General features: G+C 44.8%; 2 protein-coding genes and 11 non-coding genes across 15 annotated transcripts in view; 12 read left to right on the plus strand and 1 right to left on the minus strand.

Annotated features, from left to right (window-relative positions):
• The first annotated feature begins 23801 nt into the window (after positions 1-23801).
• On the plus strand, positions 23802-24387 carry LOC123093470 (immediate early response 3-interacting protein 1). Its single transcript, XM_044515449.1, has one exon. It carries the CDS (start codon positions 23802-23804, stop codon positions 24036-24038), a length of 237 nt encoding a protein of 78 aa, XP_044371384.1. The 3' UTR covers positions 24039-24387.
• Positions 24388-26283: 1896 nt separating this feature from the next.
• Positions 26284-26380, plus strand: LOC123152399 (small nucleolar RNA snoR26). The gene has a single exon (XR_006476177.1). It is a non-coding gene; the product is annotated as a small nucleolar RNA snoR26 (small nucleolar RNA).
• Positions 26381-26445: 65 nt separating this feature from the next.
• Positions 26446-26530, plus strand: LOC123152405 (small nucleolar RNA snoR27). The gene has a single exon (XR_006476181.1). It is a non-coding gene; the product is annotated as a small nucleolar RNA snoR27 (small nucleolar RNA).
• Positions 26531-27058: 528 nt separating this feature from the next.
• On the plus strand, positions 27059-27157 carry LOC123151011 (small nucleolar RNA Z103). Its single transcript, XR_006475451.1, has one exon. It is a non-coding gene; the product is annotated as a small nucleolar RNA Z103 (small nucleolar RNA).
• A 111-nt stretch (positions 27158-27268) lies between these two features.
• On the plus strand, positions 27269-27357 carry LOC123151612 (small nucleolar RNA Z161/Z228). Its single transcript, XR_006475738.1, has one exon. It is a non-coding gene; the product is annotated as a small nucleolar RNA Z161/Z228 (small nucleolar RNA).
• A 193-nt stretch (positions 27358-27550) lies between these two features.
• Positions 27551-27637, plus strand: LOC123152385 (small nucleolar RNA U31b). The gene has a single exon (XR_006476156.1). It is a non-coding gene; the product is annotated as a small nucleolar RNA U31b (small nucleolar RNA).
• Positions 27638-27684: 47 nt separating this feature from the next.
• LOC123152039 (small nucleolar RNA Z107/R87) lies at positions 27685-27788 on the plus strand. Its single transcript, XR_006475994.1, has one exon. It is a non-coding gene; the product is annotated as a small nucleolar RNA Z107/R87 (small nucleolar RNA).
• A 51-nt stretch (positions 27789-27839) lies between these two features.
• On the plus strand, positions 27840-27935 carry LOC123150775 (small nucleolar RNA R30/Z108). Its single transcript, XR_006475342.1, has one exon. It is a non-coding gene; the product is annotated as a small nucleolar RNA R30/Z108 (small nucleolar RNA).
• Positions 27936-28118: 183 nt separating this feature from the next.
• LOC123151808 (small nucleolar RNA snoR31/Z110/Z27) lies at positions 28119-28214 on the plus strand. The gene has a single exon (XR_006475855.1). It is a non-coding gene; the product is annotated as a small nucleolar RNA snoR31/Z110/Z27 (small nucleolar RNA).
• Positions 28215-28301: 87 nt separating this feature from the next.
• LOC123152084 (small nucleolar RNA snoR77Y) lies at positions 28302-28382 on the plus strand. The gene has a single exon (XR_006476022.1). It is a non-coding gene; the product is annotated as a small nucleolar RNA snoR77Y (small nucleolar RNA).
• A 59-nt stretch (positions 28383-28441) lies between these two features.
• LOC123151672 (small nucleolar RNA Z112) lies at positions 28442-28622 on the plus strand. Its single transcript, XR_006475761.1, has one exon. It is a non-coding gene; the product is annotated as a small nucleolar RNA Z112 (small nucleolar RNA).
• A 472-nt stretch (positions 28623-29094) lies between these two features.
• Positions 29095-29179, plus strand: LOC123152319 (small nucleolar RNA snoR8a). The gene has a single exon (XR_006476108.1). It is a non-coding gene; the product is annotated as a small nucleolar RNA snoR8a (small nucleolar RNA).
• A 32218-nt stretch (positions 29180-61397) lies between these two features.
• LOC123135552 (poly [ADP-ribose] polymerase tankyrase-2) overlaps positions 61398-71668 on the minus strand; it is an 11397-nt gene continuing 1126 nt past the window's right edge. Inside the window, exons 4-12 of one of the 3 annotated variants that reach the window (XM_044554663.1) lie at positions 71153-71284; positions 69555-69694; positions 68404-68487; positions 67904-68032; positions 66011-66118; positions 63824-63936; positions 62195-62479; positions 62007-62086; positions 61398-61828 (exon numbers count right to left, since the gene is read on the minus strand). In XM_044554663.1, coding sequence (XP_044410598.1) covers positions 62359-62479; positions 63824-63936; positions 66011-66118; positions 67904-68032; positions 68404-68487; positions 69555-69694; positions 71153-71284 — 827 coding nt within the window. In that variant the 3' untranslated portion in view covers positions 61398-61828; positions 62007-62086; positions 62195-62358. Of the gene's footprint in view, positions 61829-62006; positions 62087-62194; positions 62480-63823; positions 63937-64290; positions 65267-66010; positions 66119-67903; positions 68033-68403; positions 68488-69554; positions 69695-71152; positions 71285-71668 lie in introns of those variants that run through there. The other 2 variants (XR_006466064.1, XR_006466063.1) reach the window with 2 other exon arrangements.

Consider the following 71668-nt stretch of genomic DNA (forward strand, 5'->3'; position numbering starts at 1 on the left):
ACGGAGTGACAAAATCCCAATCTCGATTCGTGCCAACCCAACAGACACTTTCAGAGATACCCGCAGTGTACCTTTATAGCCACCCAGTTACGTTGTGACGTTTGGTACACCCAAAGCACTCCTACGGTATCCGGGAGTTGCACAATCTCATGGTCTAAGGAAATGATACTTGACATTAGAAAAGCTTTAGCATACGAACTACATGATCTTGTGCTAGGCTTAGGATTGGGTCTTGTCCATCACATCATTCTCCTAATGATGTGATCCCGTTATCAACGACATCCAATGTCCATGGTCAGGAAACCGTAACCATCTATTGATTAACGAGCTAGTCAACTAGAGGCTTACTAGGAACATGGTGTTGTCTATGTATCCACACATGTATCTGAGTTTCCTATCAATACAATTCTAGCATGGATAATAAACGATTATCATGAACAAGGAAATATAATAACAATCAATTTATTATTGCCTCTAGGGCATATTTCCAACAGTCTCCCACTTGCACTAGAGTCAATAATCTAGTTCACATCGATATGTGATTAACACTCAAGGTCACATCCCCATGTGACTAACACCCAAAGAGTTTACTAGAGTCAATAATCTAGTTCACATTTACCATGTGATTAACACTCGATGAGTTCTGGGTTTGATCATGTTATGCTTGTGAGAGAGGTTATAGTCAACGGGTCTGAACCTTTTTAGATCCGTGTGTGCTTTACAAATCTCTATGTCATCTCCTAGATGCAGCTACCACGTTCTATTTGGAGCTATTCCAAATAACTGTTCTACTTGGAGCTATTCTAAATTGTTGCTCCATTATACGTATCCGGTATCTCTACTCAGAGCTATCCGGATAGGCGTTAAGCTTGCATCGACGTAACCCTTTACGACGAACTCTTTTACCACCTCCATAATTGAGAAAATTCCTTAGTCCACTAGTTACCAAGGATAACTTTGACCGCTATCCTGTGATCCATTCTTGGATCACTCTTGTACCCCTTGACTGACTCATGGTAAAGCACACTTCAGGTGCGGTACACAGCATAGCATACTGTAGAGCCTATGTCTTAAGCATAGGGGACGACCTTCGTTCCTTTCTCTCTATTCTGCCATGGTCGAGCTTTAAGTCTTAACTTCATACCTTACAACTCAGGCAAGAACTCCTTCTTTGACTGATCCATCTTGAACACCTTCAAGATCACGTCAAGGCATGTGCTCATTTGAAAGTACTATTAAGCGTTTTGATCTATCCTTATAGATCTTGATGCTCAATGTTCAAGTAGCTTAATCCAGGTTTTCCATTGAAAACACTTTCCAAATAACCCTATATGCTTTCCAGAAATTCTACATCATTTCTGATCATTAATATGTCAACAACATATACTCATCAGAAATTCCATAGTGCTCCCACTCACTTCTTTGGAAATACAAGTTTCTCATAAACTTTGTATACACCCAAAATCTTTGATCATCATCAAAGCATACATTCCAACTCCGAGATGCTCACTCCAGTCCTCAGAAGGATTGCTGGAGCTTTGCATACTTATTAGCATATTTCAGGATAGACAAAACCTTCCGGTTGTATCACATACAACCTTTCCTCAAGAATCATCGAGGAAACAATGTTTTGACATCCTATCTGCAAGATTTCATAAATAATGCAGTAATTGCTAATATAATTCCAACAGACTCTTAGCATCGCTATGAGTGAGAAAGTCTCATCGTAGTCAACTCCTTGAACTTGTCGAAAAACATCTTAACGACAAGTCGAGCTTTCTCAATGGTGACACTTACCATCATTGTCTGTCTTCCTTTCAAAATCCATATGCACCTAACAGCCTTACGACCATCAAGTAGTTCTTCCAAAGTCTACACTTTGTTTTCATACATGGATCCTCTCTCGGGTTTTATGGCCTTGAGCCATTTATCAGAATTCGGGCCCACCATCGCTTCTCCATAGCTCGTAGGTTCATTGTTGTCTAGCAACATGACTTCCAAGACAGGATTACGTACCACTCTGAAGTAGTACGCATCCTTGTCATCCCACGAGGTTGGGTAGTGACTCGATCCGAAGTTTCATGATCACTATCATAAGCTTCCACTTCAGTTGGTGTACGTGCCACAGGAACAACTTCCTGTGCCCTGCTACACACTTGTTGAAGTGACGGTTCAATAACCTCATCAAGTCTCCACCATCCTCCCACTCAACTTTTCGAGAGAAACCTTTCCTCGAGAAAGGACCCAATTCTAGAAACAATTCATATTGCTTTCGGGTCTGAATTAGGAGGTATACCCAACTGTTTTGGGTGTCCTATGAAGATGTACTTTATCCGCTTTAGGTTCGAGCTTAATCCTGAAACTTTTTCACATAAGCGTCGCAGCCCCAAACCTTTAAGAAACGACAACTTAGGTTTCTCTAAACCATAATTCATACGGTGTCATCTCAACGGAATTATGTGGTGCCCTATTTAAAGTGAATGTGGTTGTCTCTAATGCCTAACCCATGAACGATAGTGGTAACTCGATAAGAGACATCATGGTATGCACCATATCCAATAGGGTGCAACTATGACGTTTGGACACACCATCACACTATGGTGTTCCAGGCTGTATTAGTCGTGAAACAATTTCCACAATATCTTAATTGTGTGTCAAACTCGTAATTCAGATATTCATCTCTATGATCATATCATAGATCTTTTATCCTCTTGTCACGACGATCTTTCAACTTCACACTGAAATTACTTGAACCTTTCAATAATTCAGACTCATGATTCATCAAGTAAATGTACTCAACATCCACTCAAATTATCTATGAAGTAAGAACATAACAATATCCACTACACGCCTCAGCACTCATTGGACTGCACACATCAAAATGTATTACTTCCAGCAAGTTGCTTTCTAGTTCCATTTTACTGAAACCGAGGCTTTTCAGTCATCTTGCCCATGTGGTATGATTTGCATGTCCCAAGTGATTCAAAATCAAGTGAGTCAAAACGGTCCATTTGCATGGAGTTTCTTCATGCATATACACCAATAGACATGGTTCGCATGTCTCAAACTTTTAAAAAACGAGTGAGCCCAAAGATCCATCAATATGGAGCTTCTTCATGCGTTTTATACCGATATGACTTACGTGGCAGTGCCACAAGTAGGTGGTACTATCATTACTATCTTTTGGCATGAACATGTGTATCACTACGATCGAGATTCAATCAACCATTCAGGTTTAATGCTAATCTTGATGGTAGAGGGAGCGTGCGATGTTTGATTACATCAAACTTGGAAACACTTCCAACATATATCGTCAGCTCACTTTTAGCTAGTCTCCGTTTATTCCGTAGCCTTTTGTTTCGAGTTACTAACACTTAGCAACCGAATCGGTATCTAATACCCTGGTGCTACTAGGAGTACCAGCAAAGTACACATTAACACAATGTATATCCAGTATACTTCTATCGACCTTGCCAGCCTTATCATCTACCAAGTATCTAGGGTAATTCTGCTCCAGTGGTTGTTCCCCTTATTACAGAAGCACTTAGTCTCGGGTTTGGGTTTAACCTTGGGTTTCTTCACTAGAGCAGCAGCTGAATTGCCGTTTCATGAAGTATCCCTTCTTGCCCTTGCCCTTCTTGAAACTAGTGGTTTCACAACCATCAACAATTGATGCTCCTTCTTGATTTCTACTTTCGCGATGTCTAACAACGCGAATACCTCAAGGATCATCATCTCTATCCTTGATATGTTATAGTTCATCACGAAGCTCTAGCAGCTTGGTGGCAATGACTTTGGGGAAACATCACTATCTCATCTGGAAGATCAACTCCCACTCGATTCAAGTGATTGTTGCACTCAGACAATCTGAGCACAAGTTCAACGATTGAGCTTTTCTCCCTTAGTTTGTAGGCTAAGAAAATTGTCAGAGGTCTTATACCTCTTGACGTGGACACGAGCCTGAAATCCCAATTTCAGCCCTCGAAACATCTCATATGTTCCGCGACATTTCGAAAACGTCTTTGGTGCCTCTACTTAAACCATTTAACTGAACTATCACGTAGTTATCAAAACGTGTATGTTCGATGTTCGAAACATCCACAAACGACGTTTGGGGTTCAGCACACTGAGCAGTGCATTAAGGACATAAGCTTTCTACTGATCGCATAATCGTTACTATCAACTTTCAACTATATTTTCTCTAGGAACATATCTAAAACAGTAGAACTATAGCGCGAGCTTACGACATAATTTGCAAAAGGGTCTTTTGACTATGTTCAGGATAATTAAGTTCATCTTATGAACTCCCACTCAGATAGACATCCCTCTAGTCATCTAAGTGATTACATGATCCGAGTCAAACTAGGCCGTGTCCGATCATCACGTGAGACGGACTAGTCATCATCGGTGAACATCTTCATGTTGATCGTATCTTCTATACGACTCATGTTCGACCTTTCGGTCTCCGTGTTCCGAGGCCATGTCTGTACATGCTAGGCTCGTCAAGTTAACCCTAAGTGTTTTGCATGTGTTCCGAGGCCATGTCTGTACATGCTAGGCTCGTCAACACCCGTTGTATTTGAACGTCTGAATAAAACACCCGATCATCACGTGATGTTTTGAAACAGCGAACTGTCGCAACGGTGCACAATTAGGGGAGAACACTTCTTGAAATTGTTGTAAGGGATCATCTTATTTACTACTGTCGTTCTAAGCAAATAAGATGTATAAACATGATAAACATCACATGCAATCAAATAGTGACATGATATGGCCATCATCACTTTGCTCCTTTTGATCTCCATCTTCGAGGCTCCATGATCATCATCGTCACCGGCATGACACCATGATCTCCATCATCATGATCTCCATCATCGTGTCATCATGAAGTTGTCACGCCAACGACTACTTCTACTTCTATGACTAACGCGTTTAGCAATAAAGTAAAGTAGTTTACATGGCGTTCTTCAATGACACGCAGGTCATACAAAAAATAAAGACAACTCCTATGGCTCCTGCCGGTTGTCATACTCATCGACATGCAAGTCGTGAATCCTATTACAAGAACATGATCAATCTCATACATCACATATATTCATTCATCACATCCTTTGGCCATATCACATCACATAGCATACCCTACAAAAACAAGTTAGACGTCCTCTAATTGTTGTTGCATGTTTTACGTGGCTGCTATGGGTTTCTAGCAAGAACGTTTCTTACCTACGCAAGACCACAACGTGATATGCCAATTGCTATTTACCCTTCATAAGGACCCTTTTCATCGAATCCGTTCCGACTAAAGTGGGAGAGACTGGCACCCGCTAGCCACCTTATGCACCAAGTGCATGTCAATCGGTGGAACCTGTCTCACGTAAGAGTACGTGTAAGGTCGGTCCGGGCCGCTTCATCCCACAATACCGTCGAAACAAGATTGGACTAGTAACGGTAAGCATATTGAACAACATCAACGCCCACAACTACTTTGTGTTCTACTCGTGCAAAGAATCTACGCAATAGACCTAGCTCATGATGCCACTGTTGGGGAACGTAGCAGAAATTCAAAACTTTTCCTACGAATCACCAAGATCTATCTATGGAGAGACCAGCAACGAGTAGAAAGGAGAGTTGTGACGCCCCCGATTCAATCGTACACTAATCATGCACGCAAACGTGTACGATCAAGATCAGGGACTCACGGGAAGATATCACAACACAACTCTACAAATAAAATAAGTCATACAAGCATCATAATACAAGCCAGGGGCCTCGAGGGCTCGAATACAAGTGCTCGATCATAGACGAGTCAGCGGAAGCAACAATATCTGAGTACAGACATAAGTTAAACAAGTTTGCCTTAAGAAGGCTAGCACAAACTGGGATACAGATCGAAAGAGGCGCAGGCCTCCTGCCTGGGATCCTCCTACACTACTCCAGGTCGTCATCAGCGGGAGCACGTAGTAGGCACCTCCAGTGTAGTAGGGGTCGTCGTCGACGGTGGCGTCTGGCTCCTGGACTCCAGCATCTGGTTGCGACAACCAGAAAGAAGGGAAAGGGGAAAAAGGGGGGAGAAAGCAACCGTGAGTACTCATCCAAAGTACTCGCAAGCAAGGAACTACACTACGTATGCAAGGGTATATGTGTAAGGAGGCATATCAGTGGACTGAACTGCAGAATGCCGGAATAAGAGGGGGATAGCTAATCCTGTCGAAGACTACGCTTCTGGCAGCCTCCGTCTTGCAGCATGTAGTAGAGAGTAGATTGAAGTCCTCCAAGTAGCATCTCCAAGTAGCAACTTCAAGTAGCATCGCATAGCATAATCCTACCCGGCGATCCTCTCCTCGTCGCCCTGCGGAAAAGCGATCACCGGGTTGTCTGTGGAACTTGGAAGGGTGTGTTTTATTAAGTATCCGGTTCTAGTTGTCATAAGGTCAAGGTACAACTCCAAGTCGTCCTGTTACCGAAGATCACGGCTATTCGAATAGATTAACTTCCCTGCAGGGGTGCACCACATAGCCCAACACGCTCGATCCCATTTGGCCGGACACACTTTCCTGGGTCATGCCCGGCCTCGGAAGATCAACACGTCGCAGCCCCACCTAGGCAAAACAGAGAGGCTAGCACGCCGGTCTAAACCTAAGCGCATAGGGGTCTGGGCCCATCGCCCATAGCACACCTGCACGTTGCGTACGCGGCCGAAAGCGGAACTAGCCCCCTTAATACAAGAGCAGGCTTACGTTCCAATCCGGCGCGCGCCGCTCCGTCGCTGACGTCTGAAGTGCTTCGGCTGATACCACGACGTCGGGATACCCATAACTACTCCCACGTAGATGGTTAGTGCGTATAGGCTCGTAGCCAGACTCAGATCAAATACCAAGATCTCGTTAAGCGTGTTAAGTATCCGCGAACGCCGAACAGGGCCAGGCCCACCTGTCTCCTAGGTGGTCTCAACCTGCCCTGCCGCTCCGCCACAAAGTAACAGTCGGGGGCCGTCGGGAACCCAGGCCCACCTCTACCGGGATGGAGCCACCTGTCCTTTCAGCCCCCTCGTCAGAATCACTTGCGGGTACTCAATGAGCTGACCCGACTTTAGTCACCATCTGTATAGTATGTATGTATGTATAGTATATACCCGTGATCACCTCCCAAGTGATCACGGCCCGATAGTATAGCAAGGCAGACTGACAAGAATGTAGGGCCAATGATGATAAACTAGTATCCTATACTAAGCATTTAGGATTGCAGGTAAGGTATCAACAGATGTAGCGACAATGTCAGGCTATGCATCAGAATAGGATTAACGAAAGCAGTAACATGCTACACTACTCTAATGCAAGCAGTATAGAGGAGAATGGGCGATATCTGGTGATCAAGGGGGGGGGGCTTGCCTGGTTGCTCTGGCAAGAGAGAGGGGTCGTCAACTCCGTAGTCGAACTGGTCAGCAGCAGCGTCGGTCTCGTAGTCTACCGGAGAGAAGAGGGGGAAGAAATAATGAATACAGAGCAAACAAAGCATCACAAAATATAACAAGGAAATACGCGGTGTTCGGTGTGTCCTAACGCGGTAGTAGGTGATACCGGTGAAGGGGGGAAAACATCCGGGAAAGTATTCCCGGTGTTTCGTGTTTTCGGGCAGAGGAGCCGGAGGGGGAAAGTTGCGAGTTCGATAGGTTAGGGGTGTGTGGCGGACGAACGGGTTGCGTATCTGGATTCGTCTCGTCGTTCTGAGCAACTTTCATGTTGAAAATATTTTAATCCGAGTTACGGATTAAAAGATATGATTTTTAAAAGATTTTAACAATTTTGGAATTTAATTATTTATTTAATTAATTCAAAAAAATGTATTTATGACGTCAGCATGATGTCATGCTGACGTCAGCAGTCAACAGGGGTTGACTGAGTCAACCCTGACATGTGGGTCCAGTGGGACCCACCTGTCATTCTCTATTTAAATTAATTAGGGTTTAGGTTAATCTAATTACAGTTTAATTTAACTAATTAGTTAATTAGGTTAATCTAATTATGATTAATTAACTTAATTAATTCCTTAATTAATTAATTAATTTAAGTATTATTTATTTATTTAATAAATATTATTATTATTATTTTTTAATTCCTTTTTTTTGTAAGTTCTGGGGCGTGGGCCCCTGTGTCATTGGGCCAAAGGGGCCACAGCGGTTCGGGCTAACGGGTGCTGGGGTGGAGATGGGCGTCGGGCGCCAGCCCGAGCGGGCGCTCGCCCAAGGGCGCACGGGGCGACGACAGGCACGACAGCCCGGGGCGGGGGCCGACGAGGTCGGGGGAGGACCGGCCCGTACCGGCGAGCGGCGGTGTCGAGCAGGCAAGGGCGGCGGCGTGCTCGCCGGCGAGCGGCTCGGGCGAGGAGAGGAGAGAGAGAGGCCGGGAACGGCATGGCCGCGGACGGCGCACCGCGGGACCGCGAGGGGGCGGCCGGAGCCGGCGACGGGGAGGCCAGGGGCGTCGACGGTGTTCGGGAGGGGACTAGGGGGAGAGAGGGGACCGATGGGGGGAGGGGAGTGCTCACGGGGGGGAAGCGTGGGGTCTATGCGAGCTGCTCGGGGCGGTCGGGGTCGACCGTTGAGGAGGAGGGCGGGGAGGCGGCCGACGGCGACGGGATCTGTCGAGGTGGGGGGGGGTCGGGGACGACCCCGCGGCGGCGAGGGGGGCCTTGCGCCCAGCGCGGCAGGTCGGGGAGGTGCGGACGGGGCGGCGGGGGTCGTCGGCGTCGGGGGGGGGGGCGACGGGATCGGGTAGCTCCCGATCCGGACGGCGCGGGGGAGGAGAAGGAGGGGATCGGGGGGGGGGGGGGGCGAGTGGGGAGTGGGTAGGTTAGGGTTTGGGGCGTGGGGGGTTATGGGGGTGGCCGACTGGGCCTGGGGTCGGCCCAGTTGGGCCAGGGTCCAGGGGGGTTTCTCTCTTTTTTTTTGTATTGTTCTCTGTTTTCTCTTTATTTATTTTCTTTTCTGTTTTTATTTATTTATAAACACTTAGGCATTTTATAAAATTGTGAACCTTACACCATAATTATCTTTGTAATATTTGGCAACCACCGAACATTTTTGTTTTAATTTTTGAGAACTTTTATTGTTTTCTTTTATTTAAATTTTGAATTTGTTTCGGTTCCGAACTATCGAGAGTTTATCACAGTAACCGTGGTGACGTGGCATCATTAGCGGGGAATCACTGTAGCTTAATTATTCGGGCGTCACAATTCTCCTCCACTACAAGAAATCTCGTCCCGAGATTTAGGATCGGTTATAAGGGGGAAGGGGTCTGGTTACGAAATTCTAACGATTCTTCTCGATCATAGTAGCTCTTCTCGAAGAGGTCGACCCATTACATTGATGTCTTCCGTCCTCTCCTTCGGGTCATCATGATGAAGTTTGTCGTCCTTTCTTCGGGGTTCCATCGTACTTACGAAAGGATAAAGGGTGGGTATCCCGAGAGAATGGAACTCTGCAGGTTTGACTATCTGGTCGATAACATCGGGGAGGGTGGCGGAAGTAACTCTCGAATTGAAACTTAAGAAAATATCAAGAGCAGAGTAAGGAGGTATCCTGGGAAGTTTCGAGCGGGCAGGCAATCGTTCGATGTCTGATATGTGGCGTGAAAGGGGTTCGAAGCCACGGGAATAAGTATTTGTCTGATACCAGATTGAAGGTGGCTCATGAATTACATACGAGGCCACGCGCGAGGAACAACCTTGGGTACAGGGGGGTACAGGAGAGTCAGGTTTCGATCCTGTGGAGCTGTGGGTTATGGGCCCACCATGTGGATTAAAAAGTAGGAAGGACAGTGACATCTTGCACGATCATGTAAGCAAGGCATGCCAGAGGATAATCTGTTGGTTATGTCGGCAACAACATCGGTACCAAGGGCGAGGGACGAAGAGAACCATTATCCTGCTCGTTGAACGAGGCGGGCCAATAGGCAAGGTTCTCGTCCATCGGTGGCTACCGAAATGTCATCAACAATAGTAACAGGGTCTTACTGACACGGTCGTACACCAAGGTGTTTACATAAGCAGAAGAATATTACTGCTTAGATCATATAGACCTCAAGAAAGGTTAAACCAAACAATGGAAAGGACATATGATTATCAGATTAATCAGGCGATGGAAAGGAAAAATGTGTCTTAGTCAATAATTCAGGGATATATCCTTCCCAAGGATAAGCAGAGCATGGTATCCGTGGCAGGATATCATGTAGAAAACCCTTTAGGTAAGGGGAGAGAAATTTCATGACACTACCCATACAAAGGTGTTTGGATAATTGATAAGAAAAATTTAGCATTTGCTTTAAATGTTCTTGTTGAAAATCGGAGTATCACAGACATGCTTCGAGATAGCATTGACATGGTCTTCCAGCAAAGGTCGGACTTGGATATACAAAGGATTCACCAGGAACAACTTATAGAATAAGCATTACAATTTCCTTATGGGAGAATGGAAAACCTTGCTGGAAAGGAAACCTTAACACTAGGTCCTTCGACCAGGTGTGCTAGGCATGACATCACCTTACCGATATATAAGGACCAATGTTATAACTCTTGGGAAAAATGTTCCAACCATCATATCTGACCGAGATTCAGATCCGATTGGTGTCAGGATACCTGAGACTCAGGATGTCCTAGAAGAAAAGGCGCAACACAAATCGTTGAAATGGCATTGCAAGCTTCTCGGGAAATGAACTATGGGAGCGGTTTTCTGAAGCAATAGTTCACCATTAAACCAGGGAGAGGACAAGGAGGTGTCTGGTGAACTCAACGGCAGTTCACCGAGATTCCCAAAAGATGGATTTCCACCATTAAGTGAACAAGGAGATAACATTTGTCAGATCAACTGATATAAGGAAGTATGCTCGAGGAAAACATACACAATTAAACATTGGTTGAAATGTGCGCCCGAAATATGGGTTGGGTTGCACGACCAATGTCAGAATGGTGATTCAATTAGCGAAGGACTTAGAATGAACTATCGCCCATTCACTTCAAAGCAATAGGGTTGTTAGAAGTTTTGAATTCACACGTCATAGCTCCATTGTCGGTATTCCGGTTGAAAACAATACGGGGACCAAGGAATGAACGAAGATGGCAAGAAGTATTATGATATCAAGAATTATTAAGAGGTGGTGAAATTCTCACCACATTCTTGACAAAAGAGATGGTAATACTTCCGAGGTAAGGAAGATCAACTGCTGGGTAGCAGTGATCTCAAGGTTTACACCAAACACGAACAAGTTGTGTTGAATGGAAGGCAATAAAGTGGTCGATGAGATCAGGAATCATCGAGGGGCAAGGATGGTATTACCCATCATGAATTCAATTGAATTCCTGGAAGAGCTCATAAGGTTGATGATGATCACGACACAATTGTCGAGAGATTTCATGCAGATGTAGTCAATCAGCGACGACATCCAGTCAAAGGAATGATGAAGCAAGAGGTTATTGGAACCACAGTTACGACACGAACTCGAACTCAAGCTTGTTGTTTAGGGCGAAATGATATGACGATGAGGATCGACGTAAGGTTAGTTCATCGTCGAAAATTGTGCTCCGAGAAGAAGGGCCGGGTAACACAGTTAAAATCATCACGATAAAGATATAGCCAAACAGGCTAGGAATGATGGGAAGGAATATTAAACTCATAAGCAACGAAAATTACTTAGGGTTATCGAACCGAAATGTGGAATCGGTGTTCTCGATTGACGACAACCCAGAACCCGAGAAAATTGGAATCAGTGAGAATTAATAGTTGATGAAGAACCCATAATAAGTTATGCAGTTCCATGATATTCTTAATATACCAGAGCTTAATACTCAACAGTAGAGCAAAGTAAAGGTTGGACAGGTGCAATGATCTGCAGAAGACAAGTACTTCAACTTGTCCAAGAAACGGTATTAAAAAGGAGAACATGGCCGGAACCACGATTCCAAAAGGCCGAATCCTAGATATAAGAACTTATACCAAAGAGGGTTTAAGAGGAGCACCCATGATAAGATTAGCATCGTGTCCATGGGCATGAACGCAAGGTTCAAGGTCGACTCCCACTTCTCCAATACACAACTTCTCATTTACTACTCTAAGTTAAGAATGTTTAGAGTTTGAAAGTTTAACTTGCGGAATACCGGAACGTTATGACCCATGAAAACTCTTGGGTTCACACAAATTAAGGAAGGTATACGTTCAACCCATCGGGGCATCTTAGAATCCTATACCAGAATCTTTTAGAAGTAATTAACTCAAGCTCGAAGGCAGAGCATGGTTGAGAAAGCAGACGATACAATTTACCAAAGGCATTATGTATCCGAGAAAAGGCTCACAAGTTTATTGAATATGAAGGGCGTTGTCAGATAAAATCCAACAAAGGATCTGGTGGTCCACAAGGGATCTGACAAGAGCATCGGTACTCAACTAGTGGAAGAAGAATGCAAGGAGATCAAATTATAGAAACAACTGACTAACTCAATTGTCAAATGCAAAGGAATATGATTTCCAAGTCAAGGGAGCAGAAGCAATGCTCTGATTAGGGATGGATAAGTTGAATAGCCTTAGGGTACAACCAACGACAATTGGATTGGTCGAGAACCAATTCCAGTTAAAAGAACGGAAGCTCAGCCGGAAAGGTAATTTATAAGGATCAATGATGATTGCGTGTATTCGCACACATGCTGAATCAATAGGATCAAAATGACGATGCCTAAGGATACTAACGAATATTGCCAATGGAAAGCATCCATAATGCAAGCAGACAAGTATTGCAGAGCAATAAGCTATTAAGGATTTTTGGAGGATCAAATAGTATTTCGAAGACCATTGTGAAACACATGAACAACTGGGGATGAGCGGATACTCGACAAGTGCAAGGATTTATTTGAAGGGGTATTCAGGTGGCAAAGAACTGCTAGGCAGTAGGCACAAAGTATTTCGGAACACTAGAGAAAACTTCGGGGTATCTTGTAATAACAAGATCAATGGGGGATGATCGTATGAATGGCAAGTGTAAGTAGTTATCCATACGAATTTATCGGTGGTCGGGAATAGCAAAAGTGATGGGCACAAATTCTCGAGAGAACATCAGAGAGTATCTTCGGAACCTTCTGATGTAGCAGGCGATCCTCTGCAGTAAGGGGCTCTCCGGGTGGATGCGATCACGAGATCCTAATCTTAGAGTTAGCAAATTCATTTAACCCGAATAGTAGAGAGATCAGAGTCCCAGAGTATTGGTCGAGGAGTAAAAGATCCTACTACCACCCGATGGTGACGTGGGCCCATGGGCCACACAGCCATGTTAGTAAAAGTTTTTCAACGACTAGACTCGACTTCGGCCAAGGAGTTGGAAAGGGGGATTCCTACAGGCAGTCGGCTCTGATACCAACTTGTGACGCCCCCGATTCAATCGTACACTAATCATGCACGCAAACGTGTACGATCAAGATCAGGGACTCACGGGAAGATATCACAACACAACTCTACAAATAAAATAAGTCATACAAGCATCATAATACAAGCCAGGGGCCTCGAGGGCTCGAATACAAGTGCTCGATCATAGACGAGTCAGCGGAAGCAACAATATCTGAGTACAGACATAAGTTAAACAAGTTTGCCTTAAGAAGGCTAGCACAAACTGGGATACAGATCGAAAGAGGCGCAGGCCTCCTGCCTGGGATCCTCCTACACTACTCCAGGTCGTCATCAGCGGGAGCACGTAGTAGGCACCTCCAGTGAAGTAGGGGTCGTCGTCGACGGTGGCGTCTGGCTCCTGGACTCCAACATCTGGTTGCGACAACCAGAAAGAAGGGAAAGGGGAAAAAGGGGGGAGAAAGCAACCGTGAGTACTCATCCAAAGTACTCGCAAGCAAGGAACTACACTACGTATGCAAGGGTATATGTGTAAGGAGGCATATCAGTGGACTGAACTGCAGAATGCCGGAATAAGAGGGGTATAGCTAATCCTGTCGAAGACTACGCTTCTGGCAGCCTCCGTCTTGCAGCATGTAGTAGAGAGTAGATTGAAGTCCTCCAAGTAGCATCTCCAAGTAGCAACTTCAAGTAGCATCGCATAGCATAATCCTACCCGGCGATCCTCTCCTCGTCGCCCTGCGGAAAAGCGATCACCGGGTTGTCTGTGGAACTTGGAAGGGTGTGTTTTATTAAGTATCCGGTTCTAGTTGTCATAAGGTCAAGGTACAACTCCAAGTCGTCCTGTTACACACTTTCCTGGGTCATGCCCGGCCTCGGAAGATCAACACGTCGCAGCCCCACCTAGGCAAAACAGAGAGGCTAGCACGCCGGTCTAAACCTAAGCGCACAGGGGTCTGGGCCCATCGCCCATAGCACACCTGCACGTTGCGTACGCGGCCGAAAGCGGAACTAGCCCCCTTAATACAAGAGCAGGCTTACGTTCCAATCCGGCGCGCGCCGCTCCGTCGCTGACGTCTGAAGTGCTTCGGCTGATACCACGACGTCGGGATACCCATAACTACTCCCACGTAGATGGTTAGTGCGTATAGGCTCGTAGCCAGACTCAGATCAAATACCAAGATCTCGTTAAGCGTGTTAAGTATCCGCGAACGCCGAACAGGGCCAGGCCCACCTGTCTCCTAGGTGGTCTCAACCTGCCCTGTCGCTCCGCCACAAAGTAACAGTCGAGGGCCGTCGGGAACCCAGGCCCACCTCTACCGGGATGGAGCCACCTGTCCTTTCAGCCCCCTCGTCAGAATCACTTGCGGGTACTCAATGAGCTGACCCGACTTTAGTCACCATCTGTATAGTATGTATGTATGTATAGTATATACCCGTGATCACCTCCCAAGTGATCACGGCCCGATAGTATAGCAAGGCAGACTGACAAGAATGTAGGGCCAATGATGATAAACTAGCATCCTATACTAAGCATTTAGGATTGCAGGTAAGGTATCAACAGATGTAGCGACAATGTCAGGCTATGCATCAGAATAGGATTAACGAAAGCAGTAACATGCTACACTACTCTAATGCAAGCAGTATAGAGGAGAATAGGCGATATCTGGTGATCAAGGGGGGGGGCTTGCCTGGTTGCTCTGCCAAGAGAGAGGGGTCGTCAACTCCGTAGTCGAACTGGTCAGCAGCAGCGTCGGTCTCGTAGTCTACCGGAGAGAAGAGGGGGAAGAAATAATGAATACAGAGCAAACAAAGCATCACAAAATATAACAAGGAAATACGCGGTGTTCGGTGTGTCCTAACGCGGTAGTAGGTGATACCGGTGAAGGGGGGAAAACATCCGGGAAAGTATTCCCGGTGTTTCGTGTTTTCGGGCAGAGGAGTCGGAGGGGGAAAGTTGCGAGTTCGATAGGTTAGGGGTGTGTGGCGGACGAACGGGTTGCGTATCCGGATTCGTCTCGTCGTTCTGAGCAACTTTCATGTTGAAAATATTTTAATCCGAGTTACGGATTAAAAGATATGATTTTTAAAAGATTTTAACAATTTTGGAATTTAATTAATTCGAAAAAATGTATTTATGACGTCAGCATGATGTCATGCTGACGTCAGCAGTCAACAGGGGTTGATTGAGTCAACCCTGACATGTGGGTCCAGTGGGACCCACCTGTCATTCTCTATTTAAATTAATTAGGGTTTAGGTTAATCTAATTACAGTTTAATTTAACTAATTAGTTAATTAGGTTAATCTAATTATGATTAATTAACTTGATTAATTCCTTAATTAATTAATTAATTTAAGTATTATTTATTTATTTAATAAATATTATTATTTTTTTTTAATTCCTTTTTTTTGTAAGTTCTGGGGCGTGGGCCCCTGTGTCATTGGGCCAAAGGGGCCACAGCGGTTCGGGCTAACGGGTGCTGGGGTGGAGATGGGCGTCGGGCGCCAGCCCGAGCGGGCGCTCGCCCAAGGGCGCACGGGGCGACGACAGGCACGACAGCCCGGGGCGGGGGCCGACGAGGTTGGGGGAGGACCGGCCCGTACCGGCGAGCGGCGGGTGTCGAGCAGGCAAGGGCGGCGGCGTGCTCGCCGGCGAGCGGCTCGGGCGAGGAGAGGAGAGAGAGAGGCCGGGAACGGCATGGCCGCGGACGGCGCACCGCGGACCGCGAGGGGGCGGCCGGAGCCGGCGACGGGGAGGCCAGGGGCGTCGACGGCGTTCGGGAGGGGACTAGGGGGAGAGAGGGGACCGATGGGGGGAGGGGAGTGCTCACGGGGGGGAAGCGTGGGGTCTATGCGAGCTGCTCGGGGCGGTCGGGGTCGACCGTTGAGGAGGATGGCGGGGAGGCGGCCGACGGCGACGGGATCCGTCGAGGTGGGGGGGGGGGTCGGGGACGACCCCGCGGCGGCGAGGGGGCCTTGCGCCCAGCGCGGCAGGTCGGGGAGGTGCGGACGGGGCGGCGGGGGTCGTCGGCGTCGGGGGGGGGGGGGCGACGGGATCGGGTAGCTCCCGATCCGGACGGCGCGGGGGAGGAGAAGGAGGGGATCGGGGGGAGGGGCGAGTGGGGAGTGGGTAGGTTAGGGTTTGGGGCGTGGGGGGTTATGGGGGTGGCCGACTGGGCCTGGGGTCGGCCCAGTTGGGCCAGGGTCCAGGGGGGTTTCTCTCTTTTTTTTTGTATTGTTTTCTGTTTTCTCTTTATTTATTTTCTTTTCTGTTTTTATTTATTTATAAACACTTAGGCATTTTATAAAATTGTGAACCTTACACCATAATTATCTTTGTAATATTTGGCAACCACCGAACATTTTTGTTTTAATTTTTGAGAACTTTTATTGTTTTCTTTTATTTAAATTTTGAATTTGTTTCGGTCCCGAACTATCGAGAGTTTATCACAGTAACCGTGGTGACGTGGCATCATTAGCGGGGAATCACTGTAGCTTAATTATCCGGGCGTCACAAGAGTGCATCTACATACCCTTGTAGATCGCTAAGCGGAAGCGTTCAAGTGAACGGGGTTGATGGAGTCGTACTCGTCGTGATTCAGATCACCGATGATCCTAGTGCCGAACGGACGGCACCTCCGCGTTCAACACACGTACAGCTCGACGATGTCTCCCACGCCTTGATCCAGCAAGGAGAGAGGGAGAGGTTGAGGAAGACTCCATCCAGCAGCAGCACAACGGCGTGGTGGTGATGGAGGAGCGTGGCAATCCTGCAGAGCTTCGCCAAGCACCTACGGGAGAGGAGGAGGTGTCACGGGAGGGAGGGAGGCGCCAAGGGCTCAGGTATGGATGCCCTCCCTCCCCTCCACTATATATAGGGGCAGGGGAGAGGGGGGAGGCGCAGCCTTGCCCCCTCCTCCAAGGAAGGGGTGCGGCTAAGGAGGGGGGAGGAGTCCATCCTCCCCAAGGCACCTCGGAGGTGCCTTCCCCCTTTAGGACTCTCCCCTTTTTCCTTTATCTTGGCGCATGGGCCTCTAGGGGCTGGTGCCCTTGGCCCATGTAGGCCAAGGCGCACCCCCTACAGCCCATGTGGCCCCCGGGGCAGGTGGCCCCACCCGGTGGGCCCCCGGGACCCTTCCGGTGGTCCCGGTACAATACCGATGACCCCGAAACTTGTCCCGATGGCCGAAACAGGACTTCCTATATATAAATCTTTACCTCCGGACCATTCCGGAACTCCTCGTGACGTCCGGGATCTCATCCGGGACTCCGAACAACATTCGGTAACCACATACAAACTTCCTTTATAACCCTAGCGTCATCGAACCTTAAGTGTGTAGACCCTACGGGTTCGGGAGACATGTAGTCATGACCGAGATGTTCTCCGGTCAATAACCAACAGCGGGATCTGGATACCCATGTTGGCTCCCACATGTTCCACGATGATCTCATCGGATGAACCACGATGTCAAGGACTCAATTAATCCCGTATACAATTCCCTTTGTCTAGCGGTATGGTACTTGCCCGAGATTCGATCGTCGGTATACCGATACCTTGTTCAATCTCGTTACCGGCAAGTCTCTTTACTCGTTCCGTAACACATCATCCCATGATCAACCCCTTGGTCACATTGTGCACATTATGATGATGTCCTACCGAGTGGGCCCAGAGATACCTCTCCGTTTACACGGAGTGACAAAATCCCAATCTCGATTCGTGCCAACCCAACAGACACTTTCAGAGATACCCGTAGTGTACCTTTATAGCCACCCAGTTACGTTGTGACGTTTGGTACACCCAAAGCACTCCTACGGTATCCGGGAGTTGCACAATCTCATGGTCTAAGGAAATGATACTTGACATTAGAAAAGCTTTAGCATACGAACTACATGATCTTGTGCTAGGCTTAGGATTGGGTCTTGTCCATCACATCATTCTCCTAATGATGTGATCCCGTTATCAACGACATCCAATGTCCATGGTCAGGAAACCGTAACCATCTATTGATTAACGAGCTAGTCAACTAGAGGCTTACTAGGGACATGGTGTTGTCTATGTATCCGCACATGTATCTGAGTTTCCTATCAATACAATTCTAGCATGGATAATAAACGATTATCATGAACAAGGAAATATAATAACAATCAATTTATTATTGCCTCTAGGGCATATTTCCAACAGATCTATCTATAATTTCTTTGATATCAGACCCATACGCTGCGGACGTGCCCTTCCTCACATCATCTACCACCGTCTTGCAATCCAATGCAACATGGATATCTTGGACATAAAGATCTGCCGCGAGGGATAAAGCTTCCCTTACTGCCATCGCTTCAAGTGTTGCTGGATCTGTGATGTGCTTGACAACAATGGCCGATGCACCAAGAAAGACCCCCTGTTGATCCCTGCATACTGAACCAACTGCGCCATACCTGTTGCATACTGAGATAGCTGCATCGACATTTAGCTTTGCACAACCCTGGGTTGGAGGACACCAGGTTGACGGTCTTGAGACAGACACCGTCGTTGGCCGTTGAATTCGGCAGCTCACTTGCTCTATTTCTATCAAGTAGTTTGTTATGAAGATGTTGGTGGAGAAGGGAGATTGAAAGATTTCCTCATACACAGTTTTCCTCTGCGCTCCCCAAATTTCCCAAGCTGTAACCACCAAACGAGTGAAATCCTCCGTATCCAATATTTCATGTAAAGCAAAGAGCCACGCCTTCGGATCTTCCTCCTGGTTATGAATGACCTTTTGCACAAAATCCTCCGGTGCAAGGGCCCATATGCTTATCGACATAGAGCATGTCAGCAGCGCATGTTTCCATGTGTCTCTAGCCCCATAGAGTCTACATGTATCACGATCGGCCATGTTCCTATGATTAAGAACCTCGCCGGTCGGCATCGACTGCCTAGCCAGCCGCCATACGAACATACGAAGCTTAGATGGGACCTGTATGTGCCAGATAGCAGTCCACTTCTCGCTTTCCCTTGTTGATGTACCTTCTTCTTCATATAGCCATCTTTCCCTGTTCAGTTTTGTTCTCATGATCATATGATATGCCGACCGTACGGTGAAAACACCTCGATTTTCCTCATGCCATGCCCAGAAATCCGTCATGTTCCTTGTACACAAAGGTATTTTCAAGATCTCTTCAGCATCGAAAGGAGTAAAAACAGTCCGCACTAGCTCTTCCTTCCATTCAGCAGTAGATGACTCGATGAAGTCCGAGACTTTTGTTGGTGTGTTAGGAACTAGTGATGTAATCGGACGTTTGAAATTGTCTCTAGGGATCCAGTTTTGTGCCCACACGTCAGTCTCCTCTCCGTTGCCAATCCTCCTTATAATCCCTTGGGCCAAGATGTCCCTTCCATCTAGCACTGCACGCCAAATCTGAGAAGGATGTGCTCCCAATTCGGCCTCCAGAAGGGTACATTGTGGATAGTAAACAGCTTTCAACACTCTAGCACTCAACAATGTCTCATCTGTCATTAGCCGCCAAGATTGTCTTGCCAAGAGTGTTAAGTTGAAGATCTACAGGTCACGAAAACCCAATCCACCCAAGTGTTTTGGCCTCGTCATCATATCCCATGCAACCCAGCTAGGTTTCCTCTTTCCATCCTTGCTTCCCCACCAAAACTGCCGTATGATAGATTTAATATTCTCACACAAAACCCTTGGCAAGCGGAAACATGACATGGAGAACACCGGAATAGCTTGCGCAATAGATTTGATCAACACTTCTTTACCAGCAGCTGACAACAACTTCTCCATCCACCCTTTGATTATTTTTTCCAGACCCGATCTCTCAGATATTTGAAAGTGCCATTTTTTGAGTGCCCTACATCAGTAGGCATTCCCAAGTAACGTTCGCTCAAAGATTCATTGTGCACTTGCAATGAGTTTTTGATCTCTTCCTTCAGATTTGTGGGGCAGCACTTGCTAAAGAAGATTGAAGATTTGTCATGATTTATTCTTTGTCCTGATGCATTACAATATGTATCTAGTAGGTTTGACACTGCAACTGATCCCTCCACTGTAACCTTGAAAAGCAGCATGCTGTCATCTACAAATAAAAGGTGGTTTATGATGGGTGCCATGGGGGCCACCTTAGGCCAACTCCACCGCGCGACCTCAAACGGACGTCCGTTTTGTCCGAATTCTGTCCGTTTGGGTAGCGATTTGGGGTCGTGTCCGGGCCTATCCTGGGATGCGGTGGACGTGCGCCCAGCGCGCGGCCGCATCCATTTGCCCCATCCTGTCCGACAGGGCCAAAAATGCCCAAATTGCATCAAAACTAGTTTCCAACCCAAATATTTGTCTGAAAATTAAAATAGTTTTACAACTCAACTGAAATTGTCTTTAATAAAATAGTTTTACAACCAAATCGAAATTGTCTTGACTGAACCTAAATTGGACCAATACATCTATTGGTTGCCAATGTGATCCCAGACGTGCTCAACCAAGTCATTTTGAAGATTCAAATGAGTGTGCCAATCACGCATCTCACGGTGGAATTGGACAAATTGTTCAAATGTGGCCGGGTCTTGGTGCAGGGGCTCAATATTTTCACCTTGATAATCAAATCCTTGGTCGAAGGTACTCTCATCACGCTCGTCCTCGACGATCATGTTGTGCATAATCACACAAGCAGTCATCACCTCCCAAAGCTTCCTTTCATCCCATGACAGTGCAGGATTTCGAACGATACCCCACCAGGATTGAAGCACACCAAAAGCACGTTCCATATCCTTTCTAACACTCTCTTGCATTTGGGCAAATCTCTTTCTCTTCTCACCTTGGGGTTTCGAGATTGTCTTCACAAAAGTTGACCATTGAGGATATATACCATCTGCTAGATAGTATCCCTTGTTGTACTGGTGGCCGTTGATCTCAAAGTTGACAGGTGGGGAGTGGCCTTCTGCAAGCCTTGCGAAGACTGGAGAGCGTTGCAGCACGTTGATATCATTGTGAGAACCTGCCATGCCAAAAAAAGAATGCCATATCCAAAGATCTTGCGATGCCACCGCTTCTAATATGACAGTGCACCCGTTAACATGCCCCTTGTACTGGCCCTGCCAAGCAAATGGACAGTTCTTCCACTCCCAATGCATACAATCTATGCTGCCAAGCATGCCTGGAAAGCCTCTAGCTGCGTTGGTCGCCAACAATCTCTCTGTATCAGCGGCATTTGGCTGTCTCAAGTACTCTGGACCAAACACCTCGATCACTGCCTGGCAAAACTTGTACATTGACATCAGACATGTTGTCTCACTCATACGCACATACTCATCCACCAGATCGCCTGGAATACCATATGCAAGCATGCGGATGGCCGCGGTGCATTTCTGATAAGAGGAGAACCCAAGCTTGCCAAGGGCATCCGTCTTGCACTCGAAGTATGGGTCATGAGCAACCACTCCCTCTTAGATACAATTGAACACATGCCTTGCCATACGAAAACGGTGACGAAATTTATCCTGCTTGAAGAGCGGGGTGTTGGCAAAGTAATCGACATAAAGCAGGGCGTGACCTCTCTCCCTGTTACGGTTCAGGTTGGGAGCACGGCCAGGGAGTGACCCCTTGTACCGAGGAAGCTGCCGTTGAATATGGTCGTGAACGACCAGTGCAGCCACCACAAGATCTTCATCATCCGACGACGAATCGTCCGACGAACAAAGGAAGTGATGAAAGAAAAACTCGTCTCCACTGTCCATACCTTTGATGGCAAAAAGTCGAACACCTTCCGATCGTGGTGGCGAAGAGGCCGCGATGATCACTCGACGCAGCAGGGATGGTTGCCGGTCGGCTACTGGCCTCTCTGGAGATCTCGTCGGAATCCGCCTTGAAGAGCGGCCGCCGGCGGTCGTGTCCCCTCCGCCACCGGCAAGGACGGTGACGGCCAAACCTCCCCCGATAGACGACCAAAACTACGGCAAAAGCGCGAGCGTGGTGGCGGCCATGTCGAGACGTAGTTTGGTATGTACGGCGCGGGGCTGAGCGGTGAGGAGGCGGCCGGAGAATAGAGGCGGCGCCGGCGGCGGGGCGGGGCGGGGAGAGAGAGGGTGAAGCGTTGGGAGCGGAGGGACTGCTAGTGTCCCCGACAGGCGGGCCACGGGGGGACAAGGGCGTGCGTCGCGGCCGTCCGCGCGCGTCTTTCACCCAAACCGAGCGCAAGTTTGGGTCGGGGATGGGTTGAAAACGGACGGAATCCGGACATTTGTCCGTTTGAGGCCGCGCGCTGGGCCGCCTCTTTTGTCCCTTTTACCCCAAACGGACGGGGCCGGACAGGATAGGGTCGCGCGGTGGAGTTGGCCTTAATACTTGCAACTGATGACTCAGAACTGGATTTCAGGAGGCACGAAAGGCCCTCTACTGCAATGAGGAGGCTCGTTAATTAGTTGCTCTCGACATATCCCGCCACTGTGTGGTCCGGTCCGGTTTGGTCCATAAAAGGTCTGGGCCATGTCGCTCCATGCCAGCCCAACTCACAGACAATAGATGTGCTTTCGAAAGAAAAAGGAATCGGAGCCAGCCGGCCTTTTGTTCTAACCGTCCGTCTCTATCCCCTCCTCCCCCCTCCGGCAAGGCCGGAGCCGTTCTCCGCTCCGTAGAAAAGAAAAGGACAGGGACTAGAGCCGTTCTCCCGGTGGCGGAATCCGAACTCGTCAACTCGACGAGCCAAACCTCGCCGTCGCCGTCCGGGCGAACTGGGACCGCAGACCCGTCCTGACTCGGCTTAATTTCTTCTCTGGTCGGTAAGGAACCCTAGCTCGCCTGCCTGTTTTTGATTCGTGAGAGGGTTCACCATCAAATCCATGGTTCGATTAGGTTTGTATTTTCTTCAGAGCGCGCGATCGATTTCCTCCCACCCGTAGGATTTATACCGTGGTTTGTATACATATGTCGGGATAAAACAGCATAATTCATAATCGGCAGGATTTATACCGTGGTTGGGAAAATTTTAATTGAAAAAGCAGAACTGCAGTGATTGAACTTATTTTGAATGGGGCAGTTTGTGTCAGATTAATTTGCTGCAAGCCCAGGCAATAAAGATGGGTTGCGTTAACCGAGGGACTGTGACTGTAGGATGTATCACGCCAAGATCATAATGCTCTCAGATAATCCTCCTGGTCATTAAGAAATAAGCTTATGCCGGATGAACTCTAGTGCGCGATACACCACTAGGATTCATTCTGTGGAAAAGGTTATGGGTTAGGAAATGTTTCAGACAGAATAAGGCGCTGGAGTGAAGAAGCTACAAAAACACCTTTAGAAAAAGGACCGAGAACTACATTACAATTGCATTCTATAATGAGGATTTGGAAACAAAATTCAGAGGGTTAAAAAGGACTGTCTCATGGGCTCCTTTCCTTGTGACTGATGTCCGACTGTGATCCCTTCTTATTTTGCAGGCATGGGGTTGTGGTCATTTCTTGAGGGTGTCCTGCTTATAGCTAATGCTTTGGCAATATTGAATGAAGACCGTTTTCTTAATCCCAGAGGATGGAGCTTCGCTGACGCTAGAGGCATGCATGGAGCAAACACCTTCAAAGGACAGATGATTGGCCTCATATACGCTGCTCAATACATGAGATTTCCATTGATCCTTCTTAATGGAATCACTATACTTGTGAAGTTTGTTACATTCTGACAGTGGGAAGTGGTATGCTATATAGTTCTTCGGTTTGCTTCCTCGAAGATTGAGATATTTGCACTCAACTAGGCTTCATGTAAATCTTCTCGTGCTTCACCCCTTCTTCCGATAGTCTTTGTTGATGGTTGTATAGCTGTGCCTTGTGTATGCACCCTGTTGAGATGTGCAGTTGTGCTCAGCTACTAATTTATTGGTTATCCGGGACAAACAACAAACTAGACGGCAGGTGCCTAACTCTGATCTTTCATTGTTCTTTTGTATGTGCATGATGTATTTGCATTTGTCCGCTGTAATTTTTTCTTGTTATGCCTGATAATTTTTTGCATGATGGACTTTTTATTATGAAGGAATGGAACACTCATGTTCCCATTTTCATAGAAGCATCAGAGAAGTTCTTATGTGATATGATTTGGAGTGCCTCTCATAAACCAGGCACTGTAGTATTATATGTTTGGTTTTCACCACTTCTATGGAGTAGAGTATTTCACTAGTTAATCCATATATGTAATACTTCTCAATTATTGGTTTCTTATCATATGTGTTCAATGTCAAACGTGGGTGTCATTTATTGGACCTTGCAGTGATTGCTCTGAATACAGGTTATGGCCATTCCTATATGTGTATAATTTCTGAAGATACACGAGCTTAGAAGCCATTGATGGAATATACATTTAGAAAAGGAAATTTAGTTATATTTAATATTGAAAAATATTTAATCCTTGAGATTTGAATTTTCTTCTTCTTGAACTATTACTTGACTGTCATCATCAAAGACGGAAGCGACATTTGGATAAATTCTTGCATGTGCTCACGACGGAGTGTAGAACCATGATTTAGTAATTTTTGAAAACTTAAAAAAATGATAAAATATGATACACAGTTGCTACTAGTCGCCAAATTTATTGTACCGTAAATATACAAAACATTTTCCAAAATCCTCCATGAAAAAAAAAGAAAATCCTATATTTTCAGTACAAATCTATTTTGTTCCTGAGAAGAGGAAATTTTGTAATTATTTTAAACTTCCATCCTTAAATCTGATGATAAGTTACCCCAAAAGAACAACAAACCATTCCAATTCGAGGTAAGCCCACTAGATTCCCAGGCCCATCATGTGTGTTACGGTGCCTCCTTTATAACCTCAGACAGAGCCACCCGACCGTCATTGCCGAACCATCAGAGAAGTTCTTATGTGATATTCCCTTTGTCTCATAATATAAGATGTTTTTTTGCAGGGTAATACAAAATGTTACTACATCCAATATATGAGTATATTGGATGTAATGACATCTTCCCACCACCTCTTCGTCCAATCTTCCTTGTATGATAATAAATCAACTTAATTTACTTATCTTCTGAATCAATTCCATTTTAATTTACTATTTTACTTACCAAACTTCAGATCAAAATATAAGGTAATTCATGGGCAGAATTTGGTGATCATATATTTATTTACACAATCGCATTATTTTAGACAAGTAAATCACAATCCCATTGCAATGCACGGGCATTGTTTTAGTTAATTCATAGATGTAACTTCTCAATTATTGTTATTTTATCATGTGTACAGTGTCAAACGTGTGTCATTTATTGGAGGTTGGTGGACATGCTTTATCGTGTAAAATTTCTGAGTATACAACAACAATATGATTTTGTAATGACTTAGAAAAACAAAAACAAATGGTGTTAAACTATGACATGCAGTTGCTGCTAGTCGCCAAACCATAAATATATATAATTTTTCCAAAATCCTATTAGAAAAAACGAATTTCATATATTTTTAGCACAAATGTATTTTTCTTTTTTAGGGGAACAAATGTATTTTTCTGATATCTGATAAGAGGAAAATTTGTAATCATCTTAAACTTGCAGCCCTAAATCTGGTCGGTTAGCCCAAGAGAATAACAGCCCATTCCAGTTCCAGCATAAGCCCGCCAGGCTCCCAGGCCCATCACGTGCTGCCACCGCGTGACCGCCTATAGTCCCGGCTCCCCAACGTTTAGGGTTAGGACGCCTCCTTTATAACCTCAGAGAGAGCCACCCTGCCGCCGTCATCTCCGAACCACCGATCCGTTGGCATCTGGTAAGAACCGGATCCGCCGTCGCCGTCGGCGGCGGCATCCGAACCCGGCGAGTTACGCTTCCGCTGGTTCTTCTCCACGCTACCCGCCCATTTATTTGCCTACTTTTCGTTCCTTGCTGCGAGATTCAGATTGCATCTGCCGTATTTGATTTGTTCTCGAGGGCATCCGTGATGTTACATCCACTTAAACTCATCCTTGCACTTTGAGTCTCGGCAGTGAAGAAAAACATTGGGGAATATGTAGTCTGAGATGCTCTCATGTTCTTGCTTTTGTTTAGATTTGTCGGCCTGTTTTTTCAGTGGATCTGCTCTGCTTCAAGTCGTGGATCGGTGATGTTATTGTTAACTGCGTTATCTTTCTCGAACTTCTAAGTAATGAGGAAAGCATTACCTGCTGAGATCCAAGCCACGCTTTTAGTTTCGTTTTGTATGGTTAACTTAGACGGTTGAATCTATTTTTTCCTACTTATAATTGTCTCTTTTGATGTTTCTTTGAATTTTCTGTGCTTCGTCATCTGGTCATTGGGAGGATCAGTCTCTGATCGGTTTCCAGTGGACTCGTTCCCTTGAAGCAACATTAACCTGTTGTATCCTGAGCTACTTACTGTTGTGCCCTAGGATGTGTCTCTCCAAAGGCACCGTGGCTCTTACATACATATCCTGATTATAATTAATCTGTTGCTCCACTCTGTTTAATTGATTGAATCATCTATCATGGCCCTAGACCCATCAAAACAAGTATCCTAGTTCCATCTTTGTAATCCAACCTTTGGCATAACAGTCCTTGATATTCAGTTCTTGCCCTTTGAGATGATGTTTTTGTAGTTATTTGATAATCAAATTGCCTGTGTAAACAAGAACTTTGCCAATGATTGCTGCTCTTAGGGTATGTTTTTTTAGTTTCTGTTTTGAGATGGCGTTCTGAGTCATTAAGATGGAAGTGAGGATCCTTTCCCCAGCTGATCGACTACGATTATACTGTGCGCAAATGTAATCCTTTATCAGAGGATTCCAAGCCATAAATCTGATCCATCCACTTGAAAAATATCGCTTATGTTTTCTTTAGGGTCCTCTGTCTAGTATTTTCATTGGTACATTTGAAATGGAAATTTCAGTGTCATACAAATATGACTAATATTGTGGTATGCATGTGATGAGAAAGCATATGCAACTCACGACGGTCGTCTGAGACACTTTGTGTGTAATGGTGCATTCATATGTTCTCTGATGCCTTGTCTATTTCTTCTGTTTGTGTGATTTGAGTTCTCCCCTGGCTTCTATTTGTAGGAATTCCTCATCTTTGGTCTCGTTTGTCTTTACTGGCATTTACTTGCCGACCATCCTGCTATATCACCATGGCATCACCATCCATATTCCGAGTCTTCTTGACCGAGGAACATAGTTAACAGATCTTTGTTGTAGTTATGAGGATGATGATTTCAAATTTGTCGCCCCAGTCTTAGGGTCCACTCAGGTGGGTTTGTGCTGATTGACATACTATTGAATCTGACTTGCAAATCTGAGTTTGAACAGTTAGTTTTTTTTACTTAATTTCCTCGTGATGGCAGTGACGATTTGCAAATATTCAAGCTCAACAGACCAAATCACAGGTTTTCTCTCAGGAGTTGATTTGTATGCCGATTATCCCGCTGAACCGAGCCATCTGATATCCTTTATTTTCAATGTGCTTTTCATTGTTCGTTTCCTTTAGAGAGTCTAGCTGCGATGAGGATAACAAGCTCCCTCTTCTGAAAGCATTGACGACATTGTTGGCAGAATCGAACCAATTATACATTGCCACCACTGAGCAGCTACATCTTCAATCTTTTTGGCCATTATTTTTGCCTTTCAATTTAGATTATCTGTTTGGGTTGTGAGGAGGTATTGATGCATAATCCAAACTCTTGATCGGAGTAGTAACATGGACAGCCTGTGCGATCATCTTCGCAACTTTAGCCATTAGAGTTTTTTTTTATTTTCTTCTTGATGTTGTCAGTGTCATGTGATGAAACCTTATCTATCTTAGGACACCTTCTGACACAGTGCCTATTTTCCTGTGGATGAGAAGGCTTTTATGTTCTGATGATACACTATGTTTTCCTGGGCACCATCTTAGTTTTGTGGTATTGGCTGGAGAGCAGTCTTTTCTTTTACACGAGTGACCTGTAATTTAATTAAAGCCAATGATGATTAGCTTCATGTTGGAATTACCGTCTGATTCTAATTGACGATATTTTTGCGGCTTTCTGAGGCATAAAACCAAGAGCTTAATTTTTTTATTATTTAATTATATTCTTAATTCTGTTCAGTTTTAATTATCCCAGTGAAGATTCTTAGACCAGGAAGTGCCGTATGACACTGTAAACAGCAGTTGTTTCTCATCACTGCATGTGTCCTCCTTTGGCTATAACCTTTGTGGTTTGGTCAGGGCTGGAATATCCATTTGCACCTGGTTTGGTTCATCTGTGTGCATGATTTTAAATGGGTCTCTGAGGGATTCTTTTATATTGTTTGCTCTGTTTTTCTGTTGATAGGTGTATTTTGGTTGGTATACACTCTACAGAGCTGGTTATTTTTGTTGATATTTTTGTAAGTTCAGTCGATATGATTTGATCAATTTTGGGGATATGTTATGGCGATGATGATAAATTTAAGGCTTGTTTCTCGAAACATTCGCAGATGCCGCTGATCCTTATTAATATCCTCATACTTTGTTGTCTTTCATTTGATGTTCTCGTCTTGTTATGTGGGGAGCACTGTTTCAATGTTTGGCTGCTGTTCTTGCATCCGAGTTTACATCGCTCCTGAGATGTATTCAGGTGGCGCTTAGAGCACTAATCCATTCAGATGGGTCTTGGGTTACGCTCGCCCCCAAATTCCAGTTTAATCTCTGTTCTTTCTGTATTTGTTGCGTTATTTTGTCTGTAATTATAGCTGTTGTGGGACTGCTGATTGGTGAATTGAGCCTTTTTGGGTGCAGTGATTATAAAACATTCCTCGTACTGATGGGAAATCCCTGTGAACGACATCTATACACCCATAGAATCTGAGCACCATTGGACTAATTTCTTCTGGTTTCAATGTGTATTTTATGCTGTTTCCCCTTTTTTCACTGAGATTTTGTTTTTTGATTCTAGATAGAATCGATTTACTTGATTTTAATGCGATTGTCCAGCACTTACATCCTTGTGGATGACACTCCCATAGTATCAACGTATTAGCCTAAACTTTGTGTTTGTGGATGGCATCCCCCAAAAAGAGTTAGAATGGCAGTTCCCGCTCCTTGAGCGGTACCAAATTAATGATTATTCGAATCAGGGTAATACTCCCTCTGTTCCATATTAGCTGTCGCTCCCATATTAGTTGTACCTAGCACTGAAATACGTCTAGATAGTACTCCCTCCGTTTCATATTAGTTGTCGCCGAAACGGATGTATCTAGCACTGAATGCGGGAATAGCAACAGAGTGTTGGTTTTCAGTTTTGATGTAAACTTGCTTTTCCATTTGCTAGTTAAACTCTACCACTTTACAGGTGAATACTCTGGAACACCGTTCAGTTTTGTGGACTGTATCACGACCTGAGACGGTACAAAGACTACTCCGTGAGTGGCATTCCAATTGCTGGTTTAGTTATTGGTTATCTATGCTGATAAATATGTAACAGCTTGCAATTTGTTTGTCTGCAATAATATATTGGCTGCTGCAGCAGGTAACTGTGCCATGAAAGAACAAGTAGTTAGGATCGGAAATAGAACCAAACTCTATTATTTATGCTTCAAATTGTGAGCACAATGATTTGGGGTGTGTGCTACTAGATACTTCTTCCTTGACAATAGGGAAAGCTTGATTGAGTTCAAAGCAATCCAGTAATGGAAGATAGATCAGTTCCAAAGCATTCTGGTAATGGAAAGGGATCAGTTTTGAAGCAATATGATGTGGAAGATTAATACTCCCTCCGTTCCGAAATAATGAAGTTTTGTACAAAGTGAGTCACTTATTTTGGAACGGAGGAATTTTAAGATAAGATGTACTCAAAAGATTGGAGGAGAGCAGCTCGTCCCTCCGGCGACCGATTCCTTCCTGGAGTCTGGCGTCGCTTTCCCGGATCCCGCGCCCTTTTTCATCCTCGCGCGTTGTTTTCCCTCTTCGGTTCCATTGAGCTGGGCTGGAACGTGCAAGTGGGCTGACTGCTTAGCATATCTGTTTTGCTGGTGATCTCGTTCCCTCAAAGACACCCGCTTGCAGCCCCTTGTCATGAGTTGTGTGTATGCCATCTATAGATACGTTGTATCCTTAGCTACTTTTTATTGTAAAACTACTTATGTAATTAGGGGAAAAATCTCCCCTTGCCCAACCATCGTGCGGTTGTTCCGGCAATGGACGCCTCCCTTTGATTCCGTGGAACCGACGCTCTCTAGCAATGGATTGTCGTGTCTCTTTGAGATGTATAAAAGGGGCCTGTAATCAGACTGAGGAAGAGATCAAGACTCGTCGGTGAGATGCCTGGCCTTTTCCTTCTTTCTCCGCCTGGTTCGCGAGGATAGCCATCGCTACCGTCGTCGCCACCATGCTGTTGAAGGACTCTGGCGTTTTTGCCGTAGGATGAAGCCTGTCCATCGCTTCGCCCATTTTGTGCAGTTTTAGACTTTGTTTAGTATCTAGTTTGACTGCTACTTACATTCTAGTCTAGTTCTAGATTACATCTGACTAGGACTTGAGTAATTATTACTGTGTTGATATTATGTAATGGATTGATAATATAAATGAAGTACCGGATTTAATCTGGGAAGAATGCCATTTTCCATGTGTTTACCACACATCAAGTTTTCTTGAACATGTTTTTGCGATGGAGATCATCTTCTCTTGCATATCAAATTTGCAAATTTCTGAATATTTCTCCTTCATTATATTTGGAATCACAAGTTAATGAGTTGGGATCTACTGCTCATTTGTAGATTATCCCCTCTTACTGTGAGGTCTACACTTTGTCATTCTCGACAAGCGGTTATCTCCAACGTATTCCTTATATCTAAATTGTAGCATACACAAGGTAACGGCCATGCAGCCTATTATTGTGAGATCTAAGTGATCTTCAAAGTGGTTCACACAATCGAGGTTGAGAATTTTTCAAGTTTACACTTGAGTATTCAAATTTTTGCATTCTTATTACACAATCATGATGGTTTTTAATTTACTGCCCGTAAATTAATTATCTCTGGTTCCCCATGTAGGCAAAGATGACTGCCAAAGAATTTGAGGAGCTTGCCCTCAATGGCCACAAGTACCCTACATGGGCTATGAACATCAAAATCAGTCTTGCGTCCCGTGAGCTAGCGCGTGCAATCCAACTATGCTGCTTTGTTCATCATAAGGCATCATATTTAGGAATCTCCTAGTACTCTATTTCTGGTCCTCAAAATGTGGTATGAACAGTAGAAGGCAGTAGTCCTGCCAGAAGCACTCCATGATTGGACTCATCTCCGTCTTTAGGATTTCAAGTCCATCCGTGAGTACAATCATGCTGTTCATAAGATATGTTTCAAATTGCGCTTTTGTGAGAAGGAACCTACCGAGGGGGAGAAGATAGAGATAACTTTGTCTACTATGCTCCTTTCAGATAGGATCCTCCAACAACAATATCGTGCTCGTAACTACTCTATTTATTTTGAGCTTATTCACATGTTACTTCATGCTGAAAAGCATGATGAGCTACTCGCTAAGAATGGCTCTCAGCGCCCAGTTGGGGCACAACCTTTACCTGAAGTCCATTTGAATGTTGCAAATAGACAAAACTTTAATGGTACATCTCGGGGTAAACAATCCAATTTCGAGCATAAGCGAAAGCGCAATGGGAACAGGAAATCCAGAAACCCAGAAAAAGGAAAAGGCACTTCAAAACCCAGGTTTGATAAATCTAAGCTTTGCAACAAGTGTGGATGCTACATGCATTCTACTAAAAAGTGCACAATGCCCAAGCATTTGGTTACCATGTACCAGCAATCTCAGGGTCGCAAAGCACCTCAAGGGAAAAGGTTTGAAGGCAACTTCAACCTTCATCCGCACAACGCAAAAGGAGCCGGTGGTTCACACGATGTTCCTCCCGGACCGAGCAACGCCATGATTCCTTATCCGACCGAGGATCCTGCTGAAACGAAGAATATGTTGATTGAGTACATCACAAACAACGTGTTTGGCGACTTCAACTAGTCCCTCAATCTCCTTAGTGATCTACTTAATTATGTCCATTTGTGATGATTGTAATAAGAACATAAGTTTGTTGTTGTCTTTATATTGTATTGTATTAGCACACTTGATATAATAAGATTGTATTCTATGTATTGACATGAAGTTTTCTTATTGAAAATTCTTTGTTTTATATAGTTTTCTACAGGGACAATCCGGTACCACAAACTCCATACAGAGGGAGATGAAATATTTCCAAACTCTGAAAAAGATGAATGGATATATACGCGATACAATGATTGTTGGCACCGGACGTGCCATATTCACCCTCCCAAGTGGTACACAAGTGACGGTTGAGGATGCTTTATTGTACCTGACTCATCACGTACCCTGATCAGTTATCGAGATATCTGTAAGAATGGTTTTCATATTGAAACCCATGAAGACAACAAAGAGGAGTATCTACTCTTTACTAAAGATCACAGATATGGCAAAAAGGTGTTGGAAATATGCCCTAGAGGCAATAATAAAAGTGTTATTATTATATTTCCTTGTTCATGATAATTGTCTTTTGTTCATGCTATAACTGTATTATCCGGAAATCGTAATACACGTGTGAATACATAGACCACAATATGTCCCTAGTGAGCCTCTAGTTGACTAGCTCGTTGTGATCAACTGATAGTCGTGGTTTCCTGGCTATGGACATTGGATGTCGTTGATAACGGGATCACATCATTAGGAGAATGATGTGATGGACAAGACCCAATCCTAAGACTAGCACAAAAGATCGTGTAGTTCATTTGCTAGAGCTTTGCCAATGTCAAGTATCTCTTCCTTTGACCATGAGATCGTGTAACTCCTGGATACCGTAGGAGTGCTTTGGGTGTATCAAACGTCACAACGTAACTGGGTGACTATAAAGGTGCACTACAGGTATCTCCGAAAGTATCTATTGTTTTATGCGGATCGAGACTGGGATTTGTCACTCCGTGAAAACGGAGAGGTATCTCTGGGCCCACTCGGTAGGACATCATCATATGCGCAATGTGACCAAGGATTTGATCACGGGATGATGTGTTACGGAACGAGTAAAGTGACTTGCCGGTAATGAGATTGAACAAGGTATTTGATACCGACGATCGAATCTCGGGCAAGTAAAATACCGCTAGACAAAGGGAATTGAATACGGGATTGATTAAGTCCTTGACATCGTGTTTCATCCGATGAGATCATCGTGGAACATGTGGGAGCCATCATGGGTATCCAGATCCCGCTGTTGGTTATTGACCGGAGAACGTCTCAGTCATGTCTGCATGTCTCCCGAACCCGTAGGGTCTACACACTTAAGGTTCGATGACGCTAGGGTTATAAAGGAAGCTTGTATGTGGTTACCGAATGTTGTTCGGAGTCCCGGATGAGATCCCGGACGTCACGAGGAGTTCCGGAATGGTCCGGAGGTAAAGATTTATATATAGGAAGTCCTGTTTCGGCCATCGGGACAAGTTTCGGGGTCATCGGTATTGTACCGGGACCACCGGAAGGGTCCCGGGGGCCCACCGGGTGGGGCCACCTGCCCCGGGGGGCCACATGGGCTGTAGGGGGTGCGCCTTGGCCTACATGGGCCAAGGGCACCAGCCCCAAGAGGCCCATGCGCCTAGGGAACCCTAGAGGGAAGAGTCCTCAAAGGGGAAGGCACCTCCGAGGTGCCTTGGGGAGGATGGACTCCTCCCCCCCTTCTTGGCCGCACCCCTTTCTTGGAGTAAGGGGCAAGGCTGCGCCTCCCCCCTCTCCCTTGCCCCTATATATAGTGGAGGGGAGGGAGGGCATCCACACCTGAGCCCTTGGCGCCTCCCTCCCTCCCGTGACACCTCCTCCTCTCCCGTAGGTGCTTGGCGAAGCCCTGCAGGATTGCCACGCTCCTCCATCACCACCACGCCGTTGTGCTGCTGCTGGATGGAGTCTTCCTCAACCTCTCCCTCTCTCCTTGCTGGATCAAGGCGTGGGAGACATCGTCGAGCTGTACGTGTGTTGAACGCGGAGGTGCCGTCCGTTCGGCACTAGGATCATCGGTGATCTGAATCACGACGAGTACGACTCCATCAACCCCGTTCACTTGAACGCTTCCGCTTAGCGATCTACAAGGGTATGTAGATGCACTCCCCAGGTATTTGCTATGCTAAAATCAGCAGAGGTAGAAGTCAGGAAGGAACATCAAGTGTTGATGATCAATAAAACCACTAAGTTCAAGAAAGGCAAGTGTAAAAAGAGCTTCAAGAAGGACGGCAAGGAGGTTGCCGCGCCCGGCAAGCAAGCTGCCGGGAAGAAGCCAAAGAATGGACCCAAGCCCGAGACTGAGTGCTTTTACTGCAAGGGAAGCGGTCACTGGAAGCGGAACTGCCCCAAGTACTTAGCGGATAAGAAGGCCGGCAAAACAAAAGGTATATGTGATATACATGTAATTGATGTGTACCTTACTAGTGCCCGTAGTAGCTCCTGGGTATTTGATACCGGTGCAGTTGCTCACATTTGTAACTCAAAGCAGGGGCTGCGGAATAAACGGAAACTGGCAAAGGAGATGTGACGATGCGCGTCGGGAATGGTTCCAAGGTCAATGTGATCGCCGTCGGCACGCTGCCTCTGCATCTCCCTTCGGGATTAGTTTTAAACCTTAATAATTGTTATCTAGTGCCAGCTTTGAGCATGAACATTGTATCGGGATCTCGTTTAATTCGAGATGGCTACTCTTTTAAATCTGAGAATAATGGTTGTTCCATTTTTATGAGAGATATGTTTTATGGTCATGCTCCTATGGTGAATGGTTTATTCCTTATGAATCTCGAACGTGATGCTACACATATTCATAATGTGAGTACCAAAAGAAGTAAGGTTAATAATGATAGTCCCACATACCTGTGGCACTGCCGCCTTGGTCACATAGGTGTCAAACGCATGAAGAAGCTCCATGCTGATGGACTTTTAGAGTCTCTTGATTATGAATCATTTGACACGTGCGAACCATGCCTTATGGGTAAAATGACCAAGACTCCGTTCTCAGGAACAATGGAGCGAGCAACCGACTTATTGGAAATCATACATACTGATGTGTGCGGTCCGATGAGTGTTGAGGCTCGCGGTGGCTATCGTTATGTTCTCACTCTCACTGATGATTTAAGTAGATATGGGTATATCTACTTAATGAAACACAAGTCTGAAACCTTTGAAAAGTTCAAGGAATTTCAGAGTGAGGTTGAAAATCAACGTGACAGGAAAATCAAGTTTCTACGATCAGATCGTGGAGGAGAATACTTGAGTCACGAGTTTGGGGCACACTTAAGAAAATGTGGAATAGTTTCACAACTCACGCCGCCTGGAACACCTCAGCGTAATGGTGTGTCCGAACGTCGTAATCGCACTCTGTTAGATATGGTGCGATCTATGATGTCTCTTACCGATTTACCGCTTTCTTTTTGGGGCTATGCTTTAGAGACTACCGCATTCACTTTAAATAGGGCTCCGTCGAAATCCGTTGAGACGACACCGTATGAATTATGGTTTGGGAAGAAACCTAAGCTGTCGTTTCTAAAAGTTTGGGGATGCGATGCTTATGTCAAGAAACTTCAACCTGAAAAGCTCGAACCCAAATCGGAAAAATGTGTCTTCATAGGATACCCAAAAGAAACTATTGGGTACACCTTCTACCTCAGATCCAAAGGCAAGATCTTTGTTGCCAAGAATGGGTCCTTTCTGGAGAAAGAGTTTCTCTCGAAAGAAGTAAGTGGGAGGAAAGTAGAGCTTGATGAAGTATTACCTCTTGAACCGGAAAATGGCGCAACTCAAGAAAATGTTCCTGAGGTGCCTGCACCGATTAGAGAGGAAGTTAATGAAAATGATCAAAATACTTCTGATCAAGCCCCTACTGAAATTCGAAGGTCCACAAGGACACGTTCCGCACCAGAGTGGTACGGCAACCCTGTCTTGGAAATCATGCTGTTAGACAATGGTGAACCTTCGAACTATGAAGAAGCGATGGCGGGCCCGGATTCCGACAAATGGCTGGAAGCCATGAAATCCAAGATAGGATCCATGTATGAAAACAAAGTATGGACTTTGACTGACTTGCCCGTTGAGCGGCGAGCCATAGAAAATAAATGGATCTTTAAGAGGAAGACAGACACGGATGGTAATGTGACCATCCATAAAGCTCGGCTTGTCGCTAAGGGTTATCGACAAGTTCAAGGGGTTGACTACGATGAGACTTTCTCACCGGTAGCGAAGCTGAAGTCCGTCCGAATCATGTTAGCAATTGCCGCATTCTATGATTACGAAATATGGCAAATGGACGTCAAAACGGCATTCCTTAATGGTTTCCTTAAGGAAGAATTGTATATGATGCAGCCGGAAGGTTTTGTCGATCCTAAGAATGCTGACAAAGTGTGCAAGCTCCAACGCTCGATTTATGGGCTGGTGCAAGCATCTCGGAGTTGGAACATTCGCTTTGATGAGATGATCAAAGCGTTTGGGTTTACACAGACTTATGGAGAAGCCTGCGTTTACAAGAAAGTGAGTGGGAGCTCTGTAGCATTTCTCATATTATATGTAGATGACATACTTTTGATGGGAAATGATATAGAACTCTTGGACAGCATCAAGGCCTACTTGAATAAAAGTTTTTCAATGAAGGACCTTGGAGAAGCTGCTTATATATTAGGCATCAAAATCTATAGAGATAGATCGAGACGCCTCATAGGTCTTTCACAAAGCACATATCTTGATAAGATTTTGAAGAAGTTCAAAATGGATCAGTCCAAGAAAGGGTTCTTGCCTGTGTTACAAGGTGTGAAATTGAGCTCAGCTCAATGTCCGACCACGGCAGAAGATATAGAAGAGATGAGCTGTTGGAAATATGCCCTAGAGGCAATAATAAAAGTATTATTATTATATTTCCTTGTTCATGATAATTGTCTTTTATTCATGCTATAACTGTATTATCCGGAAATCGTAATACACGTGTGAATACATAGACCACAATATGTCCCTAGTGAGCCTCTAGTTGACTAGCTCGTTGTGATCAACAGATAGTCATGGTTTCCTGGCTATGGACATTGGATGTCGTTGATAACGGGATCACATCATTAGGAGAATGATGTGATGGACAAGACCCAATCCTAAGACTAGCACAAAGATCGTGTAGTTCGTTTGCTAGAGCTTTGCCAATGTCAAGTATCTCTTCCTTTGACCATGAGATCGTGTAACTCCTGGATACCGTAGGAGTGCTTTGGGTGTATCAAACGTCACAACGTAACTGGGTGACTATAAAGGTGCACTACAGGTATCTCCGAAAGTATCTATTGTTTTATGCGGATCGAGACTGGAATTTGTCACTCCATGTAAACGGAGAGGTATCTCTGGGCCCACTCGGTAGGACATCATCATTTGCGCAAATGTGACCAAGGAGTTGATCACGAGATGATGTGTTACGGAACGAGTAAAGAGACTTGCCGGTAACGAGATTGAACAAGGTATCGGTATACCGACGATCGAATCTCGGGCAAGTAACATACCGATAGACAAAGGGAATTGAATACGGGATCGATTGAGTCCTTGACATCGTGGTTCATCCGATGAGATCATCGTGGAACATGTGGGAGCCATCATGGGTATCCAGATCCCGCTGTTGGTTATTGACCGGAGAACGTCTCGGTCATGTCTGCATGTCTCCCGAACCCGTAGGGTCTACACACTTAAGGTTCGATGACGCTAGGGTTATAAAGGAAGCTTGTATGTGGTTACCGAATGTTGTTCGGAGTCCCGGATGAGATCCCGGACGTCACGGGGAGTTCCGGAATGGTCCGGAGGTAAAGATTTATATATAGGAAGTCCTGTTTCGGCCATCGGGACAAGTTTCGGGGTCATCGGTATTGTACCGGGACCACCGGAAGGGTCCCGGGGGCCCACCGGGTGGGGCCACCTGCCCCGGGGGGCCACATGGGCTGTAGGGGGTGCGCCTTGGCCTACATGGGCCAAGGGCACCAGCCCCAAGAGGCCCATGCGCAAGGAAACTTGGAGAGGGAAGAGTCCTAAAAGGGGAAGGCACCTCCGAGGTGCCTTGGGGAGGATGGACTCCTCCCCATCCTTAGCCGCACCTCTTCCTTGGAGGAGGGGGCAAGGCTGCGCCCTCCCCCTCTCCCTTGGCCCTATATATAGTGGGGAAAGGGAGGAGCAATCAGACCTAAGGCCTTTGGTTGCCTCCCTCTCCCTCCCGTGACACATCTCCTCTCCCGTAGGTGCTCGGCGAAGCCCTGCAGGATTGCCACGCTCCTCCATCACCACCACGCCGTTGTGCTGCTGCTGGATGGAGTCTTCCTCAACCTCTCCCTCTCTCCTTGCTGGATCAAGGCGTGGGAGACATCGTCGAGCTGTACGTGTGTTGAACGCGGAGGTGCCGTCTGTTCGGCACTTGGTCATCGGTGATCTGAATCACGACGAGTACGACTCCATCAACCCCATTCACTTGAACGCTTCCGCTTAGCGATCTACAAGGGTATGTAGATGCACTCTCTTTCTACTCGTTGCTGGTCTCTCCATAGATAGATCTTGGTGATTCGTAGGAAAATTTTTGAATTTCTGCTACGTTCCCCAACAGTGGCATCATGAGCTAGGTCTATTGCGTAGATTCTTTGCACGAGTAGAACACAAAGTAGTTGTGGGCGTCGATATTGTTCGATATGCTTGCCGTTACTAGTCTTATCTTGATTCGGCGGCATCGTGGGATGAAGCGGCCCGGACCGACCTTACACGTACTCTTACGTGAGACAGGTTCCACCGATTGACATGCACTTGGTGCATAAGGTGGCTAGCGGGTGCCAGTCTCTCCCACTTTAGTCGGATCGGATTCGATGAAAAGGGTCCTTATGAAGGGTAAATAGCAATTGGCATATCACGTTGTGGTCTTGCGTAGGTAAGAAACGTTCTTGCTAGAAACCCATAGCAGCCACGTAAAACATGCAAACAACAATTAGAGGACGTCTAACTTGTTTTTGCAGGGTATGCTATGTGATGTGATATGGCCAAAGGATGTGATGAATGATATATGTGATGTATGAGATTGATCATGTTCTTGTAATAGGATTCACGACTTGCATGTCGATGAGTATGACAACCGGCAGGAGCCATAGGAGTTGTCTTTATTTTTTGTATGACCTGCGTGTCATTGAAGAACGCCATGTAAACTACTTTACTTTATTGCTAAACGTGTTAGTCATAGAAGTAGAAGTAGTCGTTGGCGTGACAACTTCATGAAGACACGATGATGGAGATCATGATGATGGAGATCATGGTGTCATGCCGGTGACAAGATGATCATGGAGCCCCGAAGATGGAGATCAATGGAGCTATATGATATTGGCCATATCATGTCACAACTATATAATTGCATGTGATGTTTATTATGTTTATGCATCTTATTTGCTTAGAACGACGGTAGTAAATAAGATGATCCCTCATTAAAATTTCAAGAAGTGTTCTCCCCTAACTGTGCATCGTTGCTACAGTTCGTCGTTTCGAAGCACCACGTGATGATCGGGTGTGATAGATTCTTACGTTCACATACAACGGGTGTAAGACAGTTTTACACAGCGAAAACACTTAGGGTTAACTTGACGAGCCTAGCATGTACAGACATGGCCTCGGAACACGGAGACCGAAAGGTCGAGCATGAGTCGTATAGTAGATACGATCAACATGAAGATGTTCACCGACGTTGACTAGTCCGTCTCACGTGATGATCGGACACGGCCTAGTTTGACTCGGATCATGTAATCACTTAGATGACTAGAGGGATGTCTATCTGAGTGGGAGTTCATAAGATGAACTTAATTATCCTGAACATAGTCAAAAGACCTTTTGCAAATTATGCCGTAGCTCACGCTATAGTTCTACTGTTTAGATATGTTCCTAGAGAAAATATAGTTGAAAGTTGATAGTAGCGATTATGCGATTAGTAGAAAGCTCATGTCCTTAATGCACCGCTCAATGTGCTGAACCCCAAACGTCGTTTGTGGATGTTTCGAACATCGAACATACACGTTTTGATAACTACGTGATAGTTCAGTTAAATGGTTTAGAGTATAGGCACCAAAGACGTTTTCGAAATGTCGCGGAACATATGAGATGTTTCGAGGGCTGAAATTAAGATTTCAGGCTCGTGCCCACGTCAAGAGGTATGAGACCTCCGACGATTTTCTTAGCCTGCAAACTAAGGGAGAAAAGCTCAATCGTTGAGCTTGTGCTCAGATTGTCTGAGTACAACAATCACTTGAATCAAGTGGGAGTTGATCTTCCAGATGAAATAGTGATAGTTTCTCCGAAGTCATTACCACCAAGCTGCTAGAGCTTCGTGATGAACTATAACATATCAAGGATAGAGATGATGATCCTTGAGGTATTCGCGTTGTTTGACATCGCGAAAGTAGAAATCAAGAAGGAGCATCAATTGTTGATGGTTGGTGAAACCACTAGTTTCAAGAAGGGCAAGGGAAGGAAGGGATACTTCATGAAACGGCAAATCAGCTGCTGCACCAATGAAGAAACCCGAGGTTGAACCCAAACCCGAGACTAAGTGCTTCTGTAATAAGGGGAACAACCACTGGAGCAGGATTACCCTAGATACTTGGTAGATGAGAAGGCTGGCAAAGTCGATAGAAGTATATTGGATATACATTATGTTAATGTGTACTTTACTAGTACTCCTAGTAGCACCAGGGTATTAGATACCGGTTCGGTTGCTAAGTGTTAGTAACTCGAAATAAAAGCTACGGAATAAAACGGAGACTAGCTAAAGATGAGCTGACGATATGTGTTGGAAATGTTTCCAATGTTGATATAATCAAGCATCGCACGCTCCCTCTACCATCGAGATTGGTGTTTGCGTTGAGCATAGACATGATTGGATTATGTCTATCGAAATACGGTTATTCATTTAAGGAGAATAATGGTTACTCTGTTTATTTGAATAATACCTTCAATGGTCTTACACCTGAAATGAATGGTTTATTGAATCTCGATCGTAGTGATACACATTTTCATGCCAAAAGATATAAGATAGTGATGATAGTACCACTTACTTGTGGCACTGCCATGTAAGTCATAATGGTATAAAACGCATGAAGAAGCTCCATGTTGATGGATCTTTGGACTCACTCATTTTTGAAAAGTTTGAGACATGCGAACCATGTCTATTGGTATATATGCATGAAGAAGCTCCATGCAAATGGACTGTTCGGACTCACTTGATTTTGAATCACTTGAGATATGCAAATCATACCACATAGGCAAGATGACTGAAAAGCCTCGGTTTCAATAAGATGGAACAAGATAGCAACTTGTTGGAAGTAACACATTTTGATGTGTGTAGTCCAATGAGTGCTGAGGCATGCAGTGAATATCGTTATGTTCTTACTTCACAGATGATTTGAGTAGATGTTGAATATATTTACTTGATGAAACACAAGTCTGAATTATTGAATGGTTCAAGTAATTTCAGAGTGAAGTAGCAGATCATTGTGACAAGAGGATAAAATGTCTATGATATGATCATAGAGATGAATATCTGAGTTACGAGTTTTGGCACACAATTAAGACATTGTGGAAATTGTTTCGCAATTAATACCGCCTGGAACACCATAGTGTGATGGTGTGTCTGAACATCATAGTTGCACCCTATTGGATATGATGCGTACCATGATTTCTCTTATCGAATTACCACTATCGTTCATGGGTTAGGCATTAGAGACAACCACACTCATTTTAATAGGGCACCACGTAATTCCGATGAGATGACACCGTATGAATTATGGTTTAGAGAAACCTAAGTTGTCGTTTCTTAAAAGTTTGGGGCTGCGACGCTTATATGAAAAAGTTTCAGGATTAAGCTCGAACCCAAAGCGGATAAAATGCATCTTCATAGGACACCCAAAACAGTTGGGTATACCTCCTAATTCAGATCCGAAAGCAATATGGATTGTTTCTTGAATCGGGTCCTTTCTCGAGGAAAGGTTTCTCTCGAAAGAATTGAGTGGGAGGATGGTGGAAACTTGATGAGGTTATTGAACCGTCTCTTCAACTAGTGTGTGGCAGGGCACAGGAAGATTGTTCCTGTGGCACCTACACCAATTGAAGTGGAAGCTTATGATATTGATCATGAAACTTCGGATCAAGTCACTACCAAACCTCGTAGGACGACAAGAACACGTACTACTTCGGAGTGGTAAGGTGATCCTGTCTTGAAGGTCATGTTGCTAGACAACAATGAACCTACGAGCTATGGAGAAGCAATGGTGGGCCCGGATTCCGATAAATGGCTCGAGGCCATAAAATCCGAGAACGGATCCATGACTTTGGAAGAAATACTTGATGGTCGTAAGGCCATTGGGTACGGATGGATTTTAAAAGGAAGACAGACAATGATGGTAAGAATTACCATTAAGAAAGCTCGACTTGTCGCTAAGATATTTTCCGACAAGTTCAAGGAGTTGATTACGGTGAGGTTTTCTCACTCGTAGCGATGCTAAGAGTCTGTTGGAATTGGATTAGCAGTTACTGCATGATTGATGAAATCTTGCAGATAGGATGTCAAAACATTGTTTCCTCGACGTTATACTTGAGGAAAGGTTGTATGTGATACAACCGGAAGGTTTTGTCAATCCCAAAAGATGCTAATAAGTATGCAAAGCTCCAGCAATCCTTCTAAGGACTGGAGTAAGCATCTCGGAGTTGGAATGTATGCTTTGATGATGATCAAAGATTTTGGGTTTGTACAAAGTTTATGAGAAACTTGTATTTCCAAAGAAGTGAGTGGGAGCACTATAGAATTTCTGATGAGTATATGTTGTTGACATATTGTTGATCAGAAATGACGTAGAATTTCTAGAAAGCATATAGGGTTATTTGAAAGGTGTTTTTCAATAGAAAACCTGGATTAAGCTACTTGAACATTGAGCATCAAGATCTATAAGGATAGATCAAAATGCTTAATAATACTTTCAAATGAGCACATACCTTGACATGATCTTGAAGGTATTCAAGATGGATCAGTCAAAGAAGAAGTTCTTGCCTGAATTGTAAGGTACGAAGTTAAGACTTAAAGCTCGACCACAGCGGAATAGAGAGAAAGGACGAATGTCGTCCCCTATGCTTAAGACGTAGGCTCTTCAGTATGCTATGCTGTGTACCGCACCTGAAGTGTGCCTTGCCATGAGTCAGTCAAGGGGTACAAGAGTGATCCAAGAATGGATCACAGGACAGCGGTCAAAGTTATCCTTAGTAACTAGTGGACTAAGGAATTTTCTCGATTATGGAGGTGGTAAAAGAGTTCGTCGTAAAGGTTACGTCGATGCAAGCTTAACACCTATCCAGATAGCTCTAAATAGAGATACCGGATACATATAATGGAGCAACAATTTAGAATAGCTCCAAGTAGAACAGTTATTTGGAACAGCTCCAAATAGAGCGTGGTAGCTGCATCTAGGAGATGACATAGAGATTTGTAAAGCACACACGGATCTGAAAGGTTCAGACCCGCTGACTAAAACCTCTCTCACAAGCAACATGATCAAACATAAAACTCATTGAGTGTTAATCACATAGTGATGTGAACTAGACTACTGACTCTAGTAAACTCTTGGGTATTAGTCACATGGCGATGTGACCTTTGAGTGTTAATCACATGGCGATGTGAACTAGATTATTGACTCTAGTGCAAGTGGGAGACTGTTGGAAATATGCCCTAGAGGCAATAATAAAAGTGTTATTATTATATTTCCTTGTTCATGATAATTGTCTTTTGTTCATGCTATAACTGTATTATCCGGAAATCGTAATACACGTGTGAATACATAGACCACAATATGTCCCTAGTGAGCCTCTAGTTGACTAGCTCGTTGTGATCAACTGATAGTCGTGGTTTCCTGGCTATGGACATTGGATGTCGTTGATAACGGGATCACATCATTAGGAGAATGATGTGATGGACAAGACCCAATCCTAAGACTAGCACAAAAGATCGTGTAGTTCATTTGCTAGAGCTTTGCCAATGTCAAGTATCTCTTCCTTTGACCATGAGATCGTGTAACTCCTGGATACCGTAGGAGTGCTTTGGGTGTATCAAACGTCACAACGTAACTGGGTGACTATAAAGGTGCACTACAGGTATCTCCGAAAGTATCTATTGTTTTATGCGGATCGAGACTGGGATTTGTCACTCCGTGAAAACGGAGAGGTATCTCTGGGCCCACTCGGTAGGACATCATCATATGCGCAATGTGACCAAGGATTTGATCACGGGATGATGTGTTACGGAACGAGTAAAGTGACTTGCCGGTAACGAGATTGAACAAGGTATTTGATACCGACGATCGAATCTCGGGCAAGTAAAATACCGCTAGACAAAGGGAATTGAATACGGGATTGATTAAGTCCTTGACATCGTGTTTCATCCGATGAGATCATCGTGGAACATGTGGGAGCCATCATGGGTATCCAGATCCCGCTGTTGGTTATTGACCGGAGAACGTCTCAGTCATGTCTGCATGTCTCCCGAACCCGTAGGGTCTACACACTTAAGGTTCGATGACGCTAGGGTTATAAAGGAAGCTTGTATGTGGTTACCGAATGTTGTTCGGAGTCCCGGATGAGATCCCGGACGTCATGAGGAGTTCCGGAATGGTCCGGAGGTAAAGATTTATATATAGGAAGTCCTGTTTCGGCCATCGGGACAAGTTTCGGGGTCATCGGTATTGTACCGGGACCACCGGAAGGGTCCCGGGGGCCCACCGGGTGGGGCCACCTGCCCCGGGGGGCCACATGGGCTGTAGGGGGTGCGCCTTGGCCTACATGGGCCAAGGGCACCAGCCCCAAGAGGCCCATGCGCAAGGAAACTTGGAGAGGGAAGAGTCCTAAAAGGGGAAGGCACCTCCGAGGTGCCTTGGGGAGGATGGACTCCTCCCCATCCTTAGCCGCACCTCTTCCTTGGAGGAGGGGGCAAGGCTGCGCCCTCCCCCTCTCCCTTGGCCCTATATATAGTGGGGAAAGGGAGGAGCAATCAGACCTAAGGCCTTTGGTTGCCTCCCTCTCCCTCCCGTGACACATCTCCTCTCCCGTAGGTGCTCGGCGAAGCCCTGCAGGATTGCCACGCTCCTCCATCACCACCACGCCGTTGTGCTGCTGCTGGATGGAGTCTTCCTCAACCTCTCCCTCTCTCCTTGCTGGATCAAGGCGTGGGAGACATCGTCGAGCTGTACGTGTGTTGAACGCGGAGGTGCCGTCTGTTCGGCACTTGGTCATCGGTGATCTGAATCACGACGAGTACGACTCCATCAACCCCGTTCACTTGAACGCTTCCGCTTAGCGATCTACAAGGGTATGTAGATGCACTCTCTTTCTACTCGTTGCTGGTCTCTCCATAGATAGATCTTGGTGATTCGTAGGAAAATTTTTGAATTTCTGCTACGTTCCCCAACAAAAGGTACATGAGAAAATACCTTCTCTATCGTCTAGTTTGTACTATACGTACATCAAACCCGTGGAACATGTTGCGTACAAAGTAATTTTTTAAAATGTTAACGCATTCCAAACCTGGCATGATCGCCTAGGCCATCCCAGAATCGGGATGATGAGAAAAATTACTAGCAATTCCATTGGTCATAATTCGCTTGAGTCAAAATTTCCTCAATCTTCTGATTTTGTGTGCACATCTTGTGCCACAGGAAAGCTAATTTTGAGGCTCTCACACCTCAAAATACAAGATGGATCACTTTAGTTCCTTGAACATATTCAAGGAGACATTTGTGGTCCCATTCTGCCATTATCTGGACCTTTCAGGTATTTCATGGTTCTGATTGACGCATCTACACGATGGTCACATGTGTGCCTTCTGTCCACATGAAACCATGCATTTGCGAAGATAATGAGGCAAGTCATTAAGTTGCAAGCCCATTATCTTGAAAGTCAAATTAAGTCAATTTGAATGGACAATGCTGCAGAATTCTCCTCACGTGCTTTCAATGATTATTGCATGGCTTTTGGGATTGAAGTTCAGCACTCTGTTCCATATGTCCATACACAAAATGGTTTGGCTAAAGCATTAATTAAGAGGATTAAATTCATTGCAAGACCTTTGTTGACAAATTGCAACTTGCCAACCTCTTGTTGGGGTCACGCTATTTTACGCGCTGTTGACTTGATACACTTGAGGCCAACTGCATATCACAGTTCTTCCCCTCCGGAATTGGTACGTGGAAATCCTCCAAGCATTTCCCATTTGCATAAGTTTGGATGTGCTGCATACATCCCGATCTCACCACCACAGCGGACATCTATGGGCCCACATAGGAAGTTGGGGATCTATGTGGGGTACAAATCGTCGTCGATTATCAAGTACCTGGAACCCCTATTTGGGGATCTATTCACATCCCGTCATGCTGATTGCATATTTAATGAGGAACATTTTCAGGCATTAGGGGGAGATTTCAAGTACAAAAAAGAATGCCCAGAAATTGATTGAAATGCCCATGCCATTTCATACTCTGATCCACGTACCCAAGAGGCCGAACTTCTAGTTCAAAAGATCATTAATTTGCAACATCTTGCAAATAATCTGCCAAATTCATTTACTGATCTAAAAGGTGTTACAAAATCCTTAAATCCGGCCAGAAACGCGCCAGAAAGAGTGGAGGTACCAATAAAAACCACTCAACCCCTATTCCTAAACAGAGGGGGAGTAGTACGTCCTTTGACCTGGAGCATGATTCTAGCAAGCAGCAAAGAAAAACCTCGGAGTCAGTAAATGCACGTCAACTCAACATTGACAAACACCTAATGGGTTGTATACACCCAGTGAAAGGGCAACCTCCACAACCCAGCTTCCCTATGCACAAGCTAGCTGGGACATTGGAACACCCAAACTCAATCATGTTGGAAAGTCACAAAGAGTCACTAGGGTTACAGGAAATTTCCATCAACTATGTTGATTCTGGAGAATCATTTGACCGTAAGACTACGACTGTCGACATATATTTTGTTGAAAGGATTGCAGATACTGTTGGAAATATGCCCTAGAGGCAATAATAAAATAGTTATTATTATATTTCCTTGTTCATGATAATTGTCTGTTGTTCATGCTATAATTTTATTAACCGAAAACCGTGATACATGTGTGAATACATAGACCACAACATGTCCCTAGTAAGCCTCTAGTTGACTAGCTCGTTGATTAACAGATGGTCATGGTTTCCTGACTATGGACATTGGATGTCATTGATAACGAGATCACATCATTAGGAGAATGATGTGATGGACAAGACCCAATCCTAAGCATAGCACAAGATCGTGTAGTTCGTTTGCTAAAGCTTTCCTAATGTCAAGTATCATTTCCTTAGACCATGAGATTGTGTAACTCCCGGATACCGTATGAGTGCTTTGGGTGTATCAAATGTCACAACGTAACTGGGTGACTATAAAGGTGCACTATAGGTATCTCCGAAAGTATCTGTTGGGTTGGCACGATACCAGACTGGGATTTGTCACTACGTATGACGGAGAGGTATCTCTGGGCCCACTTGGTAATGCATCATCATAATGAGCGCAATGTGACTAAGTAGTTAGTCACGGGATCATGCATTACGGAAAGAGTAAAGTGACTTGTCGGTAACGAGATTGAACGAGGTATTGGGATACCGATGATCGAATCTCGGGCAAGTAACGTACCGATTGACAAAGGGAATTGTATATGGGATTGCTTGAATCCTTGACATCGTGGTTCATCCGATGAGATCATCATGGAACATGTGGGAGCCAACATGGGTATCCAGATACCGCTGATGATTATTGGCCGGAGAGCTGTCTCGGTCATGTCTGCATGATTCCCGAACCCGTTGGGTCTACACACTTAAGGTTCGATGATGCTAGGGTTATAGGGAAGATTTTTGTGTGATTATCGAATGTTGTTCGGAGTCCCGGATGAGATCCCGGATGTCATGAGGAGTTCCGAAATGGTCCGGAGGTGAAGATTTATATATGGGAAGTCATCATACGGTCACCGGAAATATTCAGGGGTATATCGGTATTGTACTGGGACCACCGGAGGGGTTCCGAGGGTCCACCGGGAGGGTCCACCTGCCCCAGAGGGCCTTATGGGCTGTAGGTGGAAGGGAACCAGCCCCTAAGTGGGCTAGGCGCCATCCCCCCCTAGGGCCCATGCGCCTAGGGTTGTGTGGGGGGGGGGGAACCCTAAGGGGGAGCCCCCCTTGCTTGGGGGGCAAGCCCCCTCCCCCTTGGCCGTCGTCCCCCTCTAGATCTCATCTAGAGGGCCCGGCTCCCTTCCCCCTTCTCCCTATAAATAGAGGGGTGGAGGGAGGGCTGTAGCACCACATCCAAGGCGCAACCCCTCCCCTCCCCAACACCTCTCCTCCTTCGCGTGAGCTTGGCGGAGCCCTGCCGGAGAACTGCCACTCCATCACCACCACACCGTCATGCTGCTGTTGGAGCCATCTTCCTCAACCTCTCCCTCCTCCTTGCTGGATCAAGGCGCGGTAGACGTTACCGGGCTGCATGTGTGTTGAACGCGGAGGTGCCGTTGTTCGGCGCTTAGATCAGAATCCATCGCGATCTGAATCTCTTCGAGTACGACTCCTTCATCCACGTTCTTGCAACGCTTTTGTCTCACGATCTTCAAGGGTATGAAGATGCACTCCCCTCTCTCTCGTTGCTAGTTACTCCATAGATTGATCTTGGTGATGCATAGAATTTTTTTAATTTCTGCAAGGATCCCCAACAGTGGCATCATGAGCTAGGTCAATGCGTAGTTTCTATGCACGAGTAGAACACAAGTTTGTTGTGGGCGTCGATTTTGTCAATTTACTTGCCACTACTAGTCTTATCTTGTTTCGGCGACATCGAGGGATGAAGCGGCCCAGACCGACCTTACACGTACGCTTACGTGAGCAGGTTCCACCGACTGACATGCACTAGTTGCATAAGGTGGCTAGCGGGTGTCTGTCTCTCCCACTTTAGTCGGATCGGATTCGATGAAAAGGGTCCTTATGAAGGGTAAATAGCAATTGGCATATCACATTGTGGTTTTTAGCATAGGTAAGAAACGTTCTTGCTACAAACCTATAGCAGCCACGTAAAAAACTTGCAACAACAATTAGAGGACGTCTAACTTATTTTTGCAGCATATGCCGTGTGATGTGATATGGCCAAAAAGGATGTGATGAATGAAATATATGTGATGTATGAGATTGATCATGTTCTTGTAATAGGAATCACGACTTGCATGTCGATGAGTATGACAACCGGCATGAGCCATAGGAGTTGTCTTTATTTATTGTATGACCTGCGTGTCATTGAATAACGCCATGTAATTACTTTACTTTATTGCTGAACCGTTAGCCATAGTAGTAGAATTAATAGTTGGCAAGACAACTTCATGGAGACACGATGACGGAGATCATGATGATGGAGATCATGGTGTCATGCCGGTGACGATGATGATCATGGCGCCCCGAAGATGGAGATCAAAAGGAGCAAAATGATATTGGCCATATCATGTCACTATTTGATTGCATGTGATGTTTATCATGTTTTTGCATCTTATTTGCTTAGAACGACGGTAGCATAAATAAGATGATTCCTCATAAAATTTCAAGAAAGTGTTCCCCCTAACTGTGCGCCGTTGCGAAAGTTCGTTGTTTCGAAGCACCACATGATGATCGGGTGTGATAGATTCTAACGTTTGCATACAACGGGTGTAAGCCAGATTTACACATGCAAAACACTTAGGTTGACTTGACGAGCCTAGCATGTACAAACATGGCCTCGGAACACAAGAGACCGAAAGGTCGAACATGAGTCGTATAGAAGATACGATCAACATGAAGATGTTCACCGATGATGACTAGTCTGTCTCACGTGATGATCGGACATGGCCTAGTTGAGTCAGATCACGGATCACTTAGATGACTAGAGGGATGTCTATCTGAGTGGGAGTTCATTAAATAATTTAATTAGATGAACTTAATTATCATGAACTTAGTCTAAAATCTTTGTAATATGTCTTGTAGATCAAATGGCCCACGCTAATGTTGCCCTCAACTTCAACGCGTTCCTAGAGAAAACCAAGCTGAAAGACGATGGTAGCAACTATACGAACTGGGTCCGGAACTTGAGGATCATCCTCATAGCTGCCAAAAGAGCATATGTCCTAGATGCACCGCTAGGTGAAGCACCCGTTTTCCCAACAACTGAAGACGTTATGAACGCCTGGCAGTCGCGTAATGATGATTACTCCCTAGTTCAGTGCGGCATGCTTTACAGCTTAGAACCAGGGCTCCAAAAGTGTTTTGAGCAGCACAGAGCATATGAGATGTTCCAAGAGATGAAAATGGTTTTCCAAGATCATGCCCGGGTCGAGAGATATGAAGTCTCCGACAAGTTCTACAGTTGTAAGATGGAGGAGAATAGTTCTGTCAGCGAGCACATACTCAAAATGTCTGGGTTGCACAACCACTTGTCTCAGCTGGGAGTTAACCTCCCGGATGACGCGGTCCTTGACAGAATCCTTCAGTTGCTCCCACCTGGCTACAAGAGCTTTGTGATGAACTACAATATGCAAGGGATGGCGAAAACCATTCCTAAGGTATTTTCAATGCTGAAATCAGCGGAGGTGGAGATCAAAAAGGAACATCAAGTGTTGATGGTCAATAAAACCACTAGTTTCAAGAAAGGCAAGGGTAAGAAGAACTTCGAGAAGGACGGCAAGGGAGTTGCCACGCCCGGTAAGCCAGTTGCCGGGAAGAAGCCAAAGCACAGACCCAAACCTGAGACTGAGTGCTTTTATTGCAAGGGAAACGGTCACTGGAAGCGAAACTGCCCCAAGTACTTAGCGGACAAGAAGGCCGACAACACCAAAGGTATATGTGATATACATGTTATTGATGTGTACCTTACGAGTACTCATAGTAGCTCCTGGGTATTTGATACCGGTGCGGTTGCGCATATTTGTAACTCAAAATAGGAGCTGCGGAATAAGCGGGGACTGGCGAAGGACGAGGTGACGATGCGCGTCGGGAATGGTTCCAAGGTCGATGTGATCGCCGTCGGCACGCTACCTCTACATTTACCTACGGGATTAGTTTTAAACCTTAATAATTGTTATCTAGTGCCAGCTTTGAGCATGGACATTGTATCTGGATCTCGTTTAATACGAGATGGCTACTCATTTAAATCCGAGAATAATGGTTGTTCTATTTATACAAGAGATATGTTTTATGGTCATGCCCCGCTGGTCAATGATTTATTCTTAATGAATCTCGAACGTGATATTACACATATTCATAGTGTACATACCAAAAGATGTAAGGTTGATAATGATAGTCTCACATACGTGCGGCACTGCCACCTTGGTCACATTAGTGTCAAACGCATGAAGAAGCTCCATGTAGATGGACTTTTGGAGTCTCTTGATTACGAATCATTTGACACGTGCGAACCATGCCTCATGGGCAAAATGACCAAGACTCCGTTCTCCGGAACAATGGAGCGAGCAACCAACTTATTGGAAATCATACATACTGATGTGTGCGATCCAATGAGCGTTGAGGCTCGCAGTGGCTATCGTTATGTTCTCACTCTCACTGATGACTTGAGTAGATATGGGTATGTCTACTTAATGAGACACAAGTCTGAGACCTTTGAAAAGTTCAAGGAATTTTAGAGTGAGGTAGAGAATCAACGTGACAGAAAAATAAAGTTCTTATGATCAGATCGCGGGGGAGAATATTTAAGTCACGAGTTTGGTACGCACTTAAGGAAATGTGGAATTGTTTCACAACTCACGCCGCCTGGAACACCTCAGCGTAACGATGTGTCCGAACATTGTAATTGCACTCTATTGGATATGGTGCGGTCTATGATGTCTCTTACCGATTTACCGCTATCATTTTGGGGATACGCTTTAGAGACAACTACATTCACTTTAAATAGGGCACCGTCCAAATCGGTCAAGACGACACCGTATGAATTATGGTTTGGGAAGAAAACTAAGCTGTCGTTTCTAAAAGTTTGGGGATGCGGTGCTTACGTCAAGAAACTTCAACCTGAAAAGCTCGAACCCAAGTCGGAAAAATGTGTCTTCATAGGATACCCTAAGGAAACCATTGGGTATACCTTCTACCTCAGATCCGAAGGCAAGATCTTTGTTGCTAAGAACCGGTCCTTTCTAGAGAAAGAGTTTCTCTCGAAAGAAGTAAGTGGGAGGAAAGTAGAACTTGATGAAGTACTGCCTCTCGAACTGGAAAGTATCGCAGCTCAGGAAGATGTTTCTGTGGTGCCTGCACCGACTAGAGAGGAAGTTAATGATGATGACCAAGGTAATTCAGATCAAGTTGCTACTGAACTTCGTAGGTCCACAAGGACACGTTCCACACCAGAATGGTATGGCAACCCTGTCCTGGAAATCATGTTGTTGGACAACGGTGAACCTTTGAACTATGAAGAAGTGATGACGGGCCCAGATTCCAACAAATGGCTTGAAGCCATGCAATTCGAGATAGGATCCATGTATGAAAACAAAGTATGGACTTTGACAGACTTGCCCATTGATAGGCAAGCAATAGAAAATAAATGGATCTTTAAGAAGAAGACGGACGCGGATGGTAATGTTACCATCTATAAAGCTCGGCTTGTCGCTAAGGGTTACCGACAAGTTCAAGGGGTTGACTACGATGAGACCTTCTCACCCGTAGCGAAGCTGAAGTCCGTCTGAATCTTGTTAGCAATTGCTGCATTCTATGATTATGAGATATGGCAAATGGACGTCAAAACGGCATTCCTTAACGGTTTCCTCAAGGAAGAATTGTATATGATGCAGTCAGAAGGTTTTGTCGATCCTAAGAATGCTAACAAGGTGTGCAAGCTCCAGCGCTCCATCTATGGGCTGGTGCAAACATCTCGGAGTTGGAACATTCGCTTTGATGAAATGATCAAAGCGTTTGGGTTTGTGCAGACTTATGGAGAAGCCCGCGTTTACAAGAAAGTGAGTGGGGGCTCTGTAACATTTCTCATATTATATGTGGATGACATACTATTGATGGGAAATGATATAGAACTTTTGGATAGCATAAAGGCCTACTTGAATAAGTGTTTTTCAATGAAGGACCTTGGAGAAGCTGCTTATATATTAGGCATCAAGATCTATAGAGATAGATCGAGGCGCCTCATCGGTCTTTCACAAAGCACATACCTTGATAAGATATTGAAGAAGTTCAATATGGATCAGTCCAAGAAAGGGTTCTTGCCTGTTTTGCAAGGTGTGAAATTGAGCACGGCTCAATGCCCGACCTCGGCAAAAGATAGAGAAAAGATGAGTGTCATCCCCTATGCCTCAACCATAGGGTCTATTATGTATGCCATGCTGTGTATCAGACCTGATGTAAACCTTGCCGTAAGTCTGGTAGGGAGGTACCAAAGTAATCCCGGTATGGAACACTGGACAGCGGTCAAGAATATCCTGAAGTACCTGAAAAGGACTAAGGATATGTTTCTCATTTATGAGGTGACGAAGAGCTCGTCGTAAAGGGTTACATCGATGCTAGCTTCGACATAGATCTGGATGATCCAAGTCACAAACCGGATACGTGTATATTTTGAATGGTGGGGCAGTAAGCTAGTGCAGTTGCAAGCAAAGCATCGTGGTGGGATCTACATGTGAAGCGGAGTACATGGCAGCCTCGGAGGCAGCACATGAAGCAATCTGGATGAAGGAGTTCATTACCGACCTAGGAGTTATTCCCAATGGGTCGGGCCCGATGACTCTCTTCTGTGACAACACTAGAGCTATTGCCCTTGCCAAGGAGCCCAGGTTTCACAAGAAGACCAGGCACATCAAGCGTCGCTTCAACACCATTCGTGAAAATGTTCAAGATGGAGACATAGAGATTTGTAAAGTACACACGGATCTGAATGTCGCAGATCCATTGACTAAACCTCTTCCACGGGCAAAACATGATCAACACCAGAACTCTATGGGTGTTCGATTCATCATAATGTAACTAGATTATTGACTCTAGTGCAAGTGGGAGACTGTTGGAAATATTCCATAGAGGCAATAATAAAATGGTTATTATTATATTTCCTTGTTCATGATAATTGTCTGTTGTTCATGCTATAATTGTATTAACCGGAAACCGTGATACATGTGTGAATATATAGACCACAATCAGGCCCGTCGAGGGGCATGTGCGAGTGGTGCAACCACACAGGGCCCCCAAAGTCATGGGGCCCCGACTAGAGGGAAAAACCTACGAAAGCCGGTCCCCATCGGAAGAAAACCAGAGAAAACATTAGCGTACAGGTTCGTTTTTATTCCCAGTACACACACTCGTATGTAACGTCTTCTCCACTTCTATTCACCATGCCATCAGGAGGACAAGGGCGCCTAGGGTTCCAGAATCCCCTCCTACCTCTGCTGCGGCCAGTCCCGGCCAACGGTGCCCCATGCCAGGCTTCCGCCTCCCCACCCAGCCTCTCCCCCGTCTTCTGCCGAATTCCAGTTGCCCCGACCAGGTAACCACTCTACCCTCCCTTCGTCCCTTGATTGGTTTGGTGTTTCCTTCTTTCTTCTGATTTCTTGTTTCTATAATTGTGCAATTGTTGCATATAGTGAGATTATATGCTTCCCTTGCATGTTTAGTTATGAGAATTATGACAATTTCTTACTTTGGAACGTATATTGTGAGTTTATCCCTAGAATGGAGTTTGTTTACAAGCTATTTGTAAGAATGCCTGTATGAAAAAAAATGTTTTTCCTTGTATTCTATAGAAGTTGACAGTCAGATTCGATCTGGCACATTATATGTGATTTGCTGTCATGCCTGACAAGTTGTCAACACCCGATGAATGTAGGACACCAAAGGAGGGAGCATAAGGTACTTGTACCCATATGACAAGTCCACTTAGATTCAAATAGTTCTTCAGTTATATGTTCAAGTTATATTGTTAATTTAGGTATATGAAGTTTGTAAGATTTAGGGCCTTACTTTCCATTTCGCACCGGGCCCCCAAATTCCTAGAGACGACCCTGACCACAACATGTCCCTAGTAAGCCTCTAGTTGACTAGGTCGTTGATCAACAAATGGTCATGGTTTCCTGACTATGGACATTGGATGTCATTGATAACGAGATCACATCATTAGGAGAATGATCTGATGGACAAGACCCAATCCTAAGCATAACACAAGATCATGTAGTTCGTTTGCTAAAGCTTTCCTAATGTCAATTATCATTTCCTTAGACTTTGAGATTGTGTAACTCCCGGATATCATAGGAGTGCTTTGGGTAACATCACAATATAACTGGGTGACTATAAAGGTGCACTACAGGTATCTCCGAAAGTATCTGTTAGGTTGGCACGAATCGAGACTGGGATTTGTCACTCCGTATGACGGAGAGGTATCTCTGGGCCCACTCGGTAATGCATCATCATAATGAGCTCAATGTGACTAAGTAGTTAGTCACGGGATCATGCATTACGGAACGAGTAAAGTGACTTGCCGGTAACGAGATTGAACGAGGTATTGGGATACCGACGATCAAATCTCGGGCAAGTAACGTACCGATTAACAAAGGGAATTGTATACGGTATACGGGATTGCTTGAATCCTCGACATCGTGGTTCATCCGATGAGATCATCGTGGAACATGTAGGAGCCAACATGGGTATCCAGATCCCGCTATTGGTTATTGGTCGGAGATCTGTCTCGGTCATGTCTGCATGATTCCCGAACCCGTAGGGTCTACACACTTAAGGTTCGATGACGCTAGGGTTATAGGGAAGATTTGTGTGTGATTATTGAATGTTGTTCGGAGTCCTGGATGAGATCCCAGACGCCACGAGGAGTTTCGGAATGGTCCGGAGGTGAAGATTTATATATGGGAAGTCATCATACGGTCACCGGAAATATTCGAGGGTATACCGGTATTGTACCGGGACCACCGGAGGGGTTCCGGGGGTCCACCTGCCCCGGAGGGCCTTATGGGCTGTAGGTGGAAGAGAACCATCCCCTAAGTGGGCTGGGCGCCATCCCCCTAGGGCCCATGCGCCTAGGGTTGGGGGTAACCCTAAGGGGGGCGCCCCCCTTGCTTGGGGGGCAAGCCCCCTCCCCCTTGGCCACCGCCCCCCTCTAGATCTCATCTAGAGGGGCCGGCCCCCTTCCCTTCTCCTTATAAATATAGGGGTGGAGGGAGGGCTGCAGCACCACATCCAAGGCGCAGCCCCTCCCCTCCCCAACACCTCTCCTCCTCCGCGTGAGCTTGATGAAGCCCTGCCGGAGAACTGCCACTCCATCACCACCACGCCGTCGTGCTGCTGTTGGAGCCATCTTCCTCAACCTCTCCCTCCTCCTTGCTGGATCAAGGCGCGGGAGACGTCACCGGGCTGCACGTGTGTTGAACGCGGAGGTGCCGTTGTTCGGCGCTTAGATTGGAATCCATCGCGATCTAAATCACTTCGAGTATGACTCCTTCATCCGCGTTCTTGCAACGCTTCCGTCTCGCGATCTTCAAGTGTATGAAGATGCACTCCCCTCTCTCTCGTGGCTAGTTACTCCATAGATTGATCTTGGTGATGCGTAGAATTTTTTTAATTTCTGCAACGATCCCGATAGATACCCTTCTCACTGATCATGATCCAAGGTCTACCGTAGAGTGCCAAAAGCACTCCGTCTGGCCTAAATGGAAGGATGCAATCCAAGTAGAAATTGCCTCGCTTAACAAAAGAAAGGTATTCACTGAAGCAATACCGACACCTCCCAGTGTTTTCCCTGTGGGATTCAAATGGGTTTTTCTTCGGAAATGGAATGAGAACAATGAGATGGTGAGATATAAAGCAAGGCTCATAGCAGAAGGTTTCACGCAGAAACCTGGCATTGATTTCACTGAAACATATTCTCCAGTAATGAGTGTAACCACTTTCCGATACCTTATATCATTGGTAGTGCAAAATCATCTATCTATGCAGTTGATGGACGTCGTGACCGCATATCTTTACAGGTCACTAGATTCAGACATATATATGTAGGTTCCTGACGGAATCTCTGTCCCGAATAGAAGTGCAAAATGCAGCATGTATTGTGTAAAGCTGAATAAGTCATTATATGGCTTAAGGCAGTCGGGACGGATGTGGTACAACCGACTTAGTGAGTTCCTTCTTCAGAAATGTTACTCCAATAGCGCTGATTGCCCATTTGTCTTCATCAAAAAGTCCTCTATAGGATTTGGCATCATTTCTGTGTATGCTGATGATCTCAACATTATCGGCAGCACACCAGACATTGATGAAGCACACAATCGCCTAAAGATGGAATTTGAGATGAAGGATTTGGGTAAAACCAAATTTTGCTTAGGCATTCAACTTGAGCACCTTCCCTCAGGAATCATGGTACACCAATCTGCCTATATTGAGAAAATATTGGAGAAATTCAATATGGACAAATCCTATCCATCCAAAACTCCCATGGTGGTTTGATCTCTAGACGTAGAGAAAGATCCGTTCAGACCTAGGGGTGACGGAGAAGAGGTGTTGGGACCTGAAGTTCCATACCTCAGTGTCGTTGGAGCGCTTATGTACCTTGTAACTTGCACAAGACCTGATATTGCATTTGAAGTGAATCTACTTGCTAGACATAGCGGTGCTCCCACCAAACGTCATTGGTTTGGATAAAGAATATCTTTCGATATCTCTAAGACACAAAGGATCTTGGCCTATTTTTCCAGTTACAGAAAAAATCAGGACTCTGGTATGGTTGGATATACAGATGCTAGCTATTTGTCTGATCCCCATAATGCCAGATCTCAGACCGGCTTCATGTTCCTACATGGTGGCACTGCTATATCATGGAAGTCTTCAAAACAGACTTTGGTGGCAACATCTACCAATCATTCTGAAATAATTTCATTATTTGAAGCAACATGCGAATGTGTATGGCTTCGTAGAATGATAAACCACATACAACAATCATGTGGAATTGGTTCGATAGAATCACCCACCATTATCTATGAAGATAATGCGGCCTGTGTTGCATAGATGCAAACAGGATATGTCAAGAGTAATATCACCAAGCATATTTCTCCTAAATGCCCCCTCCCCCAATAATCTTCAGAAAAGCGGGAAAATAAGCATTCTGCAAGTCAAATCATGCGACAATCTTGTCGATTATTTACCAAGTCTCTACCAAATTCAACATTCCAGAAATATGTTCATGGAATTGGTATGCGACGACTTAGGGACTTGCAGGTGTCAGGGGGAGTCTCTTCTTGAGATATCCTTATTTGAATGACATCAAATTATGCTATCTCTTTGTGTGTTTACGTTTCAGGATCGCATTAAAGATTTTATGAAGAACTTTTGAAGGAGAATCTTTTGAGATGATAGAGCTTCCCAGACAATCATGAAGATGATTCTACATGGTCAAGCGTAGATTAGGGGGAGTGTTAAAACTAATTATGTAATTAGGGGAAAATCTCCCCTTGCTCAACCGTCGTGCGGTTGTTCCCGCAACGGGCGCCTCCCTTTGATTCCCTGGAACCGACGCTCTCTAGCGATGGATCATCATGTCTCTTCGGGACGTATAAAAGGGGCCTGTAACCATCGATCAAGACACCCGATCACTTTTGATTTAAAACATCTCCAAAGGGCACCGTGGCTCTTACATACATGATGCGTTACTTTAATTATTTTGACACTCCACCCTTAATCTTTACCGATAGAGCCTTCAGTGGTGTTTGAAACCGATCATCTTCTAGTCATTCTTGCGCCTTGATATAAAGTGTTTGGATTATGCTTTTTAGTTATTTGATTATTAAAATACTAAGAAACTAATTTATGAGTGCATTGACCAGATTAATCAACCAATGGAATAGGAAGTTTACCATGTGAAATTAAGAAGAGTGCTTTAAAGATTTTTGGCTTCTGGTCGAACGGTTCTTAATTCAACTCGAGGAGATTTATCAAAGATCTTATGTGAAGAGCACAACATAGAATGTATGTGAACTGTATTGTAATGGCTTAACATGGTGGTTTTATATTTTCTGCTTAGTTCCTCTGGATATTTGAAAGCATGCACACCCTATCCTATGAACAAGAGTTGGAAAACGCCTTCTCTCATTGAAAGCACACCACCGGAAGGGATGAAATAAATGCAGACTCGTGGTTTAGTTCCACCACAATGAACCTAACCATTTGAGCTAAGCTTAGTTCGCTCCTCCAGACATAAACCTGCTAGTTGCTGATATCTCCCTCCCATCCGATGTAAATGGTCCAAAAAACTTTATAATTCATAAATGAAGTGCATACGTTTTTAAATGAATCTATCTGCATAAGTTTTTCTGAGATTCAAGTTTGATACGAATACTAGTATTTAATCTTATGTGTCACCAAATTAATTCCTGTTCAAAAGTAGTTTTCATCGTACGTGCCTTTTTTACTTTTCGCATATATAAGAGGTCAAACTTCATAAAGTTTGTCCATACTTTTATATTAAAATATTAAAATTTATAGTATTAAATTTATGCAATATGAAAATTAAATTCATGGTGCATCTAATGTTGATATTTTTTTCAATAAAGTTGATCAATTTTATGAAGTTTGACTTCAGAGACAAAGGACGAGCACCAGAGGGAGTACTATATACATTATGTGGACCATAAGTCAGGTTTCTAGAAAGAGAAATCATCTACAACCGGACCTCATGATGGAAATGGCCGTCGTTACCCATTGTGGCATTGGTCCAGTCGTAATTTAAGGTGGATGGTCAGATCAACCCAAGAGCCAAGACTGTTTTTGTTTTAAAGTTACAAATATGCTACTACCTCCGTGAATAAGTCATTTGCGTAGTTCTAGGTCGATGATTTAAGTATCTAAATATGTATTATATGTGACAAAAAATATATATTTAGAAACTACATCCGTCTAGAAATCTAGAGATATACTTTTCATGACATATAACACATATTTAAATCCTTAAATCGATGACCTAGAACTACGTGAATGACTTATTCACCTAGACGGAGGTAGTACCTTAGATACAAACAATTCATGGTAGAAATAGAAATGGAGCTGCCTATTTTTTTGATCAAATAAATTGAAATAATGTTGTTGTAAATAGTCTTTGTTTTTGTGCACTATTACCATGTTGTTCAATGAGACATGAACTCGTTATTGAACCATTGGGTTGGCTCCATGTCCCTAAACAGAAGAGGGGCCAGCAAGGACCAGGTTCGGACCAAGGAACTGGACCCCACAAACGTCTCGCTTGGTCGTAAAATCGCATCCAACTAAACCATTCTAAACCAGCCTAAATGTTTGGGCTGATCGACCCAACTCGACCCCACCTATCTTGTCTTTATCTGCATTATGGATCAAACCCTTGCCATTTTTGCCTCTCCACCCCACTTTCAGTCCGCTTTGCCCAGCTCCTTTTTGGTGATCTTGGGTCATTTTCAACATTGTAGGCAGCGAATCTGAGTACGTCAACTTGGATTTGGCTAGCTTTCTGTCGATCCCAGGAGGATACTCAACCACATGGCTTCGTTCGCGCCTTAGCGCCAGTGGGGCTTAGATTGAACGGCGGTGATGCGCCGCCCGCCGATGGCTTGAGGTGTGTGTCTGAGCAACCCCTGCATTGGGCCCTTGTCCCCACGGTGTTAGGCTTCAAGTTTGGAGCCAAACGTGCCCATGGTGAGATGGCCAAGGTGCGCCGCGTTGCAGAACGTGAGTCGCACCGTGCCACGTCGGACAAGGCCAGAAGGATATTCGTGCTTGTAACCTGGCGAGCGATAAGCTCAGGCGGCACGTGCGCTTGCGGTGGAGCATACCCGTATTGTCCATGCCCTCGCTGGCCCTGCCCCCCAAAGAGGAAGAAAGAGAAGAACGGTGTCGCATTCGACACCTCCAGGCGCAAAACAGATCCGCCTCGGTCTCTATATCATCTTCAAGCGTTACAATATCTATAAACCGGACAAGTGCAAGGGCGACAATGGATGAACTTTCTCCATAGCTCGTTAATTCTATGCTCTATAAGAATTATAAAGTACATTGTTTGATCTATGTTGCATGAGATTATATGGATTTGAAGGGCATATGAGGGGACGATTTGCCTAAGTGTGGTTGTAGATGCTCCAGGACAGATAATAATCTATCTTGTGACAGCCTGAATGAATGACACAAAAAGATAGGAAACCAAATAAAACCCCCCAGATGTTTATGCCAGTAGTTTACTTGATTTCCCATCAGACGAGTTCAGGAATTCAAAGCCTATAAGCAAAAGGTGAAACGCTCAACTACAGGGACTAGAGAGCAGATCCCGAACGTCTTCCCACTTTTAAAGAAAACAAAGAACTCCTTCCCCCTGCAAACAGTTACTCAGCCTTGGTGCTTCGAGACATCTTGCATGGCATCATAAGCTTTCCTGCATATTCAAAAGAGGACCATCAGAGACTGCTTCACTCACTTGTAGTAACACTTAGGAGCAAAAGCACAACAAGAACTTAATAACTACTAATATAAGTATGTCTGGTTCCTCACAATGCATAATGCAACCAATGATGTGTTTGCCACAAACAACAAAAAGGAGGCAGATGGGATACCGTAATGCATCCTCAATCTCAGTGTTAGCTCGGTCCAACTTGAGTCCATCCAGGCAACTTTCACAAGCACCCTTGTAATCCTGATGATAAAACACAAGTTAATAGCCAAAAACAATTCGCACACAAACTCATATAGAGGAAAAAACATCCGGCAGTATCTTTTTTTTAGATGGTATCTTCTATGTAACCTTCAGTAACATCAGAGCCGCGCCCTGCCGGTAACAGGCTGTTGGCCAATCAGGCCGCATTTTTCTGCATTCGTTAGCATCTACCAAAGCCTTGTCTCCGTCACCCATGCGGAGCGAGCAAAGGCTCCTGTTTGAGTACATGGTCGCATCATCTGGATCAAGCATCATTGCCTACAACCAACGAGGCAAATATTTGGAATTTGTGGGCACTGACAATGAGATAGGAAATCTACCACATGACTGAGAAGAGACTCGGCATAGTCGATTAATCCTGAATGAGTAAGGCTGGAAAACAAAGCCAATTAATCCGACATACAGTTAACAAATATAGCACAATGTTGAGGATATACCACGCGAGAATTAAAGTGGCAGTGCGTAAATTATGTTTCCCCTATGTCTTCCTACAAGTGGCTATCATGACGCTTTTTATCACTTCATTCATTATCCACTATGCTTTAACCAAATCTAGAAGCCAGTAACTCCTAAAATATTACAGTCATACTTAATTTATTCTCAAAGAAATGCACCATCAGCAGGTTAACACACTACTAATCTACCCTCTTCATGTTTATGACAAGCTGGAAGCTCAACGATGTCTTAATTCTCCCATGATTTGTAACAAAACCAGCTCCCGCAATAATAGGCTGCAGACCTGTGGCATCGTCGGTAGGAACCTTTGTTGCCCCGTTCTTTTTTTTTTGCGGGAAGCCCCCCAACTCGATGTGAATTTTTTGGTATTTGAACAAGTTTTGACCAAAAGAATATTTTAGATCAATGTATTCGCATTAAAGAATAATGTAAAACCATATCATAATCTATGAAATTAGAAGCCTTGCCCGCTGAGCCAACCACCCCCTCTCCAACCCTCCCACCCTCGCCGCCGGGTAGAGCCTGCGCGGCGGCGGGACGCTTCATTACTTCCCTTTCGCGAGGCTGGGGTGGCACGGGGCCGCTAGGCCAAGGGAGGTGTGGGGCGGCGCGGCGAGCTAGCGTCTGTCGGCGTGGCGTGCGCGGGCGATTATGGCTGTGTGTGTGCTGGTGGGCGTGGTAGGTCAAGGGCGCGTCGACGTGTTGTCGCGGCCCGATCCAGGGCGGCGTGTGGGCGTGGTGCTCAGGCGCCGTTCTCGGCTCGGAGCTCAGGGGCGGAGCCAGGATTTGAGTATAGGGGGGGCCAAGCCAACTTAAGAAAAAATCCGGCGAAAAAAATCAAATAAAACAAGGTTAGTAGGTAGCTCGAAAGCAAGCAGCTTAAAAACGAATTAATCTTAATGATGTTTGGCGGCGTTTTTTCTCTTCATAACTGCTGAATCGTAAATGGCAAATTGGCAATCACAAAATTAACTATATTGTATAAGTTCGACGTAGAAAATTTTGGCATCACAGATAGATAAGGAATCGTATGACATAATTTGGATCACATTTATAGGACATGTAGAAGATATAAACTCTTTGTAGCATCTCGAATCACACAACAAAACAAGTAAAATCTGATGTATAATTTCAATACCGAGAGAAGATGAGACTTGGGACATCTCGGATCACACAACAAAACAAGTAAAATCTGATTTATAATGTAACACCAGGAGAAGATGAGAATAGGGAGAGATTCGTAGAGTCTGATGTGCTAACCTTGCTGGAGCAGCGATTAATCTTTCAGTAGGTTGAGAACTTGAAGCAACCAGTTTAAAAAAAGCATTAATCTTAATGGTGTTTGGCCCTGCTTTTCTCTTCATAGCTGTTGCCTGCAGATTGGATTGGAGTCATGGAGAATTAACATACTGTATAAGTTCGACATAATCGCAGATAGGAACTAATACAAGATAATGGATAATTTGCATCACAAAAATAAGAACCATCCGGCGCACACAGTACAACACTATCATGATAATTGTGGACATGTGGAAGATGGGAACAGGGAACTCTTCATAGAATCAAAGACCACAGAATCACAAATTACACAACCAAATTACCAAAGCAAAAAAAATCTGGAGCACCAATTCGACACGGATACATGATAACAGGATGAGAATTGACTTGCTAGTTCGTTGATTGAAACGGGACTGCAGGAAGAATTGACAAGTGCAGCAGCCATTTACCTGAATATGTGAATCAGATCGGCTGATCCCTGATCGAGAATCAAGAGCAGGAGCCACCGAGCCAGGAGATGAGGAGAAGCAGGCCTGGGTCCTGGACAGGAGCAGCCGAGCAGAGCAGGGCGATGGGCGAGAAGGGCGAGAGGCGAACGGGGGCGAGGGCGTCGAAAACTGGAACGGCGGCGGCGACTAATCCCATGTATACGCTAATTATGGATGTACAGTTACGAGAAAGCTAGCCAGCTAGCCTAGAGCGGTAGAGCCAATGCCCATCAGCCGCTATTAGTGGGCTTTTTTCACACAGGCCTTCTTTTTTCTTGCTGACGCTGAGATAATTAGGGGGGGCCAAATACATGCGTACCTGACTATGTATCGTCAATTATATAGTAGGTACTTCATGTTCGCTCTGCTCGCCCCCCCTTGTCTCCGCCACTGTCGGAGCTGCTGCGTGCTGGGTGGGGGATGCGCGCTTGCGGCCCCTACGGCACGCTGGTGTCTGGATCTGGTCCTCAGGGCCGAGTCTACCGTTGCTCAGCCGGAGGCGACGCGCCCTTGCACGCAGAAGGTTGGACGGCACGTGCGTGGTGTCTGGATGCCGGGGCGGCGAACCCAGGGGATCTCGACGGGGTTGCGCCATCACGGCTGCGAGTGCAGCGTGGGGGTCGGCCAGGGACACCGGTGGCGGTGGATCTGGGGTTCTCCCTGCCCAGATCCGTTGGCTGCGGTTGGTGGTGGCTTGGACGACGCCGGCGGCCCGGACGATGGTAGTTCGCTCCACCTACGTGGTTGGGGAAGGCCAGAGATCGCGGTGGAGGTGGTGGCGTCCTGTGGGCGTGGGAAGGGATGTGCCCTGTTCTTGATCTGGTTCATGCGGTGTATGCGGTGCTACAAGATATCCTCTCCTCCCACTACGGTAGTCAGCTCATTTTGAGAATCTCCTATGGACTTGGGATTCGTGGTTTGGGGTTGGGAGAAATTCCTGCTTCGCGATGTTCAAGGCTGACAACGGCAACACCCGCGGGCGCCGTCCCCTCCATGGAGGCATTGTCTTGGCCCCGATCCGAATCTCTCCGCAGGGAAACCCTTGGTCCGACCTCCGAACCAGGTGATGGCTGCGTCATGGCATCGTTTCCCTCCTTGGAGGCATCGTCTTGTTGATCGAGGAGTCCCGTTGGTGCAGCTCGACTCGGTGTGAGCAATTGCTCTGGCGTGAGGCACTGAGGCGCAATGTAGATCATCGCCGACGCTCTCTCGACGACACCTTCTCCATGTCTGCCCGGGCCCTGCCATCCACTTGCCGACTTCTTCTTGGCGCAAATGGGTGGGGGTATGTTGGTTTGTGTCGTCTCGGGTCTTGGTCGTGTTGTTGAGGTCTTTGGCGTTGGTTGTGATGCGGCTTGGTAGCTCTGTGATTTGCCTCATTGCCATTGGCTTGGGCTTGATCTAGGTGATGCATATTTCGTAGTTCGCGTGGGGTGTGTGGCTGCTAATCCTGGTGATTAGCGTTGTGATGGCCGAAAGGCATTGTACCCGACTTCTTTGCCGCTTCTTCTCTAATGCCATGATACACATGCTTATTACGTACTCCAGAAAGAAGCCTTGTCTCCTTCAGGTTGAAAGTTCGACAAGAAAAAAAGGCGATACACAATCCATTGATAACATATGGACTAAATGAAATTTTAGAAAGAGACAATGTAAGAAGTATATGATGCTTTAATATTACCACACTGTAGGATCCTGCTGCAGAAAAATAATCCTCCTTCTTGAAAGAGTTGTTCGCAAGTTTCTTAAACCCTGCCACTCTAGTTTTGTTTTTAGACACAGGCTCGTCCTGGATCATCATGATATCGAAGTTAATGAAAGACTTCAGATGCGCAAAACTGTATAAGTTCTAAAATACTTCGAATTATGATGTAAATATTTGGAATCGGATCCCATTACATAAAAATCCTTTTTCTCACATATCTAGGATGCGTTTGGTTGAAGGTGTCGTATGAATGGGTTGGGACCGTTCAATTTTTTTGGGATTGAACCATTCAATTCATGTGTTTGGCTGAATATAAGTGGTGAGCTAATTATTTAGGACGGGGCCACCAGTCATGCTCACATAGTCATGCATGCAAAGGGTGGCCATTTGATTCGACCGATTTGGTTGGGTGGAACGGTTCAGCATCTTCATGGCATATTCTCTTTTTTTGGCTCGAACCATTCATGTGCTTTATAACCAAACACGTCTATTTTCTGAACGATCCCAACCCATTCATGACCGCCCTTGCAACCAAACGCACCCCTATTGACTGCATATCTGTGAGTACCTTCAAGCATCTCCGCTGTGTTGTACCAAAGAATTTATCGCCTAAATTGTCAACTAAATTCACACAAATTTGTGATATCATGCTTTGGTAACTACAAATAGAGTCCTACAAATATGAACATGCATGCTACATTAATCTACATACATACAACATGCCAGTCTCCACCGGCCTTACCCGCCAATGTGAAAGTCACATTTTCATTGTTAATAACTGGCAAGGAGGTACTGATTTCCTCCATTTAAACTTCCCACGCACATTGTATTATACCATGTACCATCTGCTATCTTATACATAATCTTGTTAGAATTTCTTGTAACTACTTCCACAGAATTGAGGATTGCCGATTGCAGTGGTATTATTTATTATTTATTTATTTCAACTAACTGAACTTGCCTTGTAGTAAGCCAGAATGTCCCTGAAATATTTATGAAGGCAACCTTGTAAATAAATTTCAAATGGCACAATTTTTACACCGTAAGTTTCACAACTGTAATAATTAGGTAGTGGCCCTTACACCCATGTTTGGCAAAATCCCATTACAACCATAAAGCATGGTAACTTCTGTCTATGTCAGTTATCTGGTAGCATGAACAAAATATTAACGTGAGCGATAATCACGTGATTAATATTCATCCAGTCCTGAGCCCTTGTATCTAGAAAGACTGCAATAGGAAATTGTCTACTTAGTACTTAAACTTTTTAATTGTCGCCTGTCACTATATTTCTTATTTGTCTGCGTTGTTTTTGGCTTGTAAGAAACTTTATAGTAAGATTTAGGCTGCAGGCACCATTGATGCAAAGCCCGGTGGTAATGACCACTTCCCTTTTCTACAAAAAGAACATTGCATTATCTTCCTCTTTGGTGCATGTGCCTTGCTTCTTCTTTTCACGTGGGATGAAGTTGTGTTGTGTGCTATGATTAATCCAACAGGCCCGGGCTTTAATTCCAACTGTGCCATTCCAGTATCAAAGCCACTTTGGGAATTTTGGTTTCCTATTTTTGGACGAAATTATTCGAATATGCAAGAAAGTACCGGAGCCTTACGCAGTACCCGATACACACCTAGGTCTTGGAGGATTGTCGGCAACTAAAGGTCCGAAAGAATAGTGTATTTTGTTGCCCCTAGAATTCCTAACATGTGTGCATGGGTTGCAACTTGATAGGGTCAAAGTGTATGCATGTAGAGTTTTAAAACCCAATGCCTAGCCACCATGTTTGCAATGCTGATTAGAACTCTACATGAATGATTCGCCAAAAAGATTGAACTCAACAAGCATAGTGTCAAAGAGGTAAATCTTACATCATCTGGAAGAACACGGTCGGCAGCAGCATCCTCCTTAATGCAATTGACGAAGTCAGTTGAAACGAGTTTTTGAGAATGGAGATTCTCCACAGCATAGGTTAAAGCTCCCTTGGCATCAGCACCAGCCTATATCACAAAAAAAGATGTTCAATGTCTGTATCAAGAAAATATGGGGATAAGTCAGTCCTCAAGATGAACTGGGTAGCATTTCAAATTTCTGCACTTTAAGGAATGAATAGCCACTGTTTCAACTAGTTCATTTTGTTGAGTTCACTCTTCACTGTCATCATACTTGGTAACCGAAAAAATGGTTAAGAAAGTATCTACTGCAAGTGGGGCAAATTGCAGAGTACTACAACTGTGGCCAAGTTCACAAAACAAAGGCCAGCACAGGAAGTCAAGCGTTCTCAACTTCACCAAGAAAAAAAATGTCATTACATAGCAAAGGGAATCGTCAAAATTAAAAGACTTGAAAGTCTAAGGTGAAGGTCCAATACCCTAATCAGGAGAAGCATGCAGTTCCTTGAGTCAGCATCTATAGCTGCAATGAGAGGCGTCTTGCCATTTACCTCTTTATTGCGCTGTTGAGAGACAATTAAGATATCAGCTCCTATGGTCAAAATGATAATCAAGGGATAAAGATAAAAATTGACACATAGATATCACTAAAGTCAAATAGCTTTCAGGGCATTACAAAATACACAAGCATACGGAACTTATTGATCCAACATATTTCATAGCTTACTAGAATTTGGTCAGACCTTGAAATTTTAGATGGCACTTAAAAGTGAGCATCAGCACAAGATAGAGAAGACTATTGTGGAAAATATGCAAAAATACAATTGCATCAATAAGTTATCTCTAATTATCAACGTCAACATTCAAGGGACCGGAAGTGATGAGATGTGCAGCGGTATATATCTTGTATTCCATTAAAAAAGTAAGCAGGTCGTGACATGCATCGACAGAATAACTATTACTACAGCAAGGAAATAGATCCTAGGCTTGATAGTATATTACTATGAATTTAAATACAAGTGCATGAAGTACGTCGACACATGTTACGATGGCGCGATTTGAACAAGGGAAAGAAAAAGAAAACTGTAATCAAGATTTCAAGAGTTACGGTGGTACGATCTTAATGTGGAAGATTTGGGGACTTCGCAGTGGCGCACATCTGAGAATAAGACTCGAATTGGCAAGAACTGGAGGATTCCATTCTCCACGAGCTAGCTTCTGGAAGGAGGCAGGGGCCAAGGCGCTGCAACGCCTGCTGCTGCACAGATGGTCTCCTGATATTGCTTCTTCTGCAGGTTTTTGTTAGCTATGCCTTAGGTTTTTTTTTGCTGTATTATCTCTTTGCTTGGTTTGGCCCCTTCGGCCTTTGCTTGTAATTTGCCTTATCTTAATGAGCTAACTGTGTTGAACAAGCTATCTAACAGTGTTCAGAATTGAGCGCCAAGCATTCATGATTTAAAATGCAGAAACGACAAAGTAGAATCAAGCAACCAGACAACAAGCCAATAGAGCATGAGAAATACGACTACTGAGTTTTCTTTAGCAGAACACAAGAAATTAAAGTTTGCCATGTAAATGCACCTATCCAATGGGCAACTTAAGGCTGAAACATATGCATTTATAAACTTACATCTGCATTGTGGTCCAGCAAAATCTTCAAAATGCCATCATGCCCTTGAGTAGCGGCGCAATGAAGTGGTGTCCCACAAAAGGCTACCGGGTCAATATAGGCTCCTTTAGCAAGCAATAGTTTAACAGTTTCACAATCTCCTGAATAATGCACAAACTTGCTGGATAAGAGGATATGTATTTCTGTCACATTCTCAATCTGAAAGATTTTGTTTCGAAAGAAGTGTTTCCCCTGATTTCCATTAATAGCAATAACAAGCTACAAAGACTTAGAAAGAAAATGAGTCCATGTACTCCCTCCGTCCTAATTATTTTGTCTTAGATTTGTCTAAATACGGATGTATCAAGTCACGTTTTAGTATTAGATACATCTGTATCTAGGCAAATCTAAGACAAGAATTTTGGGACGGAGGGAGTATTTATTACAGCAGAGCATATAGGTATTTCTTTGGACATCTTTCTTTTCAAAAGTCTTATACACCTCACTCTGCTTGACCATGTGCCATAAATAATGACTTGTTTGATCAGGAAGGCATTCGTTAAAGCCAATACATTCTGTGGCTAGATAATCTATTACCATATACTCCCTCCGTTCCTAAATATAAGTCTTTGGAGAGATTTCACTATGAACCACATACGGAGCAAAATGAGTGAATCTATACTCTAAAATGCATCTAGATACATCCGTATGTGGTCTATAGTGAAATCCCTACAAAGACTTATATTTAGGAACGGAGGGAGTATGAAACAAAGGAATCTTCAACAATTCTTAGCCCTTTGGGAGAAGCTAGCTATCGTGACCATCCAGCCGAGTGTCAAGGACTCTATTGTTTGGAAGCCAACCAATGACGGGCAGTACTCCGCAAAGTCTGCTTACTTGGCGGTTTGGCTGCTTTGGTCTGGAATCCCCCAAGTGCAAATTTTCGTCTGGCTTGTTATCCAAAACAGAGTTTGGACGGCTGATAGGCTTTAGAGGAGAGGATTGCCAAATTGCGACAGATGCCCCCTTTGCAGTCAGGTGCAAGAAAATGCAGCACTCCTGCTCTTCAAGTGCCGTTTTTCTATCCGGATTTAGATTGAGATCTTCTCATGGCTTGGGCTTGCTGTCCCCACGGCCCCTTCGCTCCTGTTCAATTCGGTGAAATCTTGGTGGGATGCGGTCCTTTCTAGCAACACGCACCCGACGAAGGCCTTGTCTTCTTTGTTACTCCTCGTGGGATGGGAGATCTGGAATGAAAGGAATACTCACGTCTTCAGGAGCAAAGTGGCGCCGGTGGCGACTGTCATGCGACGCATAAAAGAGGAAGTTTCTATTTGGGCCATGGCGGGCACTAAGCATTTGCGTAATGTAATGCCGCGAGAGTAATTGTTCTGTTCTCCGCCGCTGCTTGTCGATGTGTGTAATGAAACCATTTCTTAATCAATGAAAATGGCAAGTCGTTTGCCTTGTTTTAAAAAAACAAAAACAAAGGAAAACAGATCCTAGTAAGAAAACAATACTAAACCACACTATAATACAACTTCAATATTCAAAGGACAACTTAAGAAAACTTGCAGCATACAAATGGAAAACAGAGGCATGCGTTTCTAGGGATAGACCTGATGTAGTGGCTTCATGTAAAGGGGAAAGCCCATTGTGGCAGCTTTTGTTTGGATCGGCACCATGATCAAGAAGATATTTGGCAATACCCACACCCTTACAAGATATCGCAAAAAACAGAGGTGTTCTACCTGTCAAGCACACAGTAATGTAGCTTATTGATGCAAAACCTTTCAGGGTTTAGCAAAGAAATAAATGCATAACTTTTAACCCCCCACAGAAAAGTATGAAGTAGAATGAAAGATTTTAAAAAGACAATATGGCCCAAATGGGAACGAATCTAACTTTATAATTTAGACGTCTCCACAACAGATGATTGCATATATAAACTTGCAGCATATGCATATGTCCAAAAAGTAAATCAAACAATCCTGAAGAAATAATAATTTACCCTCGACGGGGCCTACTTACATCAGCCATGCTTATGTAGGATATAGCCTGAGATATCATTAACTGAGCATGGTCTATTTCCATAAGAAGCTATATGATCACTTCTTGAGAAAACAGGCACGGCA

The sequence above is a fragment of the Triticum aestivum genome, chromosome 1B, assembly GCF_018294505.1.
Source record: "Triticum aestivum cultivar Chinese Spring chromosome 1B, IWGSC CS RefSeq v2.1, whole genome shotgun sequence".
Lineage (NCBI taxonomy): Eukaryota > Viridiplantae > Streptophyta > Magnoliopsida > Poales > Poaceae > Triticum > Triticum aestivum.

Coding starts and splice junctions, on each gene's coding strand:
- LOC123093470 (XM_044515449.1), top strand. CDS start 23,802: ATGGGGTTGTGGTCATTTCTTGAGGGTGTCCTGCTTATAGCTAATGCT.